Here is a 72,089-nt window from a genome sequence, read left to right on the forward strand (position 1 = left end):
GGATGACAACGTGATCACAGGTACCTTCCTCATAAATGATGTATATGCTAGAGTACTGTTTGATTCAGGAGCTGATAAGTCATTCGTAGATGATAAGTTCTGTAAGTTGCTGAATTTACCTGTTAAAACCTTAAGTATGAAATATGAGGTGGAATTAGCTGATGGTACCTTAGAAACCGCCTCAACTGTTTTAGATGGATGTTTTATATCCATTAGGAACCACTCTTTTCCTATGTCTTTGCTTCCTTTGAAGTTAGCCGGATTTGATATAGTATTGGGCATGGATTGGTTATCGCATAACCAAGCCCGGCCCATCTGCAACAAGAAGCAAGTGGTGATTAAGACTTCGTCTGGTGAGTCACTTACCATTCAAGGAGATACCCAACACGGATTGCCTGAGCAAGTGTCTATGATCAAGGCATCTAAGTGCATGAAGAAGGGTTGTGTCATTTATATGGCACAAGTGACGGTCGACGAGCAGAAGCCCAAGATTGAAGATATTCCAGTCATTTTCTATACCCTGAAGTTTTCCCTGAACAACTACCTAGTTTGCCACCAGATAGACAATTTGAATTCAGAATTGACATCATCCCCGGAGCAGCACCTGTTGCTAGAGCGCCTTATAGGTTGGCACCAACAGAGATGAAGGAATTAAGGACGCAGCTAGATGATTTGCTAGCCAAAGGTTTTATTAGGCCTAGTTCATCTCCTTGGGGAGTGCCAATCTTGTTTGTCAAGAAGAAGGATGGATCAATGCGTTTATGCATCAATTACCGCGAGCTTAATAAGGTTACTATCAAGAATAGGTATCCTTTGCACAGGATCGATGATCTGTTCGATCAGCTACAAGGAGCAAGCTACTTCTCTAAGATTGATCTGAGGTCAGGCTATCATCAATTGAAGGTTAAGGATGAAGATGTACACAAGACTGCGTTTAGGACTCGTTATGGTCATTATGAATTCCTAGTGATGCCTTTTGGGCTCACTAACGCACCTGCCGCATTCATGGATCTCATGAATCGCGTCTGCAAGCCTTATTTGGATAAATTTGTCATCGTCTTCATCGATGATATCCTCATTTACTCGAAGAATCAAGCGAACCATGAGAAACATCTCCGTTGCATTTTGAAACTGCTTCATCAAGAAAAGCTTTATGCCAAGTTCTCGAAGTGTGAATTTTGGCTTCGTGAAGTCCAATTTCTTGGACATGTGGTTAGTAAGCATGGTATCCAAGTAGATCCCGCTAAGATTGAAGCTATCATGAACTGGCAAGAGCCGAAGACGCCTACGGAGATTCGCAGCTTTCTTGGACTGGCAGGATACTATAGGCGATTTATTGAAAACTTCTCAAGACTTGCAGCACCCCTGACTCTTCTCACCCGCAAGAATAGCAAGTTTGATTGGGAGCCTAAGCAGCAAGAGTCTTTCGACATTCTGAAGCAGAAGTTAAGCAACGCTCCTGTGCTAACGTTGCCTGAAGGAATAGATGAGTTTGTAGTTTACTGTGATGCATCACACACCGGAATGGGGTGTGTGCTTATGCAAAAAGGCAAGGTCATTGCCTATGCTTCGCGACAATTGAAGGTGCACGAGAAGAACGACACCACCCATGACTTGGAGCTGGGTGCCGTTGTATTCGCACTAAAACTGTGGACGCATTATCTGTATGGAACTAAGTGTGTGATCTATTCAGATCACAAAAGCCTTCAGCATCTGTTCAATCAGAAGGATTTGAATATGAGGCAGCGACGTTGGATGGAAACTCTGAATGATTATGATTGTGAGATAAGATACCATCCAGGCAAGGCAAATGTGGTTGCCGATGCCTTAAGTAGGAAGGAGAGAGTAAAGCCTATAAGAATCAATGCCAAGAGCATTGAGATAAAGAATAGTTTGAATGAAAGGTTGTTAGCTGCGCAGAAGGAAGCCGTGCTAGAAGCTAACTACCCTGATGAAAAACTAGGAGTAACTGAGGAGCAGTTATCCTATGGCAAGGACGGAATCCTGATATTAAATGGACGAATATGGGTTCCAGTTTATGGAGGACTACGGGATGTCATCCTCCAGGAAGCCCACAGTTCCAAATATTCCGTTCATCCTGGAGCTGATAAGATGTACCAGGATTTAAAGGCAAACTATTGGTGGATAGGCTTGAAAAAGTCTATAGCCGCTTATGTAGCTAAATGCTTGACGTGTGCTCAAGTTAAAGCTGAACATCAAAAGCCGTCAGGTTTGCTACAACAGCCTGAAATCCCCACCTGGAAGTGGGAAATGGTGACGATGGATTTCATCACCAAGTTGCCAAATACTAAGAAAGGAAATGATACTATTTGGGTGATAGTAGATAGACTGACTAAGTCAGCACATTTCCTACCCATTAAGAAAACTTACAGTTCTGACATGTTGGCCCAATTGTATGTTGATAAGATTGTATCTCTGCATGGAGTACCAGTGGCTATTATCTCGGATAGAGATACCAGATACACATCTCATTTTTGGAAAAGTTTCCAACTGTCTTTGGGCACGCGCTTAAATTTCAGTACGGCTTACCATCCTCAGACGGATGGGCAGAGTGGGCGTATAATCCAAACCCTGGAAGACATGCTTCGTGCATGTGTAATTGATTTAGGAGGTAGCTGGGATAAGCACCTACCATTGGTTGAGTTCTCCTATAACAATAGCTACCATACAAGCATTCAGGCTGCGGCTTTTGAGGCATTATATGGTAGGAAATGCAGAACGCCCATTTGTTGGGCAGAAGTAGGAGAAACTCAATTATCAGGACCTGAACAGTCTTCGAAACGAAGGACAAGATTGTCCAAGTTCGTGATCGCCTGAAAGCTGCCAGGGATAGGCAGAAAAGCTATGCTGATAAAAGGCGAAAACCTCTCAAGTTTGAGGTTGGTGATAAGGTTCTGCTAAAAGTATCACCCTGGAAGGGGGTGATGCGATTTGGTAAGAAAGGTAAATTAAGCCCAAGGTATATAGGACCATTCGAGATCATCGAATGTGTAGGATCAGTGGCTTATAAGTTAAACTTACCTAAAGAGCTCAATGGTATTCACAATGTCTTCCACATCTGCAATCTGAAAAAATGCCTAGCTGATGAATCGCTAGTCATACCACACACAGATGTGCACATAGATGAGAGCTTGAAATTTGTGGAAAAACCCTTGTCGATTGAGGATCGACAGGTTAAGAAGCTTCGGAGAAAGCATGTGCCTATTGTAAAGGTTAAATGGGATGCCCGTAAAGGTCCCGAGTACACGTGGGAAGTAGAATCCACAATGAAAGAAAAGTACCCTCATTTGTTTCAGTAAATCTCGAGGTCGAGATTTCTTTTAAGGGGGTGAGGATGTAACACCTCGAAAATTTATGTCCAATAATGTATCGACACGAGTCATGGACTTAAAACGTGCAAAGGATTGATTTAGAAGGACTAAAGTTGACAAACGAGGAATCTACATGTGTAAAAGGGTTCAAAATGTCAACAACGAATAAATATACTTTAAAATAGCCCTACATGATGTTTATACCCTTAATCAAACGAGTCATGGATCATACGAAGCTAATTGTGAAAGAAAGTGAGGAATTTCAAACTACAGGGGTTAAATATGTCAACATGTTTAAAAGTATACCTCTGAGTGACCTTTTAGCAAACCCAAAGCTTTGTAATGGTTAATTATATTCACAAGGATGTGTGATAAAAATTTCACAAGGTTTCGATAAAGTATGAGAAAGTTATGACAATATTAGTATGCGAGGGATTAAAACCGTCAAACTGCAAAAGTATGTCAATTCGTAAGGTATCGGGCCTTCCAGAATATGACCATGAGTTTTACGTGCTCTATTTAACCTTAATATAGCTTAGATATAGGCTTAGAGGTGTGTGGTGCGCAAAAATAAACATTTAGGTCATGCAGGGACTAAAAGTGTCAAAAAGTGCACAAGTTTGCATTTTCGCGCATATCTTGCATTCTGAATATCCCCGGACACCCAAGAATCTATGTAAGCACTAAAATATTTTATGTTAGTGTTTGGCTTGATAAAATTCCATTCGTCGCGTAATTTGGATCGTTTTTAGCATCCGTCCGTGTTTCGTCATAATTAGCCGAACAACGGGACCGTATGACCAAACGAACCGACATCCGGCATATTTTTGGGCATGTTTCATGTTCCCCATGCTTAGGCATCATTGTAGAGCCTTGAAAATGGTTTAACGGGCTTTAGAGGTGTCGGAAATGGCATTTAGAGGTGCAGGGGCCAAAATTGCCAACTTTTGAAAGTTGCTGTGGGCAGGTATGGTCCTTACGGACCGTATGACTTGACCCTTACGGTCCGTAAGCTGTTTCTAGTAACAGAAAACCAAAAACCAGTTGTGGTTTTGCTTCTTGTCTCACATATTTGATTCAAGGGGCCTTTGATGGTTTTCTAAATCAGGGGGCATACTTGTAGGGCTGAGATTGAAGCACGATTATCGATGAACGATCCTAACGGCTCTCAAAAACCTATAAATACCCCCTTGATCAATGGCTTCCCTTGATCATTTCCTTCATTTCTTTCTCTCTAACACTCAAATCTGAGGAGCCTGATCAAGGGAACCTCCTTTTGAGTGATCTTCTGCCCTTAAACCTTTTGTAAGTGATTCCTTCATGCTTAGTTTAATTATTTAGCGTTTTAAACCGAAAAGTCAAGCGTTATCGATAAACACTTTGACTTTTAAACGGTTAAGCTATGGTTCGCAACGAACATGGCTACGTGACCGTAATTAGGTAGGTAATTAACCCTCAAAAAGGGCACCTCCTAATTACCACGTTTACTTAGTTAAATTGTCGGGTCAAATGAAAGTCAAATGGGTTAGTTTAAATAAAATTCATAACTAATAAAATAAAAGCTATAAAAAGTTTTGTCTCTTTAATGAGTGGGTAAATATTAGTTGAACATGTCTAAGCATGTTCAACCCGACAATTCTAAGTATAGGCTCGGTTCACAACCGAAAGTCGCAAAGCTTGACCTTTGCTTTGACTTTCAGTTCTGACCTGAATTAGCTTGAGTTTATTTATGCCTTAGGGTCCCTTATGACCATGTTATATGTTAGTATAACCTCCCAAAGTTATACTACTTGGTCCTTTAGAATTAAAGTTCATCACATGTTTCCATAATGCCTAAATGTTGACCATAATGCCCTTGTGACCCTAAAACAAGATTTTTGAAGAGGTGAAAGGACTAAAACCTTTATTACTGATTTATAAACATGTCCATAAAATTTCACATCAGTTTGAGGTCTAGATTAGGAGTTATGCTCATTAGCGTAATTAAGAAGCTTTTTGGTAAATAAACCGTATGATTAGCATATAGCCTATCTAAACCCAATTTTTGATACCAAACTTTTTACCCACTGATGTAATATAATATTTTGGGATTTTTGGAGATTTTTATTTATTTTTAGGCTAAGCATAACTTAGAGTTCTAAGCTTGACTCGGTAATTGTCGGTTTTGCCCTTTTGGGCTATAAAATGGGTTTTACAAATTCTTTTGACCCCAAACCTTTTTCTACTAGTTTAATATGATAAATAAATTATTTTGAGCCTTCTGAAATTATAAAAATATCAACTTTTCTTTAAAAACCCGGAAATGGCTCCAAATCGCCTTTTTAAGCATTTTTAACGCATAGTATGTATTAAAACCATTTTAGATATATGAGGCTTGATACCTACTGATGTTTTAAGTAAACTTTCATACTTTAGCAGTAAGCAAAAGTCTTAAACTCAGAATTCCAGTTTTGACCTTTTTAGCCTATGTGAAATTACCAAAATGCCCTTAAGATGCATAGTTTGGCTATAAGTGATAAATTTCGCATATAAGTTATACCCTACTGATGTAACTTAGTAAATTAAGTATTTTTACTGATTTAATCAGACCTATAACTCAGATTACTATTTAACCTCTTATATAACCTTTAAAATGACCAAAGTACCCCTACGGGGCATAAGTTGGTTTTAAACTCATTTTGGGCATAATGGGAGATATCCTACTGAAATCACAACATATCAAAGGCATATTAATTTATGGAACATGTTCATGACTCTTATGGTTACCCGTTACGCATGTTCCGCGTTCGGATCGGTCTATGTAACTAGTTTGCATATAATAGCCGAAACAGGTCAAACCATATTGTTTCTGTCTCAAAATCCAGAATGTGTTTAAGTTACCCATATTAAACAAGCATGCAAGCTTGTCGGGTCAAAAGCACATTCTAAACCGGTCTTCGCTTTATCATTCGTTTGAGCCGTGTCTTCTTTTTTGAAAACTAACCGGTCTAAGTCTAAGCTTAATTAAAGACCCGTTAGGATTCTAATAGGTTATTAAAAACCTTCGTTCCAGATTAGGAGCCCAGTAAAAGCTACGTGCACTTGCTGTATTTGATTTATACTTTGCTAAGGTAAATACTCTTAACTTATTTTCTCTATATGGGCTTGGGATACGGTACTATAAAAGTACCGCTTGGTCGGGTGTATGTAGTCATTTAAATCGTATTGTGATTGATGTATTTACATAACCTGTTTGATATGTATTATTTGGTGTATGGCCCTTGGGGGTTAAATGACCATGTCCCGGATATCCTTGGCATCATTCATGAAATGGCCACGACCTAAGCACGGGGTGTAGGCGTACACCTGACAGATGCATTATGTAAAAACTAGTATCCCACGTAAAGGAATCAACCTTGTGGGCATTATACCTGTGGCGTGTCAGTTAACTTAAGTCCGGCCTTACAACCGGCCCTACTGGACGACAAATGAGTAAAACTGTATACAAGATTATTTTGAATAATTGTCCCAAGTTATAAAAATATTTTTGCCGAAGTGCATTCAAATCAATTTTCAAACTCTTTTCAAAATGAGTTAGTTAAGTTGTATTTACGAGTGCAAACTGACGTATTTTCCAAAAAGGCTAAGTGCAGGTACTAAACGAAATAGGCTGGCTACTCCAGGCATCATTACTCAAGTCTCGCAAGCTTTAGATGTCAAAGTCTGTTGAACAGTTTTCCTTTTTATTTGATCCGCCTGTGGATCTATTTCAACTGTTTTGTGAAACATAAACATTACAATTTATTCAGTTGAAATATATCTATCTTTTGCTTCCGCTGTGCATTTATATGTTGTGTTGTTTGACTATGATGATATCAATTACGTCACAATACTCCCCACCGGGCCCACCGGTGATACGTGGAAAATAGGGGTGTGACAGTGGGTCCCACAAGGGGGTGTTGTAACCGTGAATGGGGGGGGGGGGTTCCCGTGTTTTTGCTTCTTGATTTCCTTGTTAAAAGTGTTAGGATTCTTAGATGTAATGTTAGGAAACTTGTTTGTGTAAGTGTTTAAGTGTTTAAAGGGTGTTAAATGATCATTACTAGACCATAATGATCCAATTAACACTAGATGACCATTAAAAAAAAGATTTGATATTGTTCGGATATTCGTTTCGAATTGTTTCGGTTAGATGTTATTTGAACGCTAAGTTGTGTAACTTGTGTGAATTGATGTAGTTATTGATTCGGATGATACCCGAATGTATCCTCACATGAATCCTATGTTAAATAACAATTTTACATGTCGTAAAATTGTTAGAAAGCTGATTTCTGCAGAATTTCTGTAGAAAAGTGTTGAAATCGTCGCTTTTAGTGCTTTTCGGGCAATTTTTAGTCTTATCGGACTTCGGAAAAGTTTTAAATCAAACCCTTGCATTCTTAGTTAGGGTTTAATATATATTAGATGTTGGACTTTCGTCTGAGTCCTAAAGATGTCGTTTAGATGATTTCTCTCGATCCTGAGTTTTCGTCAGAAAACTAGTTTACTAGATGCTTTTCTAGTAGTTTCGATGCATTGTTTAAACTGTTTCAAATGTACTTAATAAAAATGAATCATATGCATCCTAAGTAAGTATTCCATGAGTATTCTAAGTGTATGCCATGAAATACGCAGTTCGGGTGTTCAAAATGCATAAAAAATGTAGCTAAAAATGAGTATTTAAGTGTAAAAAAAAAGTTACCGAAAAGTGGCAGTTGTCACATGCAATGTCGCATCTGCACAAATTGTGGCAAATCTGGTCATCTTGCGAATACATGCCGCTTTGCTCCGAATCAAAATCAGGCAGCTCAAAACCAAGTTGTACAAAACCCTGCCCAAAATCCTGCACGACCTCACTATCCGCCTGGTTCAGGTTTCAACTGTGGGGATCTGACCCACTACAGGAACAACTGCCCGAGGTTGGCAAATGTGAATCAAGCACCAGCTCATGGTAGAGCTTTTAACTTTAATGCAAATGAGGCGCGTGCGGATAACGAAGTGGTGAACGGTACGTTCCTTGTTAACAACCATCCTGCTTCTGTTCTATTTGATTCGGGTGCCGATAAGAGTTTTGTGTCCTTAGCATTTGATCCTTTGCTTTCGATGACTAGAACAAGACTAGGAAAGCCCTTGACAGTAGAAGTAGCTAGTGGTGAACCTGTTGTACTCAACTCTGTTCTTCGAAATTGCCAGTTGAATCTCAATAACCATCTTTTCCCTATTGACCTCACACCGATGCAACTCGAGAGCTTCGATGTTATAGTAGGAATGGATTGGTTATCCGGGTACCATGCTGAGGTGGTATGTTTTGAGAAGTTGGTCCGTATACCGCTTTCGACTGGTGAGATCTTAGAAGTTCGTGGGGAGAAACCTGCTAGTAGCCTTAAACTCATGTCTTGTACCCAAGCCCGCAAATACCTACGAAAGAAATATGTTGCTTTCCTAGCACATGTAGTAGAGGATAAAGGCAAGGGTAAGACAATCCAAGATATCCCTGTTGTTCAGGATTATCCAGAGGTATTTCCTGAAGAATTACCTGGTTTACCCCCTGTACGCCAAGTTGAGTTTCGTATCGATCTCGTACCTGGTGCAAATCCTATTTCTAAGTCACCTTATCGTCTTGCACCGTCTAAGATGCAAGAGTTGTCTAAGCAGCTTCAGGAGTTATCTGACAAAGGATTCCTCCGTCCGAGCTTTTCCCCTTGGGGCGCTCCTGTCCTATTCGTGAAAAAGAAAGATGGATCATTTAGGATGTGTATCGATTACCGTGAGCTTAACAAGCTTACCATTAAGAATCGATATCCCCTACCTCGCATTGATGATCTCTTTGATCAGCTACAGGGTACTACTTGCTTTTCAAAGATTAATCTACATTCTGGGTATTATCAACTTCGAGTTCTCGAAGAAGATATTCCCAAGACAGCTTTTCGTACGCATTATGGTCATTATGAGTTCACTGTTATGCCCTTCGGTTTAACAAATGCTCCTGCTGTTTTCATGGACTTGATGAATAGGGTTTGTAAGCCTTATTTGGACAAGTTCATCATTGTTTTCATTGATGATATTTTGATCTATTCTAAGACTCAAGCTGATCATGAACAACATCTCCGTCTTACAATGGAGCTCCTAAAGAAAGAACAGCTTTTCGCCAAATTCTCCAAGTGCGAATTCTGGCTTAAGGAAGTTCAATTTTTGGGGCACATCGTCAACGAACAAGGTATACATGTAGATCCTGCCAAAATCAGTGCGATTAAGGATTGGGATACTCCTACTACTCCTACCGAGGTTCGTTCGTTTCTTGGTCTAGCGAGTTATTACCGCCGTTTCATTGAAAACTTCTCCAAGATTGCGATTCCTCTCACTGCTTTAACTCAGAAGAATAAACTTTTTGAGTGGGGAACCAAATAAGAAGAAGCTTTCCAGACCTTGAAACAGAAACTCTGTGATGCACCTATTCTATCTTTGCCCGAGGGTAACGACGATTTTGTTGTATACTGTGATGCAGCCAACTTAGGCCTTGGCTGCGTTCTTATGCAAAGAAACAAAGTTATAGCCTATGCATCAAGACAGCTGAAAGTGCACGAGAAAAACTACACGACTCATGATCTTGAGTTAGGTGCAGTAGTTTTTGCTCTCAAAATCTGGAGACACTACCTTTATTGTAACATCCCGAAATTTCAAAACTTTATACTAGAATTATAAAGTGTATAATAAACAAGAATAAACTAACTAGGATAAATAACCTAGTTAGTTAAGAGTCTTGTAGTAACACTTGAATGAGTTAAAAGGCCAAGAATATAAACTAAATAAGAGTGGAGGGACTAAAGTTGTTAAAATAGAAACTTAAAATACTAATATTAGTAAAATAAAACAAACCAAACACCTCAAAATGAGGCCTGGTCGATCAACAGAAGGAAGGGGGCGACACCCACACTTCCAAAACCTAAGAATCTACTAAACTCTCAAATTGAAGGCCAAAATTCAGTTGAAATCGGAATCTAAACATAGAATCGTGATCACCTCGTCAAGGGGGTCATAAGGTATGTCAAATTAGGTTATTTTGATACAACTCAAATTCTTGCATGAGATTGAAATCGAAGGTTGAGCTTGATTATGTGTTGTAAAACATGAAATTGGAAGTAATGTGAAGTCTAGGGACAAACCCTAGATGATTTCTTGTTAAAATCTTGCATGTTAGTTGTAGAAATCAAAATCACTATAGTGGGTGATTAGTAAGTTAGTAGAACTTGATAAACACTAGGATTAAACTCTTGTTCTAGTGAAAACTGAAATTATGAGATAATCTCTGAAATTGTTGATGTTAAAATATGTGTATATTGTCTAATTGAAGTTGATTTGAGTGATAAATTCAAGTTATGAACTTGGTTTAGATCATGTAAAAATCTGACCCGCAAGGTGTTTGATAAAACGCCTAAATGAGGATTAAAATGTTAAAGATTGCTAAAAACGCAGATTTACATATCTAATGAATGAATGCGTTAAAGCTTATGAAAAAGAGTTCTAATCTTGTTATGAATTGGACTCTTTAGGCAAGGAATCCGGAACGTCAAGTGGACACGCCGGAGGTGATACCCGCGGAAAAGGTGTGCTTTGAAGGTACGTGACTTAGTCCCGTTAACTTATGCTTAAATGCTTTGGTTTGATATGTAATTGATGTTGTAGTGTAAAGGATGCGTTTGATGCGTCGTTTAAGTGACGAAGTACACTCGACCATCAAACGGTCAAAATAAGGACTTAGAATTTAGTTCGGCATGTCAACAAAGTGATAGTTTTCACTAATTAGTCAAACGGGTCAAAAGATGCTTTTATAAAAGAATCATGAGAATAGGGACTTGAAAGTCTCATATTTCGTTAAGTGGTGGATTGTACCACGTTATTAAATTGGTTATATAAATTTTAAGACTAAGAACCCGGGATATCGGGTCAAACAATAGAAGCTCTATGGAAGTGTCGTTTGAAACGGAATGCTTGAATTCCAAAGAAATAAGTAAATAGTCCTACGGGAACGCAAAGCCATGGAATGGCACAAATACATCAAATAGATGAGCCCGGGAATTTGGGTAATTACGTCAAAAAGGTTTTAAGAATGGGGATGAGGTGCTATGCATCTTCACTAATGGGTTGGATAATTGAGACAAGGAAATTGTGAACCGATTGTCGGAATCTTGGTTTCCGCAATATAAAAATTACATGGTTGAATCCGTAATTTCATTACGGATTCATAGTAAAAAGAATCGGCTAAAACAGACAAGCGAGTAAAAAGTTATGAACTTGTAAAGTTGAAAAATAGTTAAAGGGTAAATGTGCAGAGCCCACCGTAAATTACGGTTCCACCGTAATTTACGGTGGAGCTCAAACTGTTACGGTGAGATCCTCCTGAGTTACGGCAGAACCAAAAACATCCCAGCTTCACCGTAACTTACGGTGACACCGTAAGTTACGGTGGAACCCAGAAAAATTATGTTTTGTTCGTTAATTTTTGATGTCGGGGATTGTTTATATGTAACTTATTAAAGTCCAAACTAATGTTTTTAGTGTTTGACTTCAGGTACGAATAAGGTCCTCCCGGATGGCGATCAAGTACATGTCAAGAACCGAACACATATTTCGAAGCTTCCGCACTAAACTTAATTTTGTCTAAACTTTAAACATGATGTAATTTCTTTTGTTGATCGTGTTTTTAAATCCCTCAAACTAGTGATTAGTTTACTAGCAAGGGTTACTTTAATCTAGTTATGCACTATCTTGGATGTGGTTGGTATCTCCACAAGTGTGTATGGTTTTAAAGAAAATGATTTTGTAAACTCTGGATTTTATAAAGTTTCATAAAATTTTTAGTTAAATTCTGTTAAATTATTAAGGGTGTTACAAGTTGGTAATCAGAGCTTAAGGTTGTCAACAAAAGTGTTCGGTTCAAGCTTGATCGATCGTCCGGTAAGAGTTAACTTATTATGTTAACAAATTATGTTCTATATGTGAATAAGAAAGAAGTTAAAGGGAAACCGGGGAAGTGCACCAAATTTAAATGGTTAAAGCAAGTTGAGAACTTGACTAAACCAAAACAAAAGAAGCAATGTTATAAACGAAATGTTTAACGTTTAAATGTAAACATTTCAGTTTCAAAGATGACGGATAAGGGAAATGACGAAGCGGTGCCAAGAGTCACCGAACAAATGAGAGAAGTGATTGCTGAAGAGGTAGGAAAAGCAATCGAGAATAGTTTGTCGGGTTTCATCGATAAAATCCAAACTACGGTGTTATCAGTGGTGGATGAAAGGATAAAGAAACTGGAGGATAATGCAAATTTAGCCAAGGAGAAATTGGTAGAGCGTAAGGGTTGCTCGTACAAAGAATTTATGGCATGCAAACCACCACTCTACAACGGAGAAGTGGATCCGATAGTGTGCCAAAGGTGGTTAAGTGATATAGAAGGGGTATTTGAGAGAACCCACTGTGACGCGAATGACTTCGTGGCGTATGGCACGGGTCAACTGAGAGGTCAAGCAAAAGACTGGTGGGATAATAAGAAAAAGGAAATCGGTAGCGAAGAAGCGAAGGCGATGACATGGGATGAGTTTAAGGTACCCTTCCTTAAACATCACAGTCCCAAGGCGGTTATTAATCGAATCAAAGAAGAATTTATCCAGCTTAGGCAGAAGGGCGAATCCATTGATAAAATCACGGGAACCTTTCTTGACAAATTAAGGTTTTGTGATGAATTGGTGACGACCGAAGAACAGAAGGTGCATTATTATTATAATATGCTAAGCGCGGAGTATCGGGAGTTCATGACTCCCTCAAAATACGAAACCCTCACCGAAATCATCAACGCCGCTCGGGAAAGAGAGATAGAGTTGAAGAAACAAATTGAGAGGGGTGAAAGAAGGACGCAAGTGGTTAATCCAAGTCCCACGAAAAAGGCACGCGTAAACGACTCATCAAAGAAGCAAGAAGGAAAAAGTAGCTCGCCAAGCTGTAAGGTATGTGGGAAAAGGCACAAGGGTGAGTGCCGGTTTAAGGACAAGCCGTGTCCTATCTGCGGGAAGACAGGGCACACGGCTGTATTGTGCCCGGGGAAAGTTTCGGTATGCTACAAATGTTATCAGCCGGGTCACAAGAAATCCGAGTGTCCGGAATTGTCCGGAAAGAGGGAAGACAAGGGTGCGCACACTGAAGCACCAAAAGCAAAAGCTAGATCTTTCCAGCTAACGGCAGTGGAGGCGAAAACGGAGCCCGATGTGGTCTCAGGTATATTTGCCATAAATTCAATTCCTGCTCATGTGCTATTTGACACGGGTGCGAATAAGTCCTTTATTTCACATGGACTTATTCGACATCCTTCCTTTGTACTAACAAAATTACCTATGCCATTAAAGGTAGAAATAGGTGACAACAAAAGCTTCCTTGTATGTGATATATGTCGAGATTGTAAGATAAGCATAGATGATGAGGAATACCCGATAGATTTAATTCCTATGTCCATGGGAGAGTTCCAAGTAGTGGTCGGAATGGATTGGCTATCCCGACATAATGCGAAAGTCATGTGTTTCCGCAAGGAGATAAAACTAAAATCTCCAAGGGGGAAATCGATTATCATACGTGGTGAGAAGGAAGGAAAACCTGTTATGTGCTCGATGATAAAAGCTTACAAGCTCATGAAGCACGGATGTAGAGCATTCATGATATACGCGAATGAACCAAACAAAGGGTCGCTAAAGATTGAAGATGTGCCGGTAATACGCGAATACGCCGATGTGTTCCCGGAAGACCTACCGGGAATACCGCCGGAACGGGAAATAGAGTTCGGGATCGAATTGATTCCGGGCGCGAAACCCGTGGCCAAGGCGCCGTATCGGCTTGCACCCTCAGAATTGCAAGAGTTAATGTCTCAAATTCAAGATCTCCTCGACAAGGGCTTTATTCGCCCAAGTGTGTCACCGTGGGGCGCACCGGTGTTGTTCGTTAAGAAAAAGGATGGGAGTATGCGTATGTGCATCGATTACCGCGAGTTAAACAAACTCACGGTGAAAAATCGATATCCACTTCCAAGAATTGACGACTTATTCGATCAATTGCAAGGTGCTAAATGGTTCTCCAAGATTGACCTTAGATCGGGGTACCACCAGTTGAGAGTCAAGGAGGAAGATATACCGAAGACGGCTTTCCGTATGCGGTACGGACATTACGAATTCCTAGTGATGTCCTTTGGGTTAACAAATGCGCCCGCGGCCTTCATGGACCTCATGAACCGGGTCTGCAAGTCTATGTTAGATAAGTCGGTAATAGTGTTTATTGACGACATTTTAATATACTCAAAGGACGAAACGGAACATGCAAGACATTTGTACGAAGTCTTGGAGACGCTCAGAAAAGAAAAGTTGTATGCAAAATTTTCAAAATGTGCCTTCTGGTTGCGAGAGGTGCAATTTCTCGGGCACGTCATTAATGCAAACGGGGTGCTAGTAGACCCGTCAAAAATAGAAGTTGTGGCGAAATGGAATCCACCAAAGAATCCCTCGGAAATCAGAAGCTTTTTGGGGCTTGCGGGTTATTACCGGAGGTTCATACAAGATTTCTCCAAAATTGCCATGCCACTGACCAAACTAACCCGCAAGGAGGAAAAGTTTATTTGGGGCGAGGACCAAGAAAAGGCATTTCAAACGCTTAGGGAAAAATTGACACAAGCACCGGTATTGTCATTACCGGATGGAACGGATGATATGGCAGTTTACTCGGATGCCTCGCATTCGGGGCTTGGCTGCGTTCTGATGCAACGAGGCAAGGTTATAGCCTATGCCTCAAGGCAGCTGAAAACTCATGAAAAGAGATATCCTACTCATGACCTCGAATTAGCGGCAGTGGTGTTCGCCCTGAAAATATGGAGGCATTATCTGTACGGGGTAAAGTTCACTATTTTTACCGACCACAAAAGCTTAAAGTATTTCTTTGATCAGAAGGAATTAAATATGAGACAAAGGCGGTGGTTGGAGACTGTCAAGGACTTTGATTGTGATATACATTATCATCCCGGGAAGGCTAATGTGGTAGCGGACGCGTTAAGCCGAAAGACAGATTATGCGCCTATTCGAGTCCGATCGATGCAACTAATTGTGACATCGGGATTGCTCGACCAAATTCGGAAATCTCAAAGTGAAGCAATAAAAGAAGAGAATGTGAAAAAGGAAAGAATAGTAGGGCAGTTAAAAGACTTGGAGGACGGCAACCAAGGATTAAAAACTCGATTTGGGAGGATTTGGGTTCCAAATACATGTGAAGCCAAATCACTTTTACTAGACGAGGCCCATAAATCTCGTTATTCGATACATCCGGGGGCGACCAAGATGTATAATGATTTAAAACAAAATTATTGGTGGCCCGGAATGAAAAGAGATATCGTGAAGTATGTGGAGAAGTGCCTGACTTGTTTACAAGTCAAAGCAGAGCATCAAAAACCATACGGTAAGCTGCAGCCATTAGACATTCCAGTTTGGAAGTGGGAACAAACTACGATGGACCTGCTGACCAAACTGCCCAAAACTAGCCGTGGTTTTGACGCCATATGGGTAGTTGTAGATCGATTGACAAAAAGTGCACATTTTATTCCGATTCGTGAGACTTATACATCAGAGAAGATGTCAGAAGTGTATACCAATGAGATTGTGGCGCGTCACGGAGTACCGATATCCATAGTGTCCGACAGAGATACCCGGTTTACTTCGGACTTTTGGCGTGGTTTCCAAGAGCAAATGGGAACCAAGCTGTTCATTAGCACTGCTTACCATCCACAAACGGATGGGCAAAGTGAGAGAACAATACAAACGTTGGAAGATATGTTGCGTGCTTGCATTATCGACTTTGGGGGCAGTTGGGATGTCCATTTACCCTTAGTCGAATTCTCATATAACAACAGCTATCACGCGAGTATTAAAATGGCTCCATACGAGATGTTATATGGTAGAAAGTGCCGAACCCCAGTTTGTTGGGGAGAAGTTGGTCCGCGGGGTTTAGCTCAGACTGATATAATCCCAGCTTCACCGTAACTTACGGTGACACCGTAAGTTACGGTGGAACCCAGAAAAATTATGTTTTGTTCGTTAATTTTTGATGTCGGGGATTGTTTATATGTAACTTATTAAAGTCCAAACTAATGTTTTTAGTGTTTGACTTCAGGTATGAATGAGGTCCTCCCGGATGGCGATCAAGTTCATGTCAAGAACCGAACACATATTTCGAAGCTTCCGCACTAAACTTAATTTTGTCTAAACTTTAAACATGATGTAATTTCTTTTGTTGACCGTGTTTTTAAATCCCTCAAACTAGTGATTAGTTTACTAGCAAGGGTTACTTTAATCTAGTTATGCACTATCTTGGATGTGGTTGGTATCTCCACAAGTGTGTATGGTTTTAAAGAAAATGATTTTGTAAACTCTGAATTTTATAAAGTTTCATAAAATTTTTAGTTAAATTCTGTTAAATTATTAAGGGTGTTACAAGTTAACCTTTATGGTACAAAGTGTGTAGTATTTACTGACCATAAGAGTCTCCAACATATTTTCAATCAAAAAGAACTTAACATGAGGCAACGACGTTGGGTTGAACTCCTAAACGACTACGATTGCGAAATTCGCTACCATCCTGGTAAGGCGAATGTCGTGGCTGACGCATTGAGTCGTAAGGAACGTGTCAAGCTTCACTGTGTTCAGATTCGATCTGACATTCAAACCCGCATAATTCAGGCTCAACATACTTGTGTTACACAAGACTTGATGGGTAAAGAATTACCGTGCCACATTAAGCCTGAGCTTGAACTAAGAGACTTTGGGTTATTCTATTTCATGGGCCGTTTGTGGGTCCCAAGTATAGACATTCAAACGACGCGTAGATACGGGGGCGTAAGAAACGGCGTAAAAAACGGCTCGTAAAAAACCGGCTCGTAAAAACTTTTTTTTGTAAAAAAATCTTGACAAAAATTGTTTTTTTGTAAAAAAAATCAGCGCATAACAATGGGGCATAAAAATGGCTTGTAAAAAAACAGGTGACAAAACGACGGGTAAATAAGGGGCGTGAATACGGGGCGTAAAAACGGCGCGAAAAAACGGGACGTGAAAAACGGCGCGGTAAAAAACGGCTCATAAAACCGGGCATAAAAAACGGCGTGTAAGAAACCGGTCGCAAAAACGGCACGTAAAAACAGGGCGTAAAAAATGGGGCGTAAAAGCGGGGCGTAAAAACGGCGCGTTAAGAAAACGACGCGTAAAATCTGGCGTACAAAAAACCGCTTGTGAAAAAGCCGGGCTTAAAAACGGCGTGCAAAAAATTGTTTTTGTTTAAAAATCTGGATCTAAAATGGTTTTTAATATAAAAATTATGTTTTAAAAAAACAAGTAATATAATAATACAAATAAAGTAATAAATAAACAATAAAGACAAAAATACAAAAAAGAGTAACTTTACTAAACTACCCTTTTGCATTAAAATATTAAAAACATAATAAGACAAAAAGTATTTAATATTAGTTTTAATTACTTTTAATCTCATCCATCCATCTTGAAGATCTAATGGTTGGAAAGTGGTTCTCTCGGTTCTTACAACTGGGGTGGGTTTCATTTTAGCAGCCTCATATATATATATATATATATATATATATATATATATATATATATATATATATATATATATATATATATATATATATATATATATATGATAGTGTAAAAAGGGCCTAAAGTGTGAGAAGTGTATTATAACACTATATATAATACTATATAACACCATATAAACACCGTATAACAATATGTAACACCATATAACACTATGTAACACTATATATCATTATATAACAAATATAACACTATACATTTATCATAGACATGCTATCAGACAACCTATAGTGTTATATTTGTTATATAATGATATATAGTGTTACAAAGTGTTATATGGTTTTATATGATGTTACATATTGTTATACGGTGTTTATATGGTGTTATATAGTATTATATATAGTGTTATAATACAGTTCTCACACTTTGAGCACTTTTTACAGGATCCTCTACCTATATATATATATATATATATATATATATATATATATATATATATATATATATATGGTAGGGTTCTAGAGTGAACAATGGTTAACTTGTGAACAAAATGAACAGATCTTGGCTCTTTGTTAGCTGATCAAAATTAATGCTAATGGCAAACTTGTAAATATTAAATTAAATATAAGAAAGAAATGGGGCTGATAGGGGCATTCAACTAAATGTGTACTATTGGTAATTTTGGTATCCAATCATAAATGAATATTTTTTTAATATAACAAAATCAAATCCCTTTAAACCAGGGATGTCAGTTATTAATTAAAGATATGAGTACACAACTGTACAGTCCGTTGTTCCTACAATATACATTGTTATGCATATGTGTATTGTACTCATGTACACAAGTGTACAGGCTGTTGTTCGTACACTGTACACTGTTGTACATCTGTATATTGTACTCATGTACACCTGTGTATATAAACAATAAAATGCTGGAAAACGAAAAATGCATATGTTGTTCGTTTTTATTAAAAAAAATTATAGCAATATCATACTCAAATTAAAGAGAATAAAAAACTCGTTTTTATGGTGTATTTAAATAAAAAAAAATATTAACGCATGAAAAATTTATAACTATTTAAAGATCATAATGGGTGGTTAGTTTAATGTTAACAAAAATATATAACTTTCTAAATTAAACTGATTAATTACCATCATATCCTTTACATCTAAAAAAATGATCAATGGCTCAGTTTGGTTCACACGGTTCACAAACAAGGATGTTGTTCACTCATGAACCTCATCATATATATATATATATATATATATATATCAAAAAAAAAAAAAAAAAAAAAAAAAAAAAAAAAAAAAAAAAAAAAAAAAAAAAAAAAAAAAAAAAAAAAAAAAAATATATATATATATATATATATATATATATATATATATATATATATAGGGTAGGGATCAAGAATGAACAATGTTAATATTGTGAACAAAAACAAACAAATCCTGGCCATTGGATGAGGAGATCTTGATTTTAGGCTTTAAATGATTTTTTAATTAATAAAAACAAAAAAACTGATTTACAAGGGCATAATCATAATTAGTTGTTCTCAAAATCTATTGAAACCCGTAAATTCTAATAATCAGTTTACAATCAGTTATAGCTTCCTAACTTCATCAAATCATCTACATATCAATATTCTCTCTCTTCATTACCCAGAAGATGAATACACTGCATCTTCTTCGATCTCCCTCTTTCAACGACGATTTCTGCAATCGTTCAACGGCGATTTCTGCAAGCATTATATCAAGGCATCGTTGAATAGTGTATTATTCCTGAAATCATTGTGTATACTACTTGTTTATACACACGAATCCCCTTTCTTCAAGATCTAGGGTTTAGTTTGGTATGTCTAATCAATCGTTTGGTAGTGTATTCTTTCCGATTTGGTAGCGTATTATTCTTATTTATATAGATTGTAATCTAATTGTAGTAATTGGGCGAATGTTATTGTATTGTTCTGCCCTTATGTCTTGAAATCGTTTCACTGATTACAGAGTATATGTGTATTTGGACTGATTACAGAGTGCATCATCCTGATCTTTTGTGTATTTCTGCCAGTATTTTAAAAACTTGTAGTTTTTTTTGCTCAATCAATTTCATTGTGTATTAAAAAATATTTTGTTCTGAGCTTTTTAAATAATACACATGTGTAAGTGATGAAATACACATGTGTATAAATAATACAAATGTTCTGTACTGAGATTTCATTGTAATATATGTTTAACTTAACAGTTATTATACACGTGTAAGCGATGAAAATACACATGTGTATAAGTCAGGAAAACTGATATGCACATATTTGTAGGTGTTGCAAATGCATTGGTTTTTTTTTTCACCAAGTTAAATTGTGAATTGAACCGAATTGAAATTTATAAATTCGTATTCGATTCGAATTCGATTACTAGATTCGTATACGAATCAACTCGAATTCGAACCTTGATAATCGGATTCGAATCAAGTAGAATTTTAAATTTTTCGAATCTATTATCAATATACCTAGTTTGGATTGTATGAGAAACACTAGACTAATTGAAAAATTTAAGAAAATTCTTTAATATTTGAATAAGCATATTCTTCTAATATTTGAATATTATACTTTTTGTATAAAAAGAAGATATTCTTTTGCAGATGAAAACCTTTTACTTTAAACCCTTTCAACTTTTACTCGGTTAGTATTTCCTTTAAACCTGTTTTAAGATAAGCTTATGCTTTTTTTACGATGATATATCATTAACTCTAAAATGTGTTTCACGTCGTTCAAATACAAAATAACCAAATGATTCAAACTATAATACACACTTGCTTGATTTGATGTTATCTTAAAATATCAAAATCATTACGTGTATTTGATTAGCATACTTTAAAGATTTTAACTTTTAAAACACTTTAAAGATTTTAACTTTTAAAACATTGAAAATATCACACATGTGATATATTGCATGGTTTATCATAACATGATTGTTCCATCATAACCTTCGATCTCTAAAGTAACAAAAGTAACGTGATATATTGCATGGTTTATCATAACTTTGATCTCTAAAATAACAAAAGTAACGTGATATATTGTATGGTTTATCATAACATGTTTGTTTTTATTATAACCTATGATCTCTTAGGTAACTCAAACAAAATTTATATTTAACAAAAAGGATTTAATTTCTTTTAAGATACAAATCATAACCTTCGATCTCTTAAATTACTCAAACGAAATTTATATTTAACTTGGCAAGTATGATTGAAATGAGAATAATAAATTTCATTTATATTTAACAAAAAAAAAATTAATTTCTTTTAAGATACAAATATGCATACTTCACAAGTACAATACTTATAGAAATATATACTTTATTAACAAATTCTATGAACCAATTATATTGATGATTACAAAATTTATCATAAAAATAGAATTTACATAGAACCAGAATATTTTATTGCATTTAACCCGGTAGGTCTTTTTTTAACGGTAAATTTGGATCACTGATAGATCACTGGAGTATCATCGTGCCACGAACGGAATCATCTGATCATATCCATCTCTACTAGACATTAATGTCTGAACACCTAATCAAGAGTAAACCAAATAAATCTGAAAAAACTCTCTTGTGAGAATCGCACCTAGAACCTAATAGTCCTTAGGCCTTATCTCATCTCTAAGACTTAACCCCGTAGTTAATTAAATAAATATTTAACTTTACCAGTTCATCACTTTTTCTTATCCATACTCTATATATACTTTGCGTTAATAAGTATAAACTGAAGAATGATTTTTCAAAATATATTTAATATAAGACAAAAGATCAAATACAAATAACTTTAACGTACAAAACGTACAAACTGAAGGTTTTGCTGAAGAACGCGGTGACATTTTCGTAATTATTTACTCGTAGAGTAATTATCAAAATTACTCTATAAATGATCTTGTAAGGTAAGTTTGATCTTTTAGAGTAATTTTGTAAAATGTTCTTGTAGAGTAATTTTGATCTTGTAGCGTAATTATCAAAATTACTCTACAAGTGTATCTTGTAGGGTAATTTTGATCTTGTATGGTAATTATCAAAATTACTCTAAAAATGTATCAAAATTACTCTGCAAGTTTATCAAACAACATACAATTCAAAATTACTCTAAAAATCATTTGTAGAGTAATTATGATACTCTACAAAATTACCTTACAAGATTAAAATTACCATACAAGATCATTTGTAGAGTAATTATGATACTCTACAAAATTACTATACAAAATCATTTGTAGAGTAATTATGATACTCTACAAAATTACCTTACAAGATTAAAATTAACATATAAGATCATTTGTAAAGTAATTATGATACTCTATAAAATTACTCTAGAAGATCAAAATTACCATACAAGATCATTTGTAGGGTAATTTTGATAATTATTTTATAAGTAAATAATTACGAAAATACCACCTCATTTTTTTAGCTTTTTATGCATTTCGTATGTTTTATATGATAAGGCACTTTGTACGTAAACTTTACTCTTAATATAATATATAACATAATTAAACCAATTTACATTTTATTCTAGCTTAAATAGATATTTAGCTTTTAGATATGGTTTTGTTTTCTTTCATGTGCAAGTACCATGTAGCATGATGATAAGTCACATTTTCCCAACATTACATGTTATTTAGTTTGTCCATATTAACCAAATCATGATATAAATTGGATGGCCCACCATACAAGATTTAGAAACCACTAGTATAAAGTGATGGGCTCAGTCAATGGGCTTTATCATGCCCACCAATTATTTCTTAGGTATTTCTTGTACAGTTGTACTTGTGTCTATAAAGCCATGAAGGTACATTATTTTGTTTCACCTTATTGTAGTTATTGTAATTTAAAATATTTGACTAAGTACAATAAATAATATCCATGTACATTTGAGTTTCCGAAAATGTATATACTTATTTTATAATCACCTGTGTGATTCTTTAAGCATGGATTTTCTTGTATGGTATTAGATGGATAACTCTTAAACTATCAGTAATGGTTAATGCGTTTAAAATGGTCTTTTTCGTCATATCATCATCATAACGTTTCTTTAAAAAATATTATAATGGTTAACGCTCTTAATGGCATGTCAATCATTACTTTCCACTTTTTTCCTCTGCATTTGGCATTATAATAGAAACGTATCTCCTTCTTCATGTTCCTATAACGCTCATAGGGTGGTTTTGAGGGCATATCAAACCTCATCACGCCTTTATAATGCCCTTTACGCATGACCAGATTATATATATTACTCATATATGATAACGAAGCTATAGTTTAAAGACGTGTCTTTGTTTAAACAGTAATAAAGTGTAATTAATTGTAGATTTATTGAATATACTATTATCAACTAATTTATAATGAAAAAAAATATAATTAATGATTAATATTTGATATATATTTTAGGATTCATTATCCAATATTTAATGTTCGATATTTAATATGTAATATTTAACTAGTAGAATAACGCCGCGCTGCGGCGGGGCAAAAAATTGCAAGAAAGCACATGTAAAGATGTCATTGCGAGTTTGTTTTAACTAAACGCTAGCTAGATGCCAAAGTGATTGCAAATCCTTTGTTAATCGACATGTTTAATATGTTCGAAAGTGTCGGAAACAATTATATTTACATAAACAGTGTTACTCTAGCTATTCTATCAGCCTAAATTAAGGAAACGCAAAGCATTTAAGATGTCCTAAGTTGTTGCCAAAATAGTTGCTCTTCAGCTGTTCCATTGTATTGCTGTTTGATTTTAATGCAACATGTGCATAGATGTTCCTGTATAAAAAAGTATTAGGATATGATAAATTGAGAATTTAAATTTCAGTAAAGGTAGACTGGCAAATTATGTAGAAATGTGGAAAATATATCTATAGGATTTCATACTATAATAAATTAGAAGTTGAACGTGACGGCATACATAGCTTGTAAGTCCTACTGATGCTTTTAAAACACACATCCAAGCATGTTGACATTGAGAATAAAGTTAAATATTTCTAGTATTATAAAAATGAAAAGCCAAATATTATAACAAATGACTTTGTGAATGAAGTCAATGCAACCGCATTTAAAACGAAGAATTCTTACCTGAGGTTATAGTGCTGTAGGGCAGGCTATAAGTGTTCCTGTTTGATTGTGTCAGCCATGACGGTTTTCTGTGATTCTATTTCTAGTGAAGGGAAAAGAGACACATCAGGCGTGTCAAAAACGTGAAAACATAATAATGATATTAAGCAATCACGAAATTAACGCATCATCCCATTTGACTCACAGATTCGGAAGCTTTTGTGTTGAGGATCGCAACGCGATAAGCACCAGCAGTTTCGTTCCCGTCAGCAGGTCGGAGCATGAGGATGTTGGGCATGGTTCGGAAACTTGATATATGTTCTATGGGCTGATGAGTGGGCCCGTCCTCCCTTAGACCAATCGAATCGTGGGTCATGACGTAAATCACTCTAGATTTGGATAGTGCAGCAAGTCTAATGGCGGGTGTCATGTAATCTGTGAAAACAAAGGAAGTTGCATAGTAGGGAATGAGTCCTTTTATGTGATGAGTGATTCCGTTAAATTTACCCATCTGCCCAGTAATCAATAGACTACAACCAGAATTAAGCTTTTCATAAATGAAGGTGTTAAAATTGTCACGTAGAGCAGAAACTAACTGGTAGAGCTTTTTCCCAATCAACGGGCAATTCATCGCTGATAATAGGCTTCAACTCTGTGGCATCTTCCTTGTACTTGTTCTCATATGCCGCAAACTTTTCATTCCACTCGGTTTCAACAACTTTTCCTTCAGAAATGTTACGACTCCAATGCCTACACACAAATTCTCAATCCGTTTAGCCGATTTTCTACATTCTAATGTGACGACTCAAATTACGAACACAAACATGACGTACTTTTTAACATCATCAGGCACATGAAACGCCTGGTGGGCCCATCCAAGATTTTTTTCTTGTGGCCTCAACTTCCTTAGCTCCCAACGCGCTACCATGAGCACTATATGAGTTAGCTTTGTTTGGTGATCCAAAACCAATCGTCGGCGTAACCTATATAGATAAAAGTTAGTCAAACAATAAAAAGAAGCAGAAAAATAGAAGACAATGATCCACACAAACTAATCTTCAACATATATAACCAGTGGCGGATCCAGGATTTTTTTCACCGGGTTCCTTTTGCTAGATTTTCACTAATTCTCACTATTTTTTTCTAAATCATATAAAATTTCCACTATTTTTTTCATTTTTTTCCAAACCGAGGAGGTTCCCGGGAACCCCCAAAACACCCCTGGATCCGCCACTGTATATAACCAAAAAGATTCTTAATAAGTTTACAATTCTCATCTTCTACGGATCTTTGCGAAGTCTCCTGTTGAAAGTGGATGTCTTTTCAATCTCCATGTGTGTTCACTGGTTTTGCAGCTGTACAAAAAGAATAAGGTGGTTTTATTGGTAAAAAAAGAACATGCACTGAAATTATTGGTAGACAAAGCAGACTAAAGTAAATTTTATTAGAAGACAATTGCAACAATAATAAACATATTAAAACAGCAAAAACAACATGTATACGATAAATGATGTGTTAAAATAACCTGATTATTTCTGATAAGATGCATCAATTCAGAGAAGACAACATTTTTTGTTGTCTCAGCAGAATTGTATTCATCGGAAGTAAGTAGTATTTTAAGTGAATTTGGTGATGTAGCACGTGAAAGGGCAACATATAATTGGCCATGGGTAAATACTGGTTGTGGAAGATAGACACCAATTTTTTTGAGAGACTGGCCTTGGCTTTTATTTATTGTCATAGCGTAACAAATTTTTAATGGAAATTGGCGCCTGGTAAAGACAAATGGCATATCTTTATCGTTTTGAACAAATTTTATTCTAGGTATATATACACGGCGACCAGTTGAAGTGCCAGTTATTACGTATGCTTCAATTATTCTAGGCAACAATTGCGATACTAATAGTCGTGTGCCATTGCATAGACCTAATGTTTGATTTATATTTCGAAGTAAGATAACAGGAGTATTAACTTTTAAATTAAGCTTATGAGGGGGAATGCTAGGAAAACTTAGCTCGTTCAAGTATTCTTGTGGGTATAAAGTTTCACAGTCAGCGGCATTTTGCATATGAGGTACCATGCTATCATGACTGATGTATGTCCTGCTTTCACCGGGAATCATATTTAAGATGATATTATTTATCTGATCAGCTGTATCATTCTTTGGGCAAACAATTGCTCTATTCGACAAATTTTCAGCACATGGATTAGCAAGTATCGAATCATTATACACAAAGCGGATGAGAGATTGGAGAGCATCTTCAGTTGGTGTAATTAGGAATCGTGATGGTATGTGAACAATTCTTGTATTTAAAGGATCTTCTGTATCAAGTTCTCCTGTTAAGCCATCACCAATAGAAAGTAACCATGAAGCAAATTCAGCAGAGGCTTGTGCAGAAGCTGTGTTATCAGTTAGATCTTTTAGACGCATGTTTTCAGACAATGTGTAAAGTGTGAAAAATGGCCATAAATAAGACTTTGGTAATGTTGAATCAATGATCTCTGAACGTGTACACCTAGGTTTGACTGGCAACGTCTGACGGAAGTCCCCACCAAGAAGTATAGATTTACCACCAAATGGACGTGTCTCATCTTCAAGAATATCTTTCAGAGTTCTATCCAAACATTCAAGACACCGGCGATCACTCATTGGAGCCTCATCCCAGATTATAAGTGCAGTTTGTTTCAAAAGGTCAGCAAGTTGAGTATTTTTTTTAATATCGCAGTTAGACTTATCCGTTAAATTTGTAGGTATGTGAAACCTTGAGTGTGCTGTCCTGCCCGAGGGTAATAAGAGAGCCGCAATCCCGGAAGCTGCAACTGCTAACACGATTTTTCCAATGGATCTAAACAAAGATATTATTGTAGTCCACAAGAAAGTTTTTCCAGTTCCACCATGCCCATAAACAAATATTAACACCTGTGATTCAGTAGTTGTTGAATCTTTGACGACATTGTAGACTTGAAGCTGGTCCGCATTGAGTAACGAATGCATTTCAGAATGTTGTGAGGCTAGTACAGCTCTATCGTAGCATATCTCTTCCATTAGAAGTCGGTTCCTTAAAGTTGCGAGAATTGTTGTAGGAGGTAATGGAAGACCAAAATCTTTTAGTGATTTAGATGGAGTAGCAGAGTTTAACAGTCTTTCTATTTCCAGAAGCAAATGTTGTTGTAAATCATGATCATTTACGTAGAAATCAGGATTCGACGAAGCAGAATTAAGAGCTAGAAGCATATCGTCAGCCATCTTTCTCCACTCAGATTCCCATAAAGCTAAAGGTTGACTTACCTCACAAAAAAGAAGCATATGGCAGAATAGGGATCGCAATTCAGAAGATGTGGCCCAGGTAGAAGCTTCGGCAAAGGCTGTTTGCCACTCTCTATCATCACCAGTTAAACCCAACGCATCACATGCCGCACGAAAGGTTGTGTAGGTGGTGTTTGAGACGGTACGAATGTCATCGAATGACTTACAACCTTTTTGATGAGAAAGCAACGTGCGTAAATAAAAGAGTTCACCAGAAGTTGGATGAACATACACAAGGCGGCCAATTGCACCTGTTCTCATTTGAGCTCTATAAATCCAACATTTTGCGGAAACATCCCAACGATATCTAGAAGGATAGTTGGTATAAGTAAGATCCCGTCCATTTGAATCCGCATTATTGTTAGACAACCACTCGGTTAAAGTAGTCTTTCCAAACGATGGATTGTTGATAATAGACTGAAGATTGTGATTATCTCTAAATGTTACATTCTGCATGTTTTCCAAATGAACTGCAAGGATTTGAACAGCGGGATGTCTTTCGTGAATAGGGAAATTCAAAATTCTCCATGATGCCTCATGCGGGCAAATAAATCTTCCATCCAAAAAATTAATTACCTCATTGACTACAGGAGGCTCATGGGTTGATGTTGAAGCTGAGTTTTGGTGAGCTCTGTAGATTGCAAATCTAACACGGTCTGCTCCTTTTGAGATGTATTTAAAAAGGTATTTGATCATCATGTTCCAGCCACAGTACTCTACGTTTATATGCGCATTAAAACGGCTACACAATCGTTTGTTGTAAGGAACAACGTAACCGTTATCAATTTGGATGCCACTTCTCAACGTGTGATGTTGGCCTTGAAGCCTTTTATAATGAGCATACCCAGCCTTATCAAATTGGGTTTCGGATTGAAAAGGCTTTGGAAACCGTTTTGAACATTTACCTTCATGCATACAAGGACTATTAGGATTTAATAGTCCACAAGGGCCATGGATCATACACTCTGTAATTGTTTTATACAGAGAGAATTCTGTACAAGGATCAGGAAACTGAGCTGTCACATATGAGTCAATGTCAGAAGCGTCTCGTATTTTATATGGATCTGTGACCCAAAGAAGAGTATGACAATGTGGCAATCCTCTTTTTTGAAACTCAATAGTATACAAATCTGTTAAAATAACAACAAAGAAGAATGTTACATCACAGATTCTAAAAGGGTTAACCAAAGGTAAGAGAAAAACATGAGGAATACTAACATGCTGCTACATCACCAAACGTTTTATCTTCTTTCATAAATTTGACGAATTCAATAACCTTCATCTGAAAAACGCGGGATATGATATCTGGCCGATCTTCAGCATGCAAACAATTAACCTTATTGAGATGCCTAGCAATCTCCGGCCACTTAACATTACACGTAAATGTTATAAAGTACTGCGGATTACCATGGACTCTACAAATTGCAAGTGCATCTTGATAATGTTTATACATATACCTTGGACCGCCTGTGAATGATGAAGGCAAAAATATTCTTTTACCTATTGACCGAGAATCTGTATCTCCTCTTGAAAGAGCATCGTACATGCCGGCAACATACTCGGAACGAAACAGATTTTGGTTTGCATTTATATAATCTAAGCGGCTTTGTTCTATACATGTGTATGCATCAACTAAGTATTGTTGGAAGAGCCTACCACCCTTTAAGAGAAGAGAGTACACACCAGCACGATCATGAATCTGATAGCTATAGTACATGTTTACTGTAAGGTTTTTATCTCGTGAAGCATTTGGAAGGCGTCGATGAAGTCTAGGGGACCAACCCTGCTCACCGAAAGGGAAAAGCAGCGGATACTGCAATGGCATATAAGATGGGTGGAGCTTGCTTACCCTTTGAGCTGTACCATTCTTTTTATGAAGAATAATGTCATACGTGCTAGCGTTTGAGTCATCACCATGTACAATAGCACCCAATGTACCAGGAGCAGGCGCGTCATATCTTCTGTCTGGGACATTGTTATAAAGACGAATACTAAAGTCTGGTCCACCTTCTATATCGCATAGTTCGAAAGCATTTTTGAAGACGCGAACATATTCATTGATTGACTTCAAAGTGTCACTGAGGCTACTTACAATAGCAGGTGAAAGGCCGTTTTGATCTGTTCCAGCAAAAAATCTGAGTCTGTTTGCTATCTCATTTTGTGTATCGTAAACATACATTTGCAAAAAACGTGGCTTTTCATTTGGCGGAGGACATAAAGAGCCAATCCAATGTGAAATCTGACCTGAAACCTTAAAAACATAGGGGCCACGTCCGTCGTTTATATTTTCTTCAACATCTGCACCAAAAGACGTCATAGCGAACATGCTGTTATAAAGTCTAATTCTTTCCAAGAAACCAGAGTCGTCAAATAATTGTTTGATAACAGGTGGTGGCTGAAGAGGAAAAGGCATTGCGACAGTTCCTGATTTGCAACATTGATTATACCTTGGATGATTTGACCGTGAAATGTGAACAACCCTTTCAGCAAACCAGAACATAGCACTACAATATTGACACACACAAACACAATCACCGCAGTCGAAATATGTAGGAAGCGGGGTGCGTTCTTCTTGAGATGATGCGTACCGAGCACATGTCACTGGCTCTAACATTCTTGATACCCTACGCAAACGACTGCTATGTGATGATTCACCAATTTCATAGGTACTAAACTCTCTTCGACGCTTACCAGAGGCTCCTCTTGGAATCATTTTGGTTTATACGCTAAACAGCGTTAGTAAAGATGAAATACGTAGATAAATATAAATAAAGCTAAAAAACCTGAGATAAGCAAAGATAGATCATGCATAAAATCAACAATACAAAAACGATAACATTACCATTTTCAACAGGTAAGCCTTCAAAGGCTAACCACAACTCAAGACCTGCAATGTAGAAGAAAGATCGAATATTCATAAGATACAATCAAGAGAGAAAATTAACTACACAAATCATATTATGCACAAAATTAGGGAAAAAAGAGAGAAAATTAACCTGAAACAGTGTGATAACTAAGGTGTGTGGCGAACTAAAAAGCTCCATGATGTTATTATTAGTTGAGAAGCTCAGGGGCCCTCTTGGTGTCTCTACCGATCACCATCACACCTACGATTAATTATAACACAATTCTTTTCAATTTCCAGGTAAAAAATTTTTAAGAAAGCATTAATTAGTTTTTGTTAACGGGTCAATTTCGGTTATGTTTTTGCACACGCTACATAACCTCTCTTCGTTTCACCGTCACCCTCCATATACCACCATAAAGGTTACCGATTGATGACATTAATTAATTTTTTATATAAAATGGACAAAAAGAGCTTGTAGGCCAGTCGACCCGATATCACAATCATGGCCCATTCTGTGTCTTCAACTGTATCCATGACAGCCATTCAATAAGAACTAAACCACCATAGTTTGCAATGAGCACTAATTTTCAATTCCTATCTAAACCTTTAATATATATATATATATATATATATATTCTACTTCTAGGTCTCCAAATTGCACACCGGGGTGGACGAACGTACGTTTTGGTTGGAAGGGGAACCCACTCAACTTCATATAATTAGTGTTAATCTTTGAATTGAGATAACTGGGCCCTTTTGATTTACCTAACAGCCCCCCCCCCCCCCCCCCCCCCCCCTAAAGGCCCCTTGACTACCAAATGCAATCCGATATTAAAATTCTCCATTCCAAACTTTCAGTTAAACTACAGCAGGTATATCAAGGTTTGACTGAGCAATCAAGGTTAAAATGAGTTTTAACATAAGTTCTATGATTCAAAACTTGCAAATAAATTGCAACATCCGTTCTTTACAAAATCCTCCACCTGGCTTTCTTTGGCACACATATGTTAAAATCAATTTTAAGCTTTTTTTGTTTGTTTTATTGTAATATTTATAGTCAGTTTTACATAGATTTTGTTTTTTCATTATACCTTTTGCCCTTAGTGGTCCACAAGCAGGGGAAATATACGTATCAAAGAAGATAATACCACAAGCTATGAAATAGACTCACGACACAACAGATTTCAGAAAGGGGCCAACGTACCAGTACATCGGAGCTCTGCCGGAGCTCCCCTGCCGCCACCGCCCGCGGTGCCGCCGTCATCATCACTTGCTCCTGGTGTCTCTCTCTCTAACTTCAGTCTCTCTCTCTAAAATTGCTGGATGTCAGTGTACAAATATCGGTGAGGTCAGGTTGCGAGTTAGGTGTGTACAAGAAGGAGGGGTGTTCTGAGTGTGGTGTGCTTGCCTGATCGTTTGGCCGGAAGGCGGAATAGATGGCGGAAGTAGCTCCGGTGATCGGTCAAGTGGGAAAAGGGGGAAGAGTCGGTGTGCGGCAGTTCATGTAGGGTTTTGGTTTTAATAACAGCTTGCTAACGGCCGTTACCGTTAAAACACTATTGCTCGGTTATGTCTTGAATTGATAATATATATAAATAGTCAGTATTGTTGATATTTGATTTTTTGCATAAGATACTCAAATTTAATATAATTTAAAGTAATAAAGAAAAAATTTTGATACGACCAAAAAATACCGACACATAATTTACATGGATCAAACACAAGTTATATAAGATATATAAAAAACCACATAATACATATAAAAAACACTAAACAACACATAAAAAATCCTTTAAAACAAATAGTTACTATTCGTTTAGTTTTTCTATTAATAGTATACAATATACAATTTTCTTAACACTTCATATTTAATATCTAATCTTAAACTAATGATATTCATTTTTTATACTATACACACAATAAATCTTATAGTATATTTCAAATTTCTTATATCTCCAACAAACGACTAAATGTTTTAAAATTTTTGATTTCCAATCAGACTATTTTTTTTACAAATATAGTATTATATTCCGTTTTTAAAAAAATATAGGCCTTTTTTTTACAAATTATACATACTATAAATATAAATATGATATTTTGTCACATCAACCAACTTTGACCCCTCAACTTTGGTATTAACCAACTTTAACCCCTCAAGTTTAATAATGATATCTTTAGCCCCTCAACTTTGGTAATGACATCTTTAACCCCTTAACTGAACCAACTTTAGCCCCTCAACTTTTATAATAAACAACTTTAGCCCCTTAACCACAACAAACAACTTTGGCCACTCAATTTCTATAATAAACAACTTTAGTCCCTCAACTTTAATAATAACATAGCCCTTGTCCCCTTGACATATTTAGCCTCTTAACTAAAACAACTTTAGCGCATCAACTTTAATAATGCCGTGTTTAACCCCTTAACTTTAATAATGACACCCTTTAACTAAAAATCAAACAACTTTAACTCTCGCAGTTTACTCATTTTTTATCTGCGTCTCGAACCCGCAGCGGAATGTGGGTGGTAATTCACTAGTATAGTATTATATTCCATTTTAAGATATTTTTACATAAACATGTATTTTTTATAGGTTGTGATAAAGACCCTATTGGAGGGATCCAATCTTTGTACCTAATGAAAAAGATTCCTAAATTAAAGTGGTACATCATGGAGTGTCTAAGACCACCCATGTCGTGTCATCTTTATACCGTTACATATGATCAAGACCTACCACATGAAAGGAATGTTACGTTGTCATTCTTATCTTCTTTTCCTTTTTATGAAAATATCTCTTGTTTGACTTTTTATTTTTATTTCTGTTTCTAATTTTCTGACCGAATCTTGACAAATAAATGTATAAATATTGGTACAATAACTAGTTTATCTTTATTAAAACACGTAAAACTTTATAAAAGTTACTCTATGAAACATCCTTTTCTAACGATGGGGAATCCGTTAATGGAAAACGTACAGGATTCCATCAATGCCACGCTAATCAAATGGTTCAAGTAAAATATGTTAATTTTTTTTGAACGGCAACCTCACTTTATATATATATAAAGAGCCAGCAAGAGGTTGGGAAAACGAATCAAAGTCCAAACACAGCAAAACAAAAAGCCAAAGAAACCGGCAAGATTACATTAAGTTGAACTGATTAAATCAAAATTCCTCCATTTGCCCCATTCCAGCGATCTGAGGTTTGAACGGCTGCACATCCAGTAGAAGGACTCCTCTTTGATCTGCTCCGCAACTGTAGAAACAGGAATGAAAGAGTCTTCGAAGGCTTTTTTGTTCCTAGCATTCCAGATTTTCCACACCGTCACACACGCAATCATATAAACGGTCTTCTTCCAGACTTTCTGTAGGTCCCCTTGATGTCTGGATCTTCACAGAATTGTCAATCCAATCAAGAGTGCGAAATCCTCTTGATCAGAATATCACAGAATGAGTAGAAACAGAAATTACTTTCAAACCGGATCTTTATTGATTATCTATCAACTGATTACAATCAATCAAGATCCCTAACCACACACAATTCGTCCAAGACTAATGCTCTCACGAATTCTCACTCTAAAACTGTTTTGGCTGATTAACCTAAACCCTAATTCAAAGCCTTGTTTATATAACACGAGGTTGCAACTTTAGGCTAGGGTTCCTACATGGGCAAAGCCCAATTTCGTCCCCCATAACCCAATTCGTGTGGGTTTGGTTAGCCCAAACATTTCAACTAACTATTACAAAGCTAAACCCGCTAACTGTTTATCGTTTAACTAATTACAAGATATCCAAAGACCAAATCTAAGCTGTTGTCACAAATATGCACCAACACTTTCTCACCCGGGTTGTTCCTGATATAGGAGATGAAGGAGTCGAGATTATTTAAATCCATAGGAAATTTTATACGGACCCATGTGAGGATATTCCACCAAATGCACTTCGACCACAGACAATTGACGAAAATATGGTCGGAGTCTTCTTCAGCGATGCCACACCGAGGACAGTAACTATCTGGAAGGGGAATTCCCCTGCGAATGAGGCCCACTTTTGAGGCAATCTTCTCGATCAAAGCCCTCCACAACAAATAATTTGCTTTTGATGTGGCCCAATTATTCCAGGCGAAAGTCGGGCTGCCGTAATCCTCCTCTGCTGAAGCCTTTTCTATATCCAAGCGAACCTGTTTGACGGAGAAGGACCCATTCGGGTCAGTACGCCACTTCCAAATGCCTCCATCCGATACAAGATTTTCCGCGATGTTAATACCGATAGAAGAAAAATGCGGTTTGACTGAACCGACATCTTTCCAAACCCCCGGGATCGTTTTTTCCAAGGGAATAATAGAACCCGAATAATTTGACCCGCTAATGCACAACAAACAATTGAAATATATGTTATTTAATTATCTAATGCACAACAAACAATTGAAATATATGTATATGTTATTTAATTATTAAAATATATACAGAGCGTAAAAAATATAAATATGAAATTTACATATCTGCAAAAAGCAGTGTTTTAGAAAACAATTATGTAGCAAACAGTTTATATACCTTGTATATGTTAATTATACAGCAGTAAACTTGAAAAATGTATAATTTATTCATCTGTTCGCCACAAACAAATTAGAAAACATGACCAACAAATGATCCTAGCCTTAACAACAAATGAATGTTTCACATTATTTATAGTCGGGGGCGGACCCACATAGAGTGGGTCGGGGTCCCTGAACCCCAATGTTTTTAAGAAAAGTAGTAGATTCAGTATATTAAATTGTATAAGGACCCTATAAATATAATTAGGTGGACATCATAGAAAGAAAAGGAAACTTTGTGTATTTGTAAATCCCTCTCTTTACCAACAAGAGATCATGGGTTCAATCCTTATATAACTTGTTTTCTCTATTTTTTTTTTAAATCTAGTTCAAACCTCGCTATGACCCGACCATAACGAGGACTGACCCGAAAATTTAACGTTTTGTTTTGAAAATTTTGAATACCGAAAAATGGACCCTATTAAAGAAAAATTCTGGGTCCGCCACTATTTATAGTTGTGGTTTGAAATTTCGCATATAAACCAGGGGTCGATGGCCAATTTTTTATCCCTCGCCAAAGTTTTGCAGGTTCAAGTTTTACAAAATGGCAATAGCAATCTTTGGACTTTAGGGGTGGGCAAGGAGGCATGTTTGTTCGACATTAAAAAAAAACTATAAACTTGAGGTGTAAACGAGCAAAGCCGGGTCTGAGCTCATCTAAGCTTGATCTTGACTTGTTTAACTTGCTAGAGTTTGGGTTTGAGCTTAGCGTGTTTAGAGTTGTATTCTATTACCCCGGGTTCGTTCAATTCACTTGCTAATTATTATTTCGATACCAACTAACTTATATACAAGTGTACTAATATATATGTTTCAATTATAATTTATATATATATAGGGGAGGTTTCATTTGGAAACAATAAAAAAGTGGGGAACCGGGAACACTCTTAAAAATTCAATTTAACATGTTAAAAATCAACTTTTTCTAAATTTTTTTCGGCGCTTTTCCTTATAAATACATGTAGAAACATATTTAATAAAAACTAAAAAATATAAAAAAAATGTTTAAAAACAGTTAAAAAAATATATCTTATAAAATTAACTTAACATGTTAAAAATCAATTTTTAAAATTTTTTTCGGCGCTTTTGCTTATAAAAATTGGTAGAAACTATTCTAATAAAAAAATCATTTTTGTAAAAAAAATTTAAGCTTTTTTAACAGTTTTTTTTATATTTTTAGTTTTTGGTTTTTTTATTATTTTTTTTTTTAAATTTGGTTTTTAACATGTTAAGTTAAATCTTTAAGAGTGTTCCCCGATTCCCCCATTTTTTTAGTGTTCCCCAATGAACCTCACTATATATATAGATATATATATATATATATATATCTATATATATATATATGTATATATATATATATAGTAGGAGTTGGGTATATATAGTATATATAGTAGGAGTTGGGTAGAAAGCCTTATTTTCCTAGAAAGTCTAGGAAGCAATCAGAACGTGACATGTGGCATTGAAAGATTTTAACTAAAAGGGCAATTGTGTAATTTGACATTTTATTTTAATTTGGGAATTTATATCTCATTAACTAACTATGCACGATTTTATGGTAACTGATTCTCCATGATTTTCGAATTACTACCAGACGTAAATATCAATCAAATTCTCATTCGTTCCTTTCACAATCTTGATCAACTTTATTCGTAAATCATTTTTTACGTGAGAGATTGTTATGGCTTCAAACACAATTCTTGATTACGGATATGGCAAATACACTTCTTTTTCTGTTTACTGTGATCTGGTCTGTATTGATTTTTAATTATGTCTGGAAACCACCAGAATGTTCTTGACGTTGTGTTTTAGCATTCAGATTCATACAGTTGTGTTTTAGCATTCAGATTCATACAGTTGTGTTTTAACAGCAAGCAGATTCATATAGTTGTGTTTTAGCATTCAGATTCATACAGTTGTGTTTTAACAATAAGCAGATTCATACAGTTGTGTTTTAGCATTCAGATTCATACAGTTGTGTTTTAATAGCAAGAAGATTCATACAGTTGTGTTTTAGCATTCAGATTCATACAGTTGTGTTTTAACAGCAAGAAGATTCATACAGTTGTGTCTTAACAGCATTTAGATTCATACAGTTGTGTTTTAAGAGCAAGCAGATTCATACAATTGTGTTTTAGCATTCAGATTCATACAGTTGTGTTTTAGCATTCAGATTCATACAGTTGTGTTTTAACAACAAGCAGATTCATACGCTGTGTTTTACCATCCATGCTGGTAATGCTGGAGGATTTCTTGACGCTGTGTTTTAACAGCAAGCAGATTAATACGATGTGTTTTCTTGATGTGTTTCTTCATGAAGGATAGAAGGAAGAGAGAGAGAGAGAGAGATAGAGAGAGAGAAAGGGAGAGAGGGAGAGGGAGAGAGAGAGAGAAAAAAATCGCAAGAAATGTGGGGTGGTTATGGAATGACAATTATTTCCATATTTAAAACAAGCTAAATGACATATCTACCCCTGATTAATTAAATAATCCTATTTTTAAGAAACACATATTACCAAAATGCCACCAAGATGATCTCAACCATTAAACACACCCATTGGATGGCCTAGATCGCTTCCTAGACTTTCTAGGAAAAACACACTTTCCGTAGCATCCCCACTCTCTCTCTCTCTCTATATATATATATATATATATATACATATATTGGAGAGTTCAAATAAAGAAGAAATTTTTTGTAAGAAGAAAAAAGAAGAAATTTCAACCAATATGAATGCTTTCTTTTACTTCATTTAATATAAATATTTAATGTTACTATAAGGGTACATTGGTAAATCTACATAGGTCATTAATTTGTAGTCTTCTTCTTTAATAGCTAACTACATTAAATTTTGTAACTTATCTTCAAAATATATATTTTTTCAAAAAAATAAAATAAAATAATTTAAAGTGTAGGATAAATTACGAGTTGTGTAGGATAAATTACGAGTTGTGTAGGATAAATTTCAACGTGTACGATGAATTTCGAAATATGTAAGATAACCTTTGATGTGTGTAGGCAAAAAAAGTTAGTGTGGAGGATACTAGTCTTCATGACTAATTAATGAGGCAAAAATGATAATAAATGAGATAAGTGAAAAACTATTTAATGTTTTACAAAATTACTCTTTGTTCTTTTTCTTCTCAATTAAATTTTCTTCTCAAATGAACCTTCCCCTATATATATATATATATATATATATATATATGTATATATGTATATATAGGATTAGGTTCAAACGTGAACAATTTCTCCAAAGTAAACTGCGTGAACTAATCTGGGCCCTTAATTTTTATGATCTTGAGATTAAAATGAGTGGCATGATGGTAATTATGGGGTTAATTTTTTCTATTTAATTAAATACAAAAGGGTATATGTGTAATTTCCATTTTAAATTGATTGCATAAATCTCATTCTCTCTCACAAATCAACATATTTAAACTTTCTCAACCTCCACTCTCCCTCACCTTCACCGGAATCGAAGAACTCGCCGGCATCAAAACAATCCAGCGTTTCTCCTCTTCACAACTCTCAGATCTCGTCGTTTTATCGTCGTCTCCATAAACACCCTAGATCTGGACGGAACCCTAACTTCTCCGCCGCCGCCGGTAGTCACGTCTTCAACAACAAAACCCACCGCCGGTAGTCACGTCTTCAACAACAAAACATCAGTAATCAGACCTCAAATCATCGCTTAAATCCTCGGACGGGACCCTAACTTCTCCGCCACCACCGGTAGTCACGTCTTCAACAACAAAACCTAGCCACGCAAGTGTGTATCGATGATGCTCTGATCTTCGCCAGAATTCCAGCCACGCATGTGTGTATCGATGATGCTCTGATCTTCGCCGGATCTTTTTTCAGATCCGAATCGAAGAAAAGTACGCTGATGAATTCGAAGCCGCCATCAACGAACAAATCAAGTAGTTTTCCTTACTCTCAATTTCTCATTTTTGTTCCTTCTTTTTATTAATTTTGTTATTAGGTTAAGTCATAAGTGACTGTTTATTGATTTTGTGTTATAATTGAAACCTTATTAGGTTGGTATTGGAATTTAACGTGAATTTAGAACGCACTGTAGGTGTTTGATGAAATGATTAGGAGAACATAAGGTCTAGTTATATGTGTATATGATCAGGGCTTGTTGTACATGATTTTGATACATTTTTCTATATTTAATTGTCTTATGCTTATCAGTTTGATTGGGATTGAACCTTTTTTTAATTCATTTTTAAGTTTTGTATACATTTGTTAAAGGATTGATGGTGACTTTGTTCTTATTTTTATAATATATTTCTGTTTTGTGTTTGTTTTCAGTGTTGAGTACAATGTTTAATGCAATGTACACATGTGTATTCTTATTTTGCTCTGTTTTTAATGCGATGTACACATGTGTATTCTGATTTTGCTCTGGTTTTAACGCGATGTACACATGTGTATTCTGATTTTGCTCTGTTTTTAATGCGATGTACACATGTGTATTCTGATTTTAACGCAATGTACACATGTGTATAGCGTCTGTTTTTGTAATATCACAGAATTTTTTGTGTATTGAATGTGTAAAGGTTGTTGATGTACACTTGTGAATTATGCAAAGTATTAGTTGCTGAGTTTTTCTGGTGCTATTATAGGAGATGTCGTTAACGAGAAAAGTGGAGATGGAAGGTCGATAAGGATGATTCACATAACATAAGGATGATTCACATATGTTTGTTAGCTTGGTCGATAAGGTTGATTCAGCATACAACGTGGCGAATAGTTGTAAAAGATTATGTTTTTTGTTTTTTCGATTATGTTGGGTTTATTGTTTCTACGAAACTGGAACTTGTAATTATATGTTTTTTTGTGTAGTTTGGAAAACATTATGGAACTTGTAATTTGTTAAATATAAAATAGTTTTACAGGTATTGTTTCTATGTATGTATTATGTAGCTAATTACACATATGTACGATGCTGAATACACATGTGTACTGTTCTATTTATATCCAAGTACACATGTGTATACCGTTTAAATATGAAGGTTATGTGGATCTTAAAAATCAAAATTTGAATTCTGGTGTTGAAATCTGAAATAAAAATTAAAATTGAAATATTGTGATTGTTGTTTGTTTTGATAATTATCTTATTAATAAATAAAACATAATGTGGATAATGAATTTAAAATAGGAAAGATGTAACTTAATTCAATTATTAAAATAATGATTTAAATCTAATTTTTTATATAATTACAATCCTACACTTAACAACTAAAAAGGAAATCAAGGGTCCAGATCTGTTCACGCAGTTCACTCTTGGGAGATTGTTTACGCTGGAACCCTACCCTATATATATAAGGTTAGGTTAATGTACAATGGCTCTTATCATACAATATGTACGTGATCATCTCAGCCGTCCGATCTGGTGCGAATTCACTCCTGAACATGCGATTTGTGCTGAAAAACCAACAAGCGAAATTGCTTTATATACCAACATGCGATTTCATCATATTTACCAATATGCGAAATTGCTACAAAAAAACCAACATGCGATTTCATCAAAAATACTAACATGCAATTTCCAACATGCTTTTTTATAACATGCGATTTCCAACATGCTTTTTTATAGCATGCGATTTCACAATATCGTACAAAATGTACGCGATCATCTCAGTCGTACGATCTGGTGCGAATTCAATCTTGAACATGCGATTTGTGCTGAAAAACCAACATGTGAAATTGCTTTATATACCAACATGCGATTTCATCATATTTACCAACATGTGAAATTGCTAAAAAAAACAACATGCGATTTCCAACATGCTTTTTTATAACATGTGATTTCACAATATTGTACGAGCGTACGATAAACCCTACTGTACGTTACACTTTATATATATATATATATACATATATATTTGTTTTACATTACGATATACATAATAGTAATAACTATGTAAATATATTCACTATAGTAATATAGAATTTATATGGATAATCGATTTGTTTCTGCATATTAATTAACACTAGCTTTATTAAAAAAACAAATTAAATCCATGTCGATCTGGGATTAGTTATGTTTGGCTTGATTCAAGTTTTTGATGAGTGATGTTGACCTCGGGTTTAGTTAAGTTTGGCTCGATTCAAGTTTTTGTGGGTTGTTATCAACTAAATAACTTTTTTTTGAAAACAGAACTTCATTAAAAACACACCTCCGATCCAAATGGGCAAAAGGCCAAACAAAACATACACCCCCGGCCCAAATGGGGAAAGGGCAGAAAATGACAACATATACATAGGGTATTTACACCAATCACCCCAGCTAATAAAATTACAAGTCGTTCTATTTTCTATCCAAGCAAACCCTCTTGACTTAATCTCCCTCACCATCTCCTGCGGACTATGGTTGATTTGATTGAAAACCATCTCATTCCTTCCTTTCCATATGCACCAACACGAAATTATCACCAATCCTTGAATGATTTTTCTAGCCTTCTTTCCAACATTAGAATAATTGTGTATATCCAGAATGTCCTTGAAGTCGAAAACATATATTGGTGGGATTTTACACCAAACACTTATCTCCGACCAAATCCGGATTGCCACTGAACAAGCAGTAAAAAGGTGCCTTACCATTTTCTCAAACTCATTACACAAAGGGCACATTACAGATATGATGTCCACATCCCTTCTTCTTAAGTTCACTCTTGTAGCACGTCTATCCAAGTTACCTCTCCAAGCCACAATGTTGCATTTAATAGGCACCCATTTACACCAATCGAAATTAGGAAGCATGCTATTTCCCCTTTCGACAATTAAGGGCATTTTAACTGCCTTCACCGAAAACCCATGTTAGCTATCTTCGTTCAGATCCATCTATCTTTAGAGTTTTTAAGAGCCACATTTTCAAGGGCCTTTCTGCATTCCTGCCACTCTTTTAGCTCCACGTTCCAACTCAGGCAGTCTAAACCAATTCCAAGCTAAACCATTGTTTCCCCTGTTCATCTCCATTCTATCTGCAACCTTGCACGTTTTAAACAATTCCAACCCAAGCAAATGTGGCCATATTTCCATAAAAGGAATATCTCCTTCCTAAGTATCGATCCAGAACCTAATATCTTCCCCGTTCCCAACCTTACCCAAGACCAGATGGTTTAAACCCTTCCCTTTGATTTTAATATTAGAAATCGATTTCGCAATGTTTTTCCAACACCCTCCAACATTACCGTTAAAAGGAAGGAAACTTCTCTGATTTATTTTTCCATGACAAGCATCGACCACTTTCCTCCATAAACTTTGATTTTCAACCATGTATCTCCATCCCCATTTAACCAAAAGGGCTTCATTAACCTCTTTGAGGCAACTGATACCCAACCCCCCCCCCCCCATTTGATTTAGGCCACGTAACCCATTCCCAAGCCACCCAGTTCATTTTGTTATAATCATTAGAACCTGCCCAAAGAAATTTTCTCATTTTAGCTTCCAACGTTTTAATTGTGACAACTGGTAATTAACGCCTTATAATTACGTGATTAACAAACATTTAGGCGATAATAAATAGTGTTTAAGACATGAATTAACTTGATTAGGCTATTGGAATGCCTAGGAACACCTATTCGACCTTACAGTGCGCGTATGGTGATTTTCAGGAAATCAGCTGAGCGTTAAACGATAACAAACTGACGTCGTACAAAATACTAACAACGCCAACAAATATGAATTTTATACGCATGTTATACACATATGAACTTGGTTTTACGGATTTATCATGCTTCCAAACGCCACAAAACACAAACGTGAATGAAAAACGCGATCGTAAGAACGCACCGACAACAAAACGGAAACATCGGACACGTGTATTACCTACAAAACTAATATATAATGACATATTTAGCTCCGTAACCGAATTTTAATATCCGCGGATAAAAACGGATCGAAAAACGGATTTAAAAATGACAAATGAAGAAGTTTACGCGTTTTAGCGCAACCGACAAAAATATGCGTCAAATATCGAATTTCGAAGTAAATTTTGGGTATTCTCGACTTAAGAATACATTTTACGACATTTTACGATGAGCGGGTTCAAAAACGGGCTTCAGACACGTATCGGGCCGTGCGAAACGGGTTTGTGGGCCTGGGGCCCAAGCCCACTTAAAACCTAAGTATAAAAGGAATAATTAAACCCTAATCCCCCATTTTCTCAAACTCACGCACACAATCACAGTACCTCTGCTCTCTCTCACAAGAAACCGGTGACCGGAGATTAGAGCTCGGGTGAGCCGCACACCCCTGGCCGACTATACTCTCATACATACACCACACCTTTCACCTCTCCCTCTCGTTTCCTCGACCGGTGACCGGAGCCGGAGTGCCGGCTGTTGTCGGCTGTAGACCCGACGAAACACGTACCCCCCAGCTTCCCTTTTTCCCCGACAAACACCCCTACTGTCACACCCCAACCGATGGCGAAATCATCGGGGCACTGAGCGAAACAGATTGTTCATGAGAATCCATAACACCTACTAATGACAATATATTTAACGTTCAATATCCCATACTATCAAACATATAAAGCAAAACAGTCGTTACAAGTATCAGTCTCAAAAACAGTCCCATTCCGACAACTCAGATTTATTTAGTGGGTTTCTAGATTTCCTAACTTGATTCAGCATAACATAGCATCCTATCAACCTGTCACATACGTTAAAAAAAGTCAATGCATAAAATGTAAAGGTGAGTGCACAAGTTTTCATAGCATATAGTAGTATAAAAGAGTTTACGCATAACCAGCATGTATCACGTAACGGGCGAAACATGTAACTACCAAACAATGATTACAACTTAACCACGAGACTGCGTTGCAGAGTACGCGCGACACATGTTCAGCGAACACGTGAAGTAAAGTGATGTGAGCCTTAGCAACCCCTATCCACGACAGGTGCTGAGTCCAAACTATAGTACTATCGTTGCTAGAGGCGGTACCGTGTAACACTGTATAAGCATAATACAAGCATTCATAGATTACGTATAGCATGCGGGAATGGTTAGCGTTTAAAGTGTTTGATTTGTGTGTTGTGTTTTGATATAGAATGTATGTAACACCCAAAAGTGCGTTAAACGAAAATGGGTTCGAGTATACTCACAGTGCGTGTTTAGCTAGTAAACACAATCTGTATTGGATTGAAGGGAGCACATTGAGTTAGCTTGAGCATGGAAACAGAAGCGTAAGTCGTTGAGCAGAGTGTTGAACAGTGCGTAAACAGAATGTCGGATGGTTAAGTGTTCGAATGGTGATCCAAGCGAATGGGTATAACCCATCCGAGCGGATGGTCATCTGGACGGATAAAGTTGCTAGGTCATACTATGAAATTACGGGAGAAGGTAATCGAGACTAGAATTAGAAGAGAAACCCAGGTTACATTAAACCAGTTTGGTTTCATGCCAGGACGGTCAACTACAGAAGTGATACACATCCTAAGAAGATTGATGGAAAAATACAGGGAGAAGAAGCATGATCTATATATGGTGTTCATTGACCTTGAAAAAGCATATGATAGTGTACCACGTAGATTAATTTGGGATAGAATGGAGGATAGAGGGGTTCCTGAGAAGTATGTTGACATAATTAGAGATATGTATGTTAGATCTGAAACTAGTGTCCATGCGCCTGTAGGGAATAATGATTTCTTCCCTGTTGAGATAGGACTTCACCAAGGGTCTGCGTTGAGTCCGTTTCTCTTCACGATAGTGTTGTACGAGTTGTCTAGGTCGATTCAAGAGACAATTCCATAGTGCATGCTTTTCGCAGATGATATTGTGTTAGTGGCGGAGACTAAACAGAGCATGAATGCAAGGTTAGAGGAGTGGCGAGCAGTTTTAGAGGGAAAAAGTTTAAGAATTAGTCACTCCAAGACTGTGTACCGTTATTGTAATTTCAGTGGCGTGGGCAATGGCGATGACACTTAAATTACTATTGATGGTAAATGGGTTCCACAGGTTACTAAGTTCAAGTATTTAGGATCGTTTGTACAAAGGGATGGGGATATAGATAGCAAAGTAGCACATCGCATCCAGGCCAGTTGGTGTAGGTGGAGAGCAGCCACTGCCCACTGGGCTTTGTGCGATAAAAGATTCCTTACTAAATTAAAGGGGAAATTTTATAGGGTTGCGATTAAATCTGGTATGTTATATGGGACAGAGTGTTGGTCCATTAAGAAAGCACAAGAGCGCACAAGGCTAGACCGGGTAAGAAATGAGGATTTTAGGGAAAAGTTAGGACTAGCTACTATTTCGGATGAGATAAAGGAGGGAAGATTGAGATGGTTTTGGCATGTGAAGATGAGGCAATTGACAGCGCCAGTTAGAGTAGTAGAAGACCTAACTGTGGAAGGGAAGAGGATTCGAGGTAGGCCTAAGTTGACTTGGGGTGAGTGATGTGTGTCGGTGTATATATAATTTAGATGTATAATTAAGCCCTTTTTACACCTTTAGCCAAGTTTTAAATTTATAAAACACGATATTTACTAACACTAAACACACATATGGGCAAGTGCACCCATCGTGGACGTAGTATAGTGTTGGTAAGATACCGAGGTCGTCCAAGGACACAAGAGCTTTTAATACCGGTTTATCCTCAACGTCTAATCAAATCAAAAAGTGAGAAAAATGTTTTTAAACTAAGAAAATAAAAACTAACTAAATGCTGAAAAATAAAATAAAATAAAAACAGATAGACAAGATGAATCACTTGGATCCGACTCGTGTATTAGTATAACCTTTGATTATTTTCGCACTTTTGCACTTGTTTAAGAGATTATCTTAGTTATTGTAGTAGGCCCCTCTTTTGAAGGCGACGTTACCCTCAACCCAGTAGTTTGAGTCAGCAAGGATACAATCCTAAAGGGTCGGATTATTGGAAGATAATGAATTAAGTTATTAATGCAAATTATGGTAGGCCCCGCTTTTGGCGGTGACGTTACCCTCGGCTAAGTAGTCTGAGTCAGCAGGGATACAGTCCTAAATAGCCGGGTTATAGTATTAATAGTAGTTAACTTATGAGGGGGTCAAAGAGTTTGGATCCCCGCCATCCAATACCTATGGGCATTGAAGGAGATCCTACTAAATTTGACCCAGGTCCCAAGCAGGACCTCTAAACGCTGAACAAGGGCAAGACCCTTACCAAACCGTTCCCTTAACCCCCGACCAGGTAGCCAACATACCTCCATATAGACCGTGGAGATATGAATGGTGAAAATCTTTTATTTTATATAGACAGTAAAATAATGCCAAGACACCACGGACAAACGATAAGGAAAGATTACCTTCAACATAAGCAACTAGTTATTAAAGTCATTAATACAAAACCAAATAAAAAGTGCAAAAGATTAAAAATAAAAAGTATTATACTAAACACTTGTCTTCACCAAGTGATGTAAGAGACTTAGGCAAACATGGCCTTGATTGTCAAGAACTCTTACGATCAATCTTGGATCCCGAGACAACTCACACACTCTACGATGGACAATGGATGATGGTGGTGGATGATGGTGTTATGGTGGTGGTGGGTGGTGGATGAGGTGTGAGAGAGGTGGTGTGCCAAGGGATGAGATGGAATGAAACCAAGCACCCCTATTTATAGGCTGAACAGAAGGCTGGGCACGGCCCCGTGTCCGCTGGGCACGCCCCCGTGCCCGTCTGACACTCTCTCTCCTCATTAATTGTAATTCGCAATTACAATTAATGCGCCTGCTGTACTTTCACCACGCCCCCGTGCTCACTGGACACGGCCCCGTGGTGGGCAATGGAAGCTTCTACCAGTTTGTCTTTTATGCTGCTTCTTGGGCACGGCCCCGTGCTGGCTGAGCACGGGGCGTGTTCAGGCTTCTGTTTTCTCTTCTTTGCTTTGGAGGATGCCGTTGAGGGTCCGGGCAGTCTTCTTTTATTCCTTTCCTTGTATTTATGCTAGAATTAGTTGTCTTTTTGCTTCTTTTGTGAATTTGAGCTCATTTCATCCTGAAAATACAAAAGGAAGACAAAAACACTCTTTTTCCAACATTAGTACTTAAAAAGGGTTAGTTTTATGCCTTAATTGATGTGATTTATATGTTGCATTTTACACACATCAAATACCCCCACACTTGAATTTTTGCTTGTCCTCAAGCAAAACTCTTTAAAATGTGGCTTACACTCCCAAATGGAATAGGTAGAAGAGAAAGTTTTTGGCTTGTCATAGAGTGTCGGGAATCCAAGATCTTTTTAGGTTTTATTTTTATTTATTCACAATTCTATTCGTTATGATTTATTGAGAACGTCTCATAGGATAAATTACTTATTTGGGCATAACATGCCTTTTTTAAAATTCTATTTATATACAAGTTCACATACCTCACGGGATAAATCACTCAACACTCGGCCGTAGGTGTATTTTTAGTGAATCACTCGAGAGCGGCATGGAACTCACACCTTCCATAGGCTTGCCAAGCAATCAATCCTCCTCCTTTTTAACTTTTTACCTTTGTAAATATCAAGAGGACTTTTTGGGTGAAGGGTTAGGCTTGGGCTAAAGGTGGGTGGTTGGGTTAGTGGTTAGTAAAAGGGCGAAAAGCGTAAAAAGCGTCGGTTTTCGAAAATTTTTTTAGTGACTTTTTATTTTGAAGTATTCCTCCAAACAAGCTTTTGTTTGTATAACTTTGTTTGTTTTTAACTTCATCATATATATATATATATATATATATATTTTATTTTTTTTCCTTTTTTTTAGTCACATAAAAGAACGAGCTTGCGAAAAACCGAGCTTTGTTACTAAAATAAGAGGTGAAAAATAAAAAGGTTTTTTGGTGGGTAAAAAGGGTTTTAGGGTAATGAAATGAAAGGTTTAGGCTCAAAGGGGTTAACTAGGGGGATTTTGGGTAGGTGGTAAAAAAAATTGAAAAATAATGGTATAGAAAGAAAAATGGTTAGTCCTAATGCCTCCATCATTTACTTACTTGGGTTTAAGTTGGTAAGGACCGGGAATGAATCGTCGTGGCAAGTTCTAGAGTTGTAAGAACCAAGCGGCTATTCACACAAGAAACGAAAAAATGAGCATTTAGTCTAAAGATGTAAATTTGTATGCTCAATAAAGGCTTAAAACTCACTTTTGTGGGAATGGGTTTTTAATGTGATCAAGTATATATAATTAAATTTTAACTAGACTTGTTATGCCGTTTCGTAATTTTCTTATGTTGGTTCTTGTATCATGACGCTTTCGGTTGTAAATTTTATAAAAATATAACCTTATTGATCTTGTGATTCCTAACTTAAACTTTAGACAAGTAAAAATGAAAGGATTTTTTTGAAAAAAATTTGGGTGTTTAGCGGTTCCAGTAGAGTTTTGTGTAAGGCTTGTTGTTAGGACTTGCAAAATTTCAAAGTGTTAGCTTCCCCCCCACACTTAAATTACACATTGTCCTCAATGTGTCCCAAAAATAAATTTTTAGGTTGATTGGATGTGTGGTGTGGTGTTAAAAAGCAAAGATTTATGTTACTGGCAGCCTGGACACGGCCCCGTGGTGACCGGGCACGGCCCTGTGGTCAGGTGCCAGTAACAGAAATTAAAGAAATGAGACAGAAGCCTGGACACGGGGGCGTGTCCGTTGAACACGGCCCGTGTCCAGTTACCTGAACTGCGCGTTTTTCTGCAGGTGGTTCAGCACGGGGCCGTGTTGGTTGGGCACGGCCCGTGTTGAGCCTTCTGTGATGGAGATTTGTGTCGGGTTGCTCTGTTCTTTGTGCATGGGGCCATTTTTCTCGTTCCCTTTTTCATCCATTACCACCATGAGTGTGTTTTATTCATCAATAACCATCAATCTTAGAAACCATCATATCATTGCAAACATAGAGAGACATAACATAAAACTAAAGATGAAAATACATAAATATTAAACCATGGAGTTCTAGCCCTATGTTTTATTTTAATTTAGCAAAATTTCCAAGAAGCTACTAATCTTAGTTAGATAAGGCTTTTAGAAACTCCTTCTTCCGGGCGTGGTCCTCCTCACATGTCGGCGAGCCACTCCTCCACCTCCATTGGAAGGAGAAAAGAGGGCTCATTTGCATTAGTTTGAGGAGTTTCGATTTCCGCTGGAATTTCTTGTGGGTGTTCCATGGGAGGTTCCGCGGGAAAGTCTTCCCACCCGGTAGGGTTGTTAACCTCGAGTGCCAAGTTCCAGTCCTGTTGTGGAAGGATTGGTTCCATCGGGGGTGCTACAAGAATATTTAACCTCTGGTGCAAGAGGTTAATTTCTTGGAAGCTACTTTCGAGTCCCACCGTAAGATCGTTAATACGGTCAATCAGGACCTCCTCTACTGACGTCATTTCGTCGAGAGCTTCCCTCAATGCTATCACATAGTGCACAAGCGTAGCTTCAACGGAGGGCCTTCTCCCCCTTCGGCTGTTTGATGAATGAACGGATGATGTTTCGCTATTTTCACTCGCCATTCTACGAAAAATAAACCGAAAAACAGTTTATGTGATGAAACAGTATCTGGACACGGCCTCGTGCTCATTGAGCACGGCCCCGTGTTCATCTTTCTGCAGAATTTTGAAGCAAGGAATCTTGGGCTTTTAAGTTATTTTCTGAATTTATGTAGGCTTTTTGGACATTAATAACTTTAAACAATGTTACACAACATGTTTTTACCAAGATTCCATGAACAAAACTCATTTTTTCCTACCACAAAGGTTGAAGAATTCAAACTTTTGATGGTAGTTCTTGGAGAAAGATGAAAAAGAAGGAAATGGCTAGAAGAGGAAAGGACAAGATGGGTTGTTGGAACCTTCTTTTAGACTTACCTAGGATTGTTTGAGAGAAGATTCCTTCAAATCTCTGTCCCAAGTTGGTCCAAATGTGCAGAATTCTTGGCTGCATTTATAGAAAACGACAGCCTTCTGGACACGGCCCCGTGTTCGCTAGACACGGCCCCGTGTGCAGATGAAATTCTGACACAGTTTGTCCGTATTCTGACGTTCTGATCAGAAGGGAATCTTTTGGTGAACACGGGGACGTGTTGGCTGGACACGGCCCCGTGTCGAGTGGTCTCTATATTTTTATGAAGTTGTCTAGTTTTTTTATGGAACTTATCTGTTATCGGGTGGCTCTTGATTGGTTGGGACAACCCCAAAGTGCCTAAGATACCTTAATTGTCCTATACTAAGGCGAGAACGCAAGAGGTTATCGGTGAGGGTAATTCCTATTTTCATTCTAGGTGGACAAGTCCAACCCTTTCCCGGGCTCTCGTTAAAGAAGGTGTATGCCGAATCGCTCAGGTCTATGTATGCACCGAACGAAGTCGATGGAGAGTCCTTCACGGCACAATCGGCACAGGGACGACTACCGTCCAAGTCTTTTCTAGGTATGAAGGTATTTTCGGGAGCAACGAGGTTGTCGGAATGCGGTTCCAACATTTCCTCATGGTCATCGTCTTGGGGCGGATCAATAAAATCCTTCCTAAGTTCCTTTGACCAATTTAGAATTAGTTCTTCTAGCTGAAATAACTCGTCAAGGAGCATTTCCCCTAGAATATCTGGCTGGGCGCATTCGAGGGAGAGATAGTGCTTATTTTTACTTTCGCCCCTCTTAAGGTTATAAGGAATCGGTGGGTCTATATAGTGGGGCCTATAATTTAGAAAATAACATTTTAGTTCTTCATGTTCGCCTCCACATAATCGACACCACGTACCATAAGAGTTCCGAAAGTAAAAAGAATTACTATCACTCATGTTTGTGTCAGAAATTACCAACCGCCGGGATCTAACGGTTCTGTTTTCAGTAAGAGAATCTTGGGCACGGGGGCGTGTTGAGTGGACACGGCCCCGTGTTCAGCTTACTGTCTGACTTAAAACAGGATTACCAGTTCCAATGATTGAGCACGGGGGCGTGTTCAGCGGGCACGGCCCGTGCTGAGCTCTGCAGAAGCTGAAAAACTAAGAAAAATCCTAAAAATTAAAAAGAAAACATAAAAATATGATTAGGCCGTTGATTCCTAACTTTCTTAAAATCCTTGTGTCCCCGGCAACGGCGCCAAAAACTTGATGTGTGTCGGTGTATATATAATTTAGATGTATAATTAAGCCCTTTTTACACCTTTAGCCAAGTTTTAAATTTATAAAACACGATATTTACTAACACTAAACACACATATGGGCAAGTGCACCCATCGTGGACGTAGTATAGTGTTGGTAAGATACCGAGGTCGTCCAAGGACACAAGAGCTTTTAATACCGGTTTATCCTCAACGTCTAATCAAATCAAAAAGTGAGAAAAATGTTTTTAAACTAAGAAAATAAAAACTAACTAAATGCTGAAAAATAAAATAAAATAAAAACAGATAGACAAGATGAATCACTTGGATCCGACTCGTGTATTAGTATAACCTTTGATTATTTTCGCACTTTTGCACTTGTTTAAGAGATTATCTTAGTTATTGTAGTAGGCCCCTCTTTTGAAGGCGACGTTACCCTCAACCCAGTAGTTTGAGTCAGCAAGGATACAATCCTAAAGGGTCGGATTATTGGAAGATAATAAATTAAGTTATTAATGCAAATTATGGTAGGCCCCGCTTTTGGCGGTGACGTTACCCTCGGCTAAGTAGTCTGAGTCAGCAGGGATACAGTCCTAAATAGCCGGGTTATAGTATTAATAGTAGTTAACTTATGAGGGGGTCAAAGAGTTTGGATCCCCGCCATCCAATACCTATGGGCATTGAAGGAGATCCTACTAAATTTGACCCAGGTCCCAAGCAGGACCTCTAAACGCTGAACAAGGGCAAGACCCTTACCAAACCGTTCCCTTAACCCCCGACCAGGTAGCCAACATACCTCCATATAGACTGTGGAGATATGAATGGTGAAAATCTTTTATTTTATATAGACAGTAAAATAATGCCAAGACACCACGGACAAACGATAAGGAAAGATCACCTTCAACATAAGCAACTAGTTATTAAAGTCATTAATACAAAACCAAATAAAAAGTGCAAAAGATTAAAAATAAAAAGTATTATACTAAACACTTGTCTTCACCAAGTGATGTAAGAGACTTAGGCAAACATGGCCTTGATTGTCAAGAACTCTTACGATCAATCTTGGATCCCGAGACGACTCACACACTCTATGATGGACAATGGATGATGGTGTTATGGTGGTGGTGGGTGGTAGATGAGGTGTGAGAGAGGTGGTGTGCCAAGGGATGAGATGGAATGAAACCAAGCACCCCTATTTATAGGCTGAACAGAAGGCTGGGCACGGCCCCGTGTCCGCTGGACACGCCCCCGTGCCCGTCTGACACTCTCTCTCCTCATTAATTGTAATTCGCAATTACAATTAATGCGCCTGCTGTACTTTCACCACGCCCCCGTGCTCACTGGACACGACCCCGTGGTGGGCAATGGAAGCTTCTACCAGTTTGTCTTTTATGCTGCTTCTTGGGCACGGCCCCGTGCTGGCTGAGCACGGGGCGTGTTCAGGCTTCTGTTTTCTCTTCTTTGCTTTGGAGGATGCCGTTGAGGGTCCGGGCAGTCTTCTTTTATTCCTTTCCTTGTATTTATGCTAGAATTAGTTGTCTTTTTGCTTCTTTTGTGCATTTGAGCTCATTTCATTCTGAAAATACAAAAGGAAGACAAAAACACTCTTTTTCCAACATTAGTACTTAAAAAGGGTTAGTTTTATGCCTTAATTGATGTGATTTATATGTTGCATTTTACACACATCAGTGAGCGGATTAGGAAAGATTTGCTAGAGTTACACATCTCCGAGGACATGGTCCAACATAGGGTTTATGGAGACGTAGGATTAAAGTTAAGGACTTTTAAGAGTAGATTCTTTAGATCTAAGCATTGGGGTAGTTACTTAGTGTTTCTTTATGGTCTAGACAGATTTTGCATTGATTGTTTTTTTTTTCATAAATGCTTAAGTGGGATCTTGTGATTTGAAATATTTGTTCTATTTCACTTATGTTACCTATCCACCATTTCTTTGCTATTTAGTAGTGCTTTGTTTGTAGATTTGTTTGGTTTCTCGCTTTTCTACTATATGATTCTGGTGTCAGCGGTCTCTCTGGAAGCAACATCTTTATCCCTAGGGATAGAGGTAATGTGTGCCTATATCTTCCCTTCCCTAGACCTTACCAGTAGCTTTGCTATTCATGGGATTTACTAGGTACTATTGATTGAACTTGTTATTTTATATTATATATATAATAATGAGAAAAATGCCTGGATAGTCCCTGTGGTTTGCTCTTTTTCACCTTTAGTCCCTAACTTTCTAAAATTACAGTTATAGTCCCCAACTTTTGCAATTTCGTTCTCGGATAGTCCCTAGGCCTAACATTAGTTACTTTTTTCAGTTAAGATGGTGTGAAATGACAAAAATACCCTTACTAAAAAATAACTTAACCTATTAAATAGATTTATTTATACGTGGGACCCACTCCTTTATAAAAACAAAATAACAACACAACCCCACCCCACCCCTACCTTCCTCTTTCTTTCTTCTCTCTTTCTTCTCTCTTCCTCTGCCCCCACCACCGTCTCCTCCGCCACCCACCTATTCGCTGACAAAACACCCCCATCTTCCCTCAAACCCCAACCCAAAACGACACCCTTCTCTCTAACCCGCAAAAACCCATCAAAGATTTGCTCCAAAAACTCTCTTTCAGACGTTAAGGCACCTGTATGATGTGATCCCTGATGGATGTAAATAGCCCCATTACATATCTCTCTTTTTCCCCCGTTACTAGGGATGAGATTGGTACGATACCGGTACCGTACTGGTACCGATACCGTAAATATCGTTACAGAAATTGAGGAAATGTGGATACTGATTACCGTACCGTATTTATAGATTCGGTACCGGTATTTCGGTACTTTACCACATTGGTATTGCTTTTGTGTCATCCATTGTTTTACCTAAAAAAATTTCATGTGCAACCCATCAATCCATTATTAACTGAACTAGAGTAATATACAGAGGAATGTAAACAAAATGTAAACATATTAAGTAGTCAAAAAATCAAAAGGTAAACATCCATGGGTTCGACTTTTAACATTCAAATTCCAACATGTCTAAAAAATCATCATAATTGATTAAAAATAACCAAACAAAAGAAATTTGATATTGGTTTTTGTAAAACAATATTCAAGAAAATATAACTTCATAGTGGGATCTAAGATAATAGCAAAATACATAAAGTCATTATTAAATTTGGTATTAATACAATTTTTTACCGATATCGAATTTTGAAAAATCTATTACCGATACCGGTATCGTTTATGGTCGGTACGGTACGGCATCGGTACGGTACTGGTATGGTACCGATACGGTACCGATGTTTCGGTAAAAAATCTCATCCCTACCCGTTACCATCACCCCGTGAATTGGCGCTTCAATTCTTCCATTTGTCCATGCCTAATAAGGAAATAAGAACACCATAGGTCATTGGTTCATAAAACCCCGGCTGGTCTAAGCAGTTGTGGTTCAACCCTTGTGAGCTGAATCAGTGAGGGGCCCGGTTCACGGCTTGACCAGCCGAGCAGTCCTGTTTTAACAAAATTAGTTACTATAAAGTATAAATTACCATTAAAGCATCTCCTGCCATGACTACAAAAGATGAGGGTGGATAATCAACTTCAATCCACTCCCCATCTTTCGCCTTTATCTCGAGACCGTTTGCTTCATCTTGTTGAAGATAAGTCACGAAGTTTTATCAGTGTGTGGAAGAACTCTCAACAGTTTCTCATTGCTTTGAGCGCGTAGGTATTTCGTGGGTTTAAGAACATAGAAACCCATCAAAGATTTGCTCCAAAAACTCCCTTTCAGACGTTAATTCCTCATTTCAATTATACCCAGATGATAAAGTTTCAATCTTTGATCATAAAGATTCAACCTTGAAACCCTTAACCAAAACGACATCGTTCGCAGGGGGAAGAGAGAAGAAAGAGAGAGGAAGTTGAGGGTGAGGTGGGGTGGGGTGGGGTTGTTATTTTCTTGTTATAAAGGAGTGAGTCCTACATATAAATAAATCTATTTAATAGGTTAAGTTATTTTGTTTTATGAGTAAACTGCCATTTTGGTCCCTGTGGTTTGGCCAGTTTTGCCATTTTAGTCCAAATCTCAAACTTATTACATCTGGGTCCCTGTGGTTTGCATTTTTTTGCCATTTTAGTCCAAAATTCAAAAACCCCATTTTTTGACTGTTACAACCTCCTATTTTGTCCTTTTGGTCCATGTTAATTTATTATAACATTTCAATAATTAATAACATCATCTTCAAGAACATTATCAAACTTCATCATCAAAACCCAGAAAATCCAGAAAATCAAGAACATCATCTTCAAGAAAATCAAGAACCCAGAACAAAACCAGAAACCATCACAAAAATCAAAATACAGACAACAACAAATCAAAACAAAAACCGATTTGTAAAAAGAAACGAGGCTCAGATCTATATCTTCAAGAACAAACATCATCATCAAAACCCAGAAAATCTAGAAAATCAAGAACATCATCTTCAAGAAAATCAAAAACCGATTTGTAAAAAGAAACGAGGCTCAGATCTATATCTTCAAGAACATCATCAAACATCATCATCAAAAACCAGAAAATCAAGAACATCATCTTCAAGAAAATCAAAAACCGATTTGTAAAAAGAAACGAGGCTCCAACAACAAATCAAAACCGCCATGGTTGCAAACAAAGGTTGCAAGCGCACTTGCCCTCCTCCGATTTTGCCACGCCAAGCTGCGGAAAATCTCAAATGTTGACCCAATTTTGACTCGGATTAGGTGAAATCATCACAGCCTCGTGGTGAATAAAATGACTGGGTTCAAGTTTTGATCATCCTGTTTGTTACAAAATCACCCTCAACCACCTAAAACATTAACAAAATCGCATATCATCATCCATCATCTCGATCCCTTAAAACTAACAAAATCACAGATCATCATCCATCACAAAATCACAGATCATCATCCCCCAAATCAGCAAACATTAACATCATCCCCCTAATTTTGCATCAAACCCATTAACCCACATGAAATCTGATTTGGGGGAAGATGATATGCGGTGTCGTTTCATCAAACACACATGAGAAACTAACCCTCTCATTCATTATCTTCCTCAGACACACACACCCGGCACCTCTTGTTCAGCCGACGACCACCCCCCCTTCTCCGTATAACCGACAACACCCCCACCTCCCTGTTTTAGATGTGGCCGGCCACCACCGTTTGGTGGGTTGCGTACGGTGGTGATGTGACCAAATAAACGGAGAAAGAGAGGAGAGAGGCGGGGTGAGAGGAGAGAGACGAAGAAGAGAAAGAGACACGACGTCACCAGCGACCAATGCCGTCAGCGGCTGCGATGACGGTGGTGTTCCGTTTTTCCAACAGGTTCCGACTCCACTCCCCTTCTATTTTGACTTTCCTTAAGTTTTCAAGCAAAAACCGGCAGATGATGTGACTTTTCTGTTTTCCGGCGACGTGGTGGTGGTGTTGGACGACGGCGACGTTCAAGGGAGTGGCGGTGATGGGTGGTGCTTGGAGAGAGAAAGAGAGAGAGTGTGTTGTCGATGATGATGATGAAGATGAGCTGTATGTGTGTATATTAATATATATATAGTATAGATATATTAATTTTTGAATTAAGAAAATATTAAATGAAAAGCAAAATGACCAAAATACCCCTGAACTAAAAGACAAAATAGGAGGTTGCAACAGTAAAAAAATAGGGTTTTTGAAATTTGGACTAAAATGGCAACAAAATGCAAACCACAGGGACCCAGATGTAATAAGTTTGAGATTTGGACTAAAGTGGCAAAACTGGCCAAACCACAGGGACCAAAATGGCAGTTTACTCTTGTTTTATAGTAAGGCTAATTTTGTCATTTCACACTCTCTTGACTGAGAAAAGTAACTGATGTTAGGTCTAGGTAGTATCCGGGAACGAAATTGCAAAAGTTGGAGAATATAACTGTAATTTTGGAAAGTTAAGAACTAAATATAAAAAAATGACAAACCAGATGAAGTATCCAAGCATTTTTCTCTATAATAATACTAGATTATAACCCCGTGTATTACACAGGTTGAATAAATAAATTTTATATACTAAATAATAAAATAATATATATTTAAAAACCTTCTTTATTGCACGAGTTGAATAAATATAGTTTTATATATTAAATAATAAAAAGCTATATCTATAAGAACAATATTGTACAGGTTGAATAAATGTCATTTTATATACAAAATAAAAAAGTTATATTTTTAAAACCACATGTATTACACGAGTTGAATAAATGTAATATTGTTTACCAAATAATAAAATAATACATCTTTAAAAAACCCCATTTATTACACGGGTTGAATAAATGTAATTTTATATACCAAATAATAAAAAAAAAATTACATCTTTAAAATAAATGTAATTTTCTTTACTAAATAATAAAAAATATATATATATATCCTTAAAAACCTCGTGTATTGTACGAATTGAATAAATCTAATTTTAGACATCAAAAAATAAAATTACGATTTTGGGCCCGTGGTTATATCACTTTTACCCTTTTAGCCCAAATTTTTTTTTTAACATCTAAGCCCCCAACGTCTTTTTTTCTAACATTTTTGGCCCCTAAGGTCTTTTTTTTAACCCTTTTGGCCCCTAACATTTAATGGACGGGGTTAGTGTTAGGGGTCAAAAGGGTTAGAAAAGAAGACGTTGGGGCTCAGATGTTAAAAAAAATTGGGCTAAAAGGGTAAAAGTCATATAACTACAGGGGCCAAAATCATAATTTTCTCTAAATAATATTATAAATGAGAAGAAAAGATTAAACTAAATAATAATTATCCATAAGATATTAAACTAAATAATATTTAATAGGAGAATTATCTATAATTAATTAGAAAAGATTAAATTAAAATAATAATTATATATAAGAAATGCTCTAATATGATGACAACTGTCTAAAAGTGGTTTTTTTATTATATAGTATAGATAGATTTGAACGTGAGGCCACAACCTCCCATTTTAATATTTTATGCGTCCTTTAGATATCATTTTCAGTCCTTGTATTTACAGAGAGATTCCAATGCTGACCGTTATAAACTAGTCCAACTCTCCAAGTTGCCCCTCACTGATACACATTTTCCATAACTTTTTACTTTTACTTCATCAACTTTAACAATATATAGTCTTCGAGTCTGACACAATATCTTTTATATAAAAAAAGAGCGGGAAAATTAAACTAAAGGGGTTCCCTCTTATTATAATTATTTTAAAAAACCAATTTCCTTCTCGTCGCCAAGACGGTTGTTTTCCCGGCAAATTGAGCGAGTTCACGGATTGTTTCGCTTACCAAATCCTTGAATATCAGGCGTTCGATGTACAATACGGCTTCAGATATCTCCACCGGATGATCTCCCCAGCCATTGTCTCCGGCGAGGTCTTTTTTAAGCACAGAACAAATCTGATCCAACAAGTTTTCTGCGGTTTCAGGCTCCCGGATCTTCTGAAACTCGGAACAAATTTTTTTAACAGTGTTGCTTGATTTTGTTAATGACGGTGGTAAATCTTTGTTGTGGTTGAGGATTTCAGTAACAACGTCGAACACTAGCTTTCGTTGGAGTTTTGAACTGTTTGATGAGTCGTTTTCGTTGAGAGATTGTTGTTTTTCAAGAAAAAGGAAGGCGGAAGAGTTGACTGGAAGATACTTTGATGCTCGGAGTATTTCGGAGATGTATTTAAAGTCGGAATCGCCTGATATGAACTCCTCGAAGTCTTCGGTTGGTGTCGCAGGAGAGCTCCAGATGTCGTCGTCTAGATCATCAGCAAGATCTGTCGAGTAACAAACAAAAATCGGCATTATGGATTATTGAAACAAAAATCTGTAATCAGTCTTAAACAATTATGCTCAGGCAGTGGCGAAGCTTGACGGGGTTAAAAACGTATATATCGAAAAATTTCTAGAGAACCGGAGGGTCGAAAACGTATATACCAAAAAATTTATCTACGAAAACTACATATATATAGCACTACTGATCGAAAAGTTCGGAGGTTCGGGCGCCCCTCCCCGCCCCTTCTATACTTTGCCACTGTGCTCAGGGGGTTAATCAAAAGCTCGAAGCTGGACTCTAAAAAAGCTCGTTTGTAAACGAGCCAAGCATAAGTCAGGGTTGGCTCGGCTCATGGCTTGCTCAATAACTAGCTCGTTTAAATTAATCTCCATATCTTAATACAAATAATAATAAGAATAATAATATTAACAACAATAAAGGTATAAAAAACAAAAGTAATACGTATAATATTTGTATCTTTCTTTCAATCTTTAAAAATATTGAAAAAAACAAAAATAATACATTTAAGAATTTTTTTATTGTCTTTTATACATCAACATATCTTACTTGAGCTTAACTTTTCGGCTTGATAAATACTAAGTCAAGCCAAACTACCTCGTATATGTTCGAGGTCAGGTTTAGGGCATGGCTCGGCTGGTTCGTTTATAGCCATAAAACTGTTCATTCAATGAAATTTTAACTTTACAAGGGCGACCACCAGGTCACATGACCGCAACCATCGGCGCATGTTAAATTTTGTAAGTATTAGCATGCTTAAATGATTTGGTGATGTCATTGTCACAAAAGTAAATAAAAAGAATAACAGGAGTGTTGTGTGTTATTATAAGTCATCACGTGGCAAGTTGGAAGTACCTTTGAAATCAATGGTGCGTTTCATGACAGGCGAAGGAGACAACGATTCGTCCTTGTCAAACGCCGGGTCAAGAACAGAAACTGGACTCGGTAGTACTGAGTTGGAGGAACTCGTATGTGACTCGGTAATGCTGTTCATTTCTGCTAGTAATTTGTCACATCTTGCTAGTAGACTTTTTCCTTCTTTGTATTCCTCCATTTTCGATCTCTGCAAATCAATAAAAGTGAAATCGAACGAAAGTCTAGCAGTGTTTAAAGTATGGTTTTGACAAAATTCCAAACCTAACTGGTTGCTACAGATTTGAGGAAATACAAAACAAACCCAACCGTTAACTGCGTACCGGTTTTGAGTAAAATAAACGGTTTTACGGAATGGTATTACTTGTTTCTTTGTTTTACACAAATCTTTATATATATGTAAAGTATATATAAATACATGAAACAAAATTATATCTTTGTGTTGTATTTTACTAATAAAATTGAAAAATCAAATAATTCGATTTTACAAAAATCTTTATATAAAATATATGTAATTATATTTCATGAACATAATATATACACACTAACCTTATACTACCAAAATTAATGTGTACAGGTCCAGTTTACAAAACCGGTTGCACGTTCTAGACCGAAAACCGGCCAAAGTTTTACGAATGGGTCGCCTTACCAATCTCTAAAAAAATAGGTGTATGAGGTGAGTAAAGAAAATTGGCTCCGAAGTATAAATAAAAATATATATAAATTTTAAAAAAACATCCGAGGCTCAGAGGAGGCCCCGGGCAGTCGCCCGCCACTACCGTCATGCCCCCTCATAGCTGGCCCGAGGGCATGCCGGTTTAATTGGTTTTAACGATTTAAAAACATGGTTTTAATAGATCCTAGTTTAGGAAATGTTTGTATACCTCTACATCAAACTGAGAAGTTGTACTACCGGAGCTTTCAGAAAACGAAGTCGATTCATCCTCCACAACCACAGTTCTACAAACCTTGTGTTTCAAATAAACCTTTTCGGTCGGTCTCTTGCTTCTCGGAGACCGACTCGCAACTGCAGAACGATGTTCCGATCCGCTTTTTTTCGGTGCAAGTTTGGGTGAATTTCTTGGCGATTCAGACGATGCACAGCATCTCTGTCCGGTCTGGATGCTCAACGGTTTTCTCTTGTCATTTGCATTAGAATTCTTTGAATTAAGCTCGATTCTAGAACGAACCGCGGAGTTTCTAACTCTCACCAGACTCCTTCCGCTTCGATCAAACACTCCACGTTCGGTTCTCGGAGAAATATCACCCGAATATCTCCGATTTGGCACGGGTGAATGGCAATGCCGGCGATTCATAGGGATTACATTCAAATTATCGTAAACGAAGTTCCGGTTGTTGTCTCTGTTTATAGAATGTAAAAGACCCTTCAGTTGCAATGCTTCTAGAATATTCTTCAATGCTTCTAGATCCTTCGACTGTTCGTCTACTCTTTTCAACTTCATGTTCAAGTTCTTTGAGATTTTTTGCTTCGGCTCAGGGAAAAAATCCGTTGAGTCGAAGAAGATTCTCCTCTGCGGAGGTGCAGGGTATCTCCGCAGAGGAGAAGATTCATTTTGTTGACTCCGTGATGAAATATTCCGTGATGGATATTTCATCTCGGGGTTGCTAGTCTGATTTTTTTCAGATGTTTGATTTGGTTGTTTTGTTTGCAAATTGTTCCGGTCTATGAATCCAGAGTTGAACAAATTTGTTGCAACCCTGGATTCAGATGCAGATCGCCTGAGCTCCGGTTTCGTCATGGGTTCTGGACTCGATGACAAAACCGAAGACGAAGACGGCAACTGCTCAAGTCCCATTAATCTGGCAATGACGCTGGGCGACCTTCCTTGATTCTCCAAGGTTGGGTCATTGGAGTCTGGCCGGATCTCTCGTGGACACAGACTCCCTTTCGAGTCGATTGTTGCTCTGCTGTCAAGAGATAGCCTCGGCATTTCTTTGCAGAATTTCCATGAATTCTTCCCCTCAAATATTGGGAGGGGTAGTGGTGATCTAGGTGGCGTTGATGTAGGAAAAAACTTCAAATTCGCAACAGGAGATGGCGGAAAACCGTTTAGACTTTCGCTTTCCGGCGAGGTAACCACTACCGGCTTCTCAGTTTCTCTGATCGTGTTCAAATTAATCGACTCCGGTGACACGGCCACCACCTGCAATATCAAGTATAAGAATACTTATTTAATATCCTTTTATTAAAGTAAAAGTGGTTAGTTTAAATAACCAGGAATGAATACCATCAATGTATGTTTTGTTTAATAAATTCAAAAATTGAGACGATTATAGATTAATGGTAGGTAGACGAGCAACAAGTTGTGTCGCTACCCCTTCTGAATAGCAACTTACGGCGGATGTAGGATGACGTTTAGCAGAGTGGATACGCTTTCCGGCCAAAATCTGTTGTCGATCGAAGATGTGAAGGAAACCAGACATGCATCCAATTTGTTTCTCGATCTGGTTTTCATGATTCTGGTCTTGCATTACCCCTCTCATCATTTTACGACTGCTGTGATCTCTTCTTCACGGACACACACACACAAAAGCTCTAATCTTAAGGTTACTTGTTTACATTGATACATAAAACTTAATGCACACAATGATTTTGTGTTGCTTCTTTCTCTCTCTCATCTAGTGTTTCTTGATTGTTTGTCTTGCTTTATCTGTAACTCCCGCTTTTTGCACATTTAAAGAAGTGAGGGGAGACATGGTGGTGGGGTAAGCTATATGCTCACGTTTGTTCTGTCAAATTTTTTTAATACATATCTCCCTATTTTACTGATTATGCCCTTCGGTTAAAAACGCCAAACGTAATCATATTTTTCACATATTAGAGTTTCACGTTTTTTCTCATTAAAAAGAATAATCAGATATATGGTATTTAATTATTTATACATGTTTGATACTGAGTGGTTGTTTGTCGGTTTAATATTATTATTACTAGTTTTCTTCGCGTCACACTTTGTTGCGAAATAGAGCAAATGATACTGTAAAACCAACATTATTTGAAAATGTAGCATTTTTGTTTAGAAAGTCAAACCGTCAGAATCGATTTAGTTACGTACTTAAATTTTTAGAAAAAAAATAACCAACATATATTATTAAAGAAACATCAAATTAATTGATAAAGAAAATATGTTTTGAAAAAAATATTAAAAAAATAAATATGGTTTTAGAAAAGAAAAAAAAGGAAAATAACGTTAAAACTAAAAGACAATATAATTACATCTATTATAATATTAAAATATTAAAAAGGTATATTTTATTTTAAATTTTAAATCACTATTCATGATAACTCATAAACAGAAAATATAATTACAACTATTATAATATTAAAATATTACTAGAAAGGTATGTATTATTTTAAATTTTAAATTAGTATTCATAATCACTCAAAAACAATATATATATATATATATAATATATAAGAGTTAAATGCTTGGTTGGTCCTTGTGGTTTGCGAAAATTGCAGACTTGTTCCTAATGGTTTACTAATTATACACTTGGTCCTAGTGGTTTGCGAAAATTGCAGACTTGTTCCTAATGGTTTACTAATTACACACTTGGTCCTAGTGGTTGCAAAGTACCCTTAACAGTAACCTTTATTAAATTTTTCAGTTAAGTGTCTGTGAAATAACCAAAGTACCCTTAATTATTAAAAACACAAAAAATAAAAATAGTTTATAACTAAAACAATATTTAAATCTATATTTATGGGTTCAGCCTATTTCTTCTTCACTTAAACCTGATAATCAAAGACATCTTCAACCATTATTCCGGCAATGACGTCACAGATCAAAAATATCAGTAGTGTTGTATGATACAGAGTCATCATCATCAACGACGACATCATCGTCATCGACGAGTAGAGGAATATCATCCTCGCCGGAGTAGAACACGCCGGAGGAAACTGACGCACCGGAATGAATCTCCGATTGACGGTCTTCTTGAGCATTGTTGTTATAATTAGTCTCGAAACTACTGCGATTACAGTTATTATATGCATCGACGTTAAGATCTAGCATCTTCGATCCTTGAAGCGTGAAAACAAGCTCGAGATGTATGATTATTCAACCCGAACAAGCTCTGTAGCTCATTCCGATGAATCTAGAACCGGTTTTTAGGTTTCCGATCAAATCATGTGATTCTCGTGAAAGGATTAGCTCTGTGTGTGTGTGAGTGGATGAGAGAGAGGAGAGAGTGAGATGGAGGGACAAGAAGAGTGAGGGGTGAGCCTTTTTTTGGGGTTTTTTTATTTTTTAATTGTTTAGGAACAATTTAGTCATTTCACAAAGACTTACTTGGAAAATTTAACAAAGGTTAGTGTTAAGGACCACCCGAGTTTAAAAATTGCAACCACTGAGACCAAATGTGTAATTAGTAAACCATTAAGACCAAGTCTACAATTTTCACAAACCACAGGGACCAACCAAGCATTTAACTCTATATATAATTATTTGTGAAACGGTTTCAAAATCGAGTGTAACGGTTGGTTTCATGAATTGGAACATAAAACTAATTGTAATTGTTACCTTTATTTCTTTTTCTTTACGGCAATCAATATTACTCCCTTTTAAATTGTATTAAATTAATTTTCATCTAGTACTTGTCTGGATTTGAACACACATTGACAATTGTTTACATTTATTATTGATCTATTTTTTTTAATCAATAAATGAGCATTTATGCACAGGTATAATACTTATAAAAGTTTTGTTTTATATATTTCAAAATTTAATACGTACTAACAATTTTTTTTAAATAACCGTTTTTAAATTGCCATATTGAACCATTTTGGCCCGGGCTGACCAACCCAATCCATGCTCATGATCACTTGAATGGTGATCCATGCCAAATGTATGTCATTAACGACGTAGCTTGGCAGTTGTATGACATGGCCCTTTAGTTACAAATCATAAATGCCAAAAGTGTCACCATCACCACTAGTGTAAATGCTTGTTCTCACCTACATGAGGCTATGGCGGATCCAGTATTTTATTCTAATGGGTTTCTTTTGGTAAATTCTCTTTAATTTTCACTAATTTTTTCTAAATTTTATAAGGTTCTCTCTAATTTTTTTCATTTTTTTCCAAACGCACTGGGTTCCTGGTAACCCACAAATGTGGGCTGGATCTGCCCCTGACATGAGGAGGTTCGATTGTCTTCTCCAACTCTTGCTTAGTCAAAATAATCGATACTGATGACGGGGGTAGCCCAAGACCAAATAAAATGGCATTAATACATGAATGCTTAAAAGGTAAAAATGTTCAAAGCTTCAAAACCTGGGAAGCTGAGATAAAGCAACTCGGGAACAGTAAGAAGTCACATCTCTGGGTTGCTTCACCAACTCACCAGCCGCAAAAGTAACGCAGGTCCACAGAGCACACTCTTTTATCCACGGGTCAAAAGGCTTCAACCCCCGAAAGGGTAAGTCCCCCACTACAAGCATGGTCACTAGTCAAATGCATTCCTCTTTGAGAGATGTCTTCTCCTATAAATTAGACACTTCATTTACTAAAGGGGACATTCCGAATACCAGCCCTGATTCCTGAAATCTCTGGTCATTCACTTCGAGTACTTGCTTCATGCAAGTCACTAACTCTCACATCCAGCACACACATTCCTTTTGCTTACTCATCCGAATCTGAACACACTTCAGAGGAGGATCTTCAGCAAACAACAAGAATAATCTAGTGAACCTCTCTCCACGTCTTGCAAACGTGGGGGAACCCCACGACCTGCGTTAGGTAAAGTTGAACCCTTCAACCCTTTTGCCTAACCAGCCTAGCTACCATCCTTGGTCTATTATTTGTTGCATCAACAAGTTGGCGCCCACCGTGGGGCCACGCCACTATTTTTCTTCAAAAGACCTAGTAGTGTAGCTCCATCGTCTTGAAATTACCATGTCAGAAAGTGGATCCCCTGGAGAAGTGAATCAGGTTCCTAACACCTCTACCCCAGGTACTAGCCAGACTCATGTGCCTATACTAACTTCTTTTTCGACTCCAGGAAGCACTCCCAAGTTTCTCACTTTCAACACTCCAACCCCCTCCAGATCGGGAGTCCCTTCCCCTAATGTTGGTGTCTCTAGCACCCCCTCACGTGTTGAACTTACCCCCGAAGGGGTCGCTAACAATTTCCTTGAGTTGAGATCTCTCCTAAACCAATATGTGAGTAGGGAAAGGAACAAGGGAGTGAGGATTCGTTTAGACTATGATGAGCCAGAACCAACACTGTCTACTGGACCTCCTATCCCTCCTTTTACATCCAGGGATGAGACTGGCCCCAGTAATCCTCCTCCAAACCCCAACCCTTATTTATCCGCATGGCCAAATCCTACAGTATATCCTCTCTTTTCATCCCAACCAGCCACAAATGGTGCTCCTTTGGGCCATGAGCTGACCCTTGATCAGCTCCTACAATCCCCAGTGACGAGTATTCCACCATCAACAACTACTTCATGGGAACAGGCCTTGTCTGTGCTCCCCTTGGCGCGAAGCGCCGTTATGAGCACTCCCGTGGGAATTAACTGCTCGAGGGCACCCGGATGTGACAACCGGTGATTTACGGCTCCTAATTACGTGATTAGCAAACATTAAGACGATAATAAATAGTGATTAAGACGTAGATTAACTTAATTAGGCCTTTGGAGTGCCTAGGAACGTCTATCCGACTTTACAGTGCGCTAACGGTGGTTTACAGAGAAACCTGTGAAACGTTAAACGACAACCAATTAAAACCGAACAGAATACTGACAGTGCCGACAAGTACGAGTCCTATACGAGTATTTTGTGTTTATCAATTTACTTTTACAAATTTATCGTGCTTCCGAACGACACAAAACGCAGACGCGAACGAAAAACGCGGAAACTGTTTCGCACCGGCAATCAACGACGAAACTGACGCACCAGACTCGGAGTTCGTCTCGATATTAATATATTATGATATATTTGGTTTCGTTTTCGAATTTTAATACCCGTAGTCGAAACCGAATTGAAAAATGCGTCAGCAACGACAAAATAAATATTTATGCGATTTTAAACGCGACGGCAACAGTACGCGTCGAACACTAAATTTTCGGCGTCACTTTACGCGTTTTTGACCATAATGGTCTACCCTACGACATTTTTAGGATGCTCGGGTTGCGAAAACGGGTCTTGTAATAAATACGGGCCACTATAAACACGAGATTTGGGCTTGTGGGCCCAAGCCCAAAAACCACAAAACTAAATCTGTATTTAAATAAGACCTTAAAGTCTTTTGTTCTCAATCCATTGAAACAAAACACGCTCACCACACTTTCCTCCCTCTCTCTCCCGTGTTTTAACCGGCGACCAGAGATCAGAGCTCCGGCGCCCCGTTCTTCTCCGGCGAATCACCCACCTCGACCACTATCCTCCTTCCCTCATCACCCCTGAACCACACCCGCCCCCTCAGCAGATCGAGCAAAGACACCACCACCCGATGGTGGTGGTGAGCGGTGACTGTGGATTATCAGCGAGAGAGAGAGAGAGCCGAGAAGAAAGAGATCGGAGTAAAGAGAACCGGCCGTCCGGCGGTCGGTGCCATTGATCGGTGGACATAGTCTTTATCCGGCGAGTTCACCGGTTTCGGGTTCAACTTGGTTCAGGTTCGAGTAAATTTTTGGGGGTTTGAGCAGCAGAGAGCGAGATGGAGACTCGGACCACCGGTCGGTTCTTTTATCTGGCGGTCCTTGCCATTGTCCGACGAATATCCGTGTTTTCCGACAATGATTCTGACGAAGATGATGATCAGACGATGATGTTGATGGTCGGCGGCCGACGGAGCTCCGGGCCGGCCGGCGGTGCGGTGGTTCTGTTCCCCTCCTTTCTTCTGTCTCAGTTCCATTAAAAAGTAAACGCAGGTGAGTTGTTTCGGTTCAGTTTTGGCTCAGATTTGTATTTAGTTTCGAGTTTGGTTCGGGTTCCTTTTGTTCAACTCAGGTTTTGATTCAGATCCGGGTGTGTGGTTCGAGTTTTGTTCGGGTCCGCGACACGGTTTAACACGGGTCGAACGGTCCGGGTTTTTGGTTCGTGTCAACTCGGTTAAACCGAGTTAACTCTGCTCGGGCCCGGGTCAAATAGTCAACAGCAGGTCAAATGGTCAACAGCTCCGGCTCGGCTTCGTTTCGTGGTCAGACGGCTCGGTTCGGCTTGACTCGGTCAACTAAGTCAACTCAGTCGGTCAACCCAGTCAAACCTGGTCAACTCGGTGAGCCGAGTTGGTCAACCCAGTTAACTCGGCTAACTCAGTCGACTTTTCACATTCGACATGAAGATTTGGTAAATAATCAACATCGAGATTTATATTTACGTTTGATCATAGTTTTAATGGATTGCGTGAAATAGGAGCTCAAACCGAACAAATTAACGAATTTTTTTTAGTTAATATTTACATGGAGTTATTTAGTATTTCGTTTATATAAATTGATTATGAAAAAATATTACTGAATCTTGTTGAGTTTTTGAAAATATAACGACAACTTGTGTTGTCGTCCATCCAAAAACAGAGGAAACTCTGCCCGTTTTTCGAGAAAACACGTAAAACGAAAAACATATTTTATACAAACGATTTTCATACAACAAGACGCAAAGGCATATTGTTCAACGACATTTTACAACTCACGAAAACGACGCTAACGCGAACTATTTTACAAATAAACATAATTAGTATACTTACTTCAAAAGTTAAACTCGGATTCTTTCGTAAAAAGATAAACATAACATGTATATTTATTTCAACATCAATTTGCCCGATTTCTTTTATAAACGAATACAGTTTATATACCTATTTCGAACATCAAACAAAACGACTATTCTTTTATAAACTTAAATATAGTTTATATGTTATTTCGAATATCAACGACACGAATTCGTTTTATGAAAATAAATATAGTTTTTATATCTATTTCAAATATCGTACCACACGAATTCCTGTACAAAAATAGATATAATTTATCTATTTATTTCAAACATTCAACAACTCGATCATACTCTTGTAAAATAAATATAACTTTTTATATTTATTTCAAAACGCCTAAAACGGCATCTACATATACTTTGACGAATATATACAACACGCAATATATGATGCGAATTTGTTATATGTTATTTTTATATAAACCTTCTTTTTGTATACGTGCGATTTCTCGGGACCACTAATGCTACTATGCCGACATATTTATATATTTTTATATGAATATACATATATTTTAAACCTCTCGAGAAGCTAAGTCTTTTCAAGACTTATTAACTATTACCGACAATAAACGAAACTTAACGAGCATAACCTCCTCGTTTCCTTCAAGATAATAACTTACCGTCGAATCGTTCGATTAACGATTCGGTAGAGCTCGATGACACGTAGTGTAGTTACTGCGTTTACTTAGAAACCTATAAGATATTCCGTGTTAGGAATATTGTAGAATGCACGCTAGCAAGTCAAGTCTTGGAAACGACATCACGAAGTCGTAATTAGCTAGCTTCGCACAAGGCAATTCAGGTGAGTTCATAACCCCACCTTTTTACGGTTTTACATTTTTGTAAATGTTTTCGGGGTGGAAAGACATGCACGTTTTGCAGAAAACACATAAAGTTCTCGATGAACAAAGACTGCATATTTTTAGACAAAGCACATTTTGCAAGAACATACAAAGCTTTTGAACGAACGAAAACTCATATTTCTAAATCATATTACGAATGGATTTCGAGGAACTTAAATGGTTTACGAATAGATTATACAAAATATACCGGTTTTTACATAACAAATGCGTATTATCGAAATGTGAATGATTTTCATGACTAGGGATGGATCGTCTGGTGATAATATAGAGAGACTGGGGAGTTGGCCTTAGAGGCTGGGGAGGTCAGCCTTAGAGGCTGGAGAGGTTCAGCCTTAGAGGCTGGGGTAAAATACATGTTACAAAAGGATTACTTACAATATTATTGGTATGATTAGCCTAGGAAAGAACCATAGTTCATGTGATAGGGTAGGCGGATACTTGGGACCATTAATCCTCGTATCAGGACCGAGGGGCATGAGTGATAGATCTATTTGGGTGTAGCGAGCCCACACCCATGAGGCCGGGGCGGCCCATAGTGGTGACTATGTCTTCCAGCCGGAAGCCCGGTACAACTTTGCTAGGTTTGAGTCTTCCTACACCGTCACACATATCAATGGCCTTGCAAACCATTGGTGATCTTTTCCTTGTTTGCTTTCATACCGGGGTTTTACAAATTACATACCATGTTTATACAAATTCAAGGCATAGGATTATGCGGGCATGGAATCAAAGTCAGGGTGGGTATTGACGGTTTTACGGACATTACAAATACAAGAGTTTACAAATACATGGTTTTACGAACATAAAGCGTTACAAATACAAAGTTTCCATACAACATGACAAGAAAATGATTTTAAATTCGTTTTCTCAACAATACTTCAAAAACCGGTTATTCAAAAAGATTTATTTCAAATCTTTTACAAACAAACTATGAACTCGCTCAACTTTATGTTGACTTTTTCGTATGTTTCTTTCTCAGGTTGCATTTCAGAAATTATGGCACGGTTGGAATTGGAGAACCATTGAGGATTCGAGTACTTAGCAAGCGTTCATTTTCTAGAAGTCTTAGCTTATTTGCTTCCGCTGTGCAATGAATATACCAGTCCAGTCACGCCAATGCTCTGATATTTCGGGGTGTGACAGATTGGTATCATAGCTATAGGTTACAGCGAATTAGGTTTCTGTTGTGATAACTAGGATCTAACCTCACTTTTCTTTGGGAACTTAGAGTATTAAAACCTGAATACATACAGAACACATAGTACTCGAATATGGTCTCCAACCGTTGCCGAAAAACAAACAGTCAAAATTTTGCTTTCGAACATACGCTATTGTGGTGTTTCATACACGATGCATAAAAAAATTACATACAGTACACAAAACTCCGAGAGTTTAGGAAACATGCATTTAAGACCTTCGGAAACTTATGTTGAAGTTCATTAAAGGTCATCACGTAGGAACCGCGATTATTAACTCGGGCACACACTATTGTTCATATTGTCTATGCTATTCTAACTTCCCGAGCAGGCAGCCTACGCATAACGAAACGCTAGTGCACGAGAATACATGGAACTCAAATTTTACGTCAACGGATGTTGGAGTACATTACATTCTACGCGGAACGAAAAGCTGGTGCACAGGTATACGTGAAACTTAAACTATACATCAACGGAGGTTGAAGTGCGTCACATACGATTTACGGGGCACAGTCTTTGGGAAGACAAGATGGAGCATTTTAGCGACGATACTAATCCTGACATCGCGGAAACTATCGATCAGGAAGCGGCAGTTTGGCACGCGGTCCTGCAAACGACACGGAACACGCCAAGGAGAAGACGTATGTCTCCGCATTCCCCCTAACTCATAATGACGAATACACTATGTTCGACATTCCATGGTAATGTCACCTAACAATTGGTCGTCACACGAAACCCCAGGTAAAGTCCTCAAATTTCTTTTATTGAAATTTCGACTTTCGCATTTACTGAGTAGATTTTCGTATCTCTACTCCTCTTAATGGTCATCGTATCACGATCATTTCTTTCATTATAGCGAATACTCGTTTGCTTCATTTCTCGAAAATTTATATGTTACGCATGCATCGTTTGTTATACATGTGGTTTCGTTTCGAATAAGCGTTTCATCAATGTTCAAATATTATTCCGCTAAACTTAATTATTGATTTGTGATTCGAATGACCCACATTATTGTAATGTTGGCTCCATTGTTATCAAGTCAACACATTTTCTTGAAATTTCGTTTCTTTTCAAGTTACATACATGGATTTTCATTGTGACCATGCCGAAAGTTTTCTTGTCGATACACATATCTATTGTCGGATTGTGCTAAAACCAAGTTCAATTGTTTGAACTTGTCCATTACACATATTCACTTCAGAGCATCATATGATGTATTGGGAGCATTATATTCAAAATTCGTTTTAACAAGTGTTTCATTCGTTCCAAGTCGAGGTAAACTTGTTTGGCATTCGACTCCATTAAATTGTTTGTTGATTTCAACACCATGTGGTGGTGTTTTCATTAACTTGAAGCTTGTGCTAACCTCGTTTACACATCTCTTGCACGGATTTAAATATTTATTTACTGAATTGCTTTAAATCCGCTTTGATTTATCATATTAAAGCAGTCTTAACAAAATCGTGTGTTAAGAAAATGGTACACAAATTCGTTTTATATTTCGGTGTACCTCATAACGGTTCTTTCAACATCGATCGAATGCTTTGCAATATTCATTGCTTCTTCACCTGCGATCGAAAACATTATTTCTTCGATGTTCCATTTTCAATTGAAATCCCAAGATGTTTGTTTGGAACAAACGTTCAGATTTATTTCGTTGAATCTTCATTTGACTTCAAACGCAGTGAATTTGTTTAATCATCGCTATCATTGAATTATTTAAGTCACTACGACACCTTGTGGTGTCAGCACAAACTTGTAGCTTGGGCT

At 37.3% G+C, this 72,089-nt stretch overlaps 2 protein-coding genes across 7 annotated transcripts; both read right to left on the reverse strand.

Annotated features, from left to right (window-relative positions):
• Window positions 1-23,484: 23,484 nt before the first annotated feature.
• On the reverse strand, window positions 23,485-31,797 carry LOC110865421. Of its 6 annotated transcripts, XM_035979444.1 has the most exons (9): window positions 28,584-30,201; window positions 25,584-28,495; window positions 25,327-25,413; window positions 24,892-25,041; window positions 24,655-24,808; window positions 24,264-24,493; window positions 24,080-24,161; window positions 23,879-23,935; window positions 23,485-23,770 (listed from the first exon to the last, which is right to left on the reverse strand). In XM_035979444.1, the coding sequence occupies exons 1-3, from the start codon at window positions 30,076-30,078 to the stop codon at window positions 25,399-25,401; spliced, it is 4,422 nt and encodes a 1,473-aa protein (XP_035835337.1). In that variant the 5' UTR covers window positions 30,079-30,201; the 3' UTR covers window positions 23,485-23,770; window positions 23,879-23,935; window positions 24,080-24,161; window positions 24,264-24,493; window positions 24,655-24,808; window positions 24,892-25,041; window positions 25,327-25,398. The 6 variants fall into 6 exon arrangements, 5 of the variants coding, with proteins under 5 accessions (XP_035835337.1, XP_035835336.1, XP_035835339.1 ...); XM_035979443.1 differs by lacking the exon at window positions 23,879-23,935; XR_004871778.1 differs by lacking the exons at window positions 23,879-23,935; window positions 24,655-24,808; window positions 24,892-25,041; ... (1 more) ...; window positions 25,584-28,495; window positions 28,584-30,201 and adding exons at window positions 30,208-30,252; window positions 30,362-30,472; window positions 31,418-31,797 and having other exon boundaries at window positions 23,554-23,770.
• A 26,153-nt stretch (window positions 31,798-57,950) lies between these two features.
• LOC110865420 (protein LONGIFOLIA 1) lies at window positions 57,951-62,232 on the reverse strand. The gene is made up of 4 exons (XM_022114664.2): window positions 61,890-62,232; window positions 60,416-61,696; window positions 59,514-59,721; window positions 57,951-58,641 (listed from the first exon to the last, which is right to left on the reverse strand). The coding sequence occupies exons 1-4, from the start codon at window positions 62,037-62,039 to the stop codon at window positions 58,082-58,084; spliced, it is 2,199 nt and encodes a 732-aa protein (XP_021970356.1). The 5' UTR covers window positions 62,040-62,232; the 3' UTR covers window positions 57,951-58,081.
• Between the last annotated feature and the right edge of the window lie 9,857 nt (window positions 62,233-72,089).

The sequence above is a fragment of the Helianthus annuus genome, chromosome 11, assembly GCF_002127325.2.
Source record: "Helianthus annuus cultivar XRQ/B chromosome 11, HanXRQr2.0-SUNRISE, whole genome shotgun sequence".
Lineage (NCBI taxonomy): Eukaryota > Viridiplantae > Streptophyta > Magnoliopsida > Asterales > Asteraceae > Helianthus > Helianthus annuus.

Excerpts from the sequence above, each read along its gene's own strand:
- LOC110865421 (XM_035979442.1), bottom strand. The coding sequence starts at position 30,078 with ATGATTCCAAGAGGAGCCTCTGGTAAGCGTCGAAGAGAGTTTAGTACC. Across the intron at positions 28,496-28,583 it reads GTTTGGTGATGTAGCAGCAT|ATTTGTATACTATTGAGTTT; the intron begins GTTAGTATTCCT and ends TTATTTTAACAG.
- LOC110865420 (XM_022114664.2), bottom strand. The coding sequence starts at position 62,039 with ATGATGAGAGGGGTAATGCAAGACCAGAATCATGAAAACCAGATCGAG. Across the intron at positions 61,697-61,889 it reads AACGTCATCCTACATCCGCC|GTGGTGGCCGTGTCACCGGA; the intron begins GTAAGTTGCTAT and ends TTGATATTGCAG. Across the intron at positions 59,722-60,415 it reads CTTCTCAGTTTGATGTAGAG|AGATCGAAAATGGAGGAATA; the intron begins GTATACAAACAT and ends ATTGATTTGCAG.